Source organism: Hordeum vulgare, chromosome 3H, assembly GCF_904849725.1.
Source record: "Hordeum vulgare subsp. vulgare chromosome 3H, MorexV3_pseudomolecules_assembly, whole genome shotgun sequence".
Lineage (NCBI taxonomy): Eukaryota > Viridiplantae > Streptophyta > Magnoliopsida > Poales > Poaceae > Hordeum > Hordeum vulgare.
Window position 1 is genome coordinate 251293501 of NC_058520.1, and position 72089 is coordinate 251365589.

General features: G+C 45.3%; 1 protein-coding gene and 1 pseudogene across 2 annotated transcripts; both read right to left on the reverse strand.

Moving 5' to 3' along the window:
• Window positions 1-23636: 23636 nt before the first annotated feature.
• Window positions 23637-25847, reverse strand: LOC123443620 (annotated as a pseudogene).
• A 96-nt stretch (window positions 25848-25943) lies between these two features.
• Window positions 25944-49083, reverse strand: LOC123443619. Of its 2 annotated transcripts, none has more exons than XM_045120092.1 (7): window positions 48843-49083; window positions 30427-30475; window positions 30036-30344; window positions 26989-27037; window positions 26811-26905; window positions 26600-26724; window positions 25944-26374 (listed from the first exon to the last, which is right to left on the reverse strand). In XM_045120092.1, coding segments are annotated over exons 1-7 (783 nt in total). In that variant the 5' UTR covers window positions 48998-49083; the 3' UTR covers window positions 25944-26373. The 2 variants fall into 2 exon arrangements, with proteins under 2 accessions (XP_044976027.1, XP_044976025.1); XM_045120090.1 differs by having other exon boundaries at window positions 25944-26181; window positions 48843-49079.
• Window positions 49084-72089: the final 23006 nt, after the last annotated feature.

Here is a 72089-nt window from a genome sequence, read left to right on the forward strand (position 1 = left end):
GAGCACCTCCTCGTGAGCATCCGCGTGTCTTGTAACACCCAAGATGCGATCCTATCCTCAATTTGGCACGAGGGCCTCGTCAGGGATAGAAGCGCATCTCGTCGTTTCGCAAGAATGGATACCGTTACAAGTACATGTACTGAAAAGATGAGATATATGGAATTGGCTTACAGTCGCCACAAGCTACATCAGAGTCACATCAGTACAATACATAAACATCATGAAGAAGAGCAGGGTCTAGCTACGGACGAAAACAAACGAGAAAAGAAAATGACGTCCATCCTTGCTATCCCAGGCTGCCGGCCTGGAACCCATCCTAGATCGTTGAAGAAGAATAAGAAGAAGAAAAAGCAACTCCAAATAAACAATCAACGTGCTCGCATCAAGTAACCTTTACTTGTACCTGCAACTGGTGTTGTAGTAATCTGTGAGCCATAGGGGAGTCAGCAATCTCATTTCCAAAGGTATCAAGAGTAGCAAAGCTTAATGGGTGAGGTAAGGTTAAGTGGTGAGGTTGCAGCAACAGCTAAGCATATATTTGGTGGCTAAACTTACGAGTACAAGAAATTAAGAGGGGAAAAATCTACGCATAGCGGACGTGAACTAGTGATGATCAAATGAATGATCCTGAACACCTACTTACGTCAAACATAACCCCATCATGTCCTCGATCGGAGAAGGAACTCGCGAAAGAGACAGTCACGGTTACGCACCCAGTTGGCAAGTTTTAATTAAGTTAACTTCGAGTTGTCTAGAACCAGTGTTACACAAAGTTTCCACGTTGCCACATAACCGCGGGCACGGCTTTCCGAAAGATCTAACCCTGCAGGGGTGCTCCAACTAATCCATCACAAATTACCACAAGCCGCATAGAAATCCTCGATCGCGAAGCTCGCGATATCGTCGGATTCCTTAATGGAAAACCTCAACTCTGATATTACCCAAAGCTTCACCGGAATCCCGATGCACAAGGCATTCGTCCAAGGTAAAACTAATCCAGCAAGGCACCCGGTGTGTCGACGATCCTGATAGGAGCCGCGTATCTCGTTCTCACGACACGACGAATGAGCGGCGCGTACGGTGGCCTGATAGAAATCACCCAAGTTTCCCTGGGTTGGCCCCGCACAGTGCTTTGTATTGGACCAGCATCATCAGCAATGGCCCTCCCTGTATTATGTAGAATTACTCCTCGGGTAGCGCTAACTCCCTATGCATTTCAGTATTAACAGAACTATTATGTTGGGCCAATATAGTACCAATGTTGGGCCTCGACAAACAGCTTTAATCTAAAACGAATTATCAAGGGGGTCCCCATAACAACCCTGATCGTGTTAGGAGCACTCAATTATGGAACATAACACAGGTAGCCAAAACTAAGGTGGCAAAGGTGGAACAAAACACCAAGCTAGAAAGGCCAAGCCTTCCACCTTTTACCAAATATATAGATGCATTAAATTAAACAACATTAATATGGTGATATAACAATGAACCCATGTAATCACATGGAAGCACGTGCACCTGCAACTAGCAACGCTAACAAATGGTTAAGCAAGCGGTAACATAGCCAATCAGTGTTTTGCTAGGTTGTCAACAGGTTGAAGGTTTTCATGGCAATGTTGGGAGGCTGATATTCAACAGGTGGTAGGCAGCGAGACATAACGATAGAAACGGTAAAACTAGCAAGGCAATGATAGTAATGGTATCTGGGGAAATGGTCATCTTGCCTGAGGTCCCGCTTGGAAGAAGAATGGCTCCGTGAAGCAGATGAACCGATATAGTCGAACGGGTCCTCACAATCCGACACGCTTGCGGAACTCTATCGAGACGAAGGAAACCGGAAACAAGGATCAACACACGATATTCACCACACGATGCACAACACATATGATGCATTATGAGTTGAATATATGCAAGAGATGGCATGTCAATTCACAACAATCAAACACTACACTTTAAATGAAGTTCAATATGCAACGAGTTGCATATTGACGAAACTCCACATACGGATTATTTAGTTTTATCTCGATTAGATACAGAGCAATATTAAATGTGGTTAAACATGGCAAGAGGTGAAGCGTAATTAAACTATCTATCTTAGCATTTTACATGAGGTCGGGAATGACATATAGCATCTCCGAGATGACCTCATACGTTAATTTATAAATCTGTCCAGATCTGAACTAACACGTTTTAATATTTGTTAAATAGCAAAATAAATAGGTTCACGTGATTCTACGCGTCGTTTCAATCAATTTACACACAGAGAACATCTCCAACGGAGCTACGGTTCAAAAGATACAAACACCGCAAGATATGATGGCATGAATGCAATATGTGTGCAGCGACAGTCACAAGCATCTCAAAACATTCAACCAGCAAGATAATATGAAACTACATGAGATTCTAAGCAAGTTTCATGTAGGACACGATCAAAACGGAGCAACGGTTTAACAACTACGAGCTAAACAAGAAATCACTACAATCTGCCAAAATCAGCCACATAGCATTTTCTACACACATAGTTTCAAACTTAGTGAAAATACCAGTTCATGACAGTGCAGTTTTCGATCTGAAGGCATATTGACAGCAGCAAAACCATAAGCTACAGGACACCAAATAGCATGAAAATTGACAGCATGCTAGAGAATCTTAAAGTCTACAACTTACTCCATTGCACCAACCTCAAAAGAGCTACAGGTCACCAGATAAACTCATGACAAGACAGCAACATAATATAACAGATTTCAGACTTAGAAATATTTCAGCATCTACAAATCAGCACTATTTCCTAGCATGTTGAGAGCAAGCAAACCACACCTAAACATGGATTTCTATTGCAACCAAAATTACCAGAGGCTAGCATTCATATCCAAGGACAAATCGCTAGTTGACAACTCCTTCGTATCATGCACGGATTAAATCCCACAAAATAAACAAAAGGGCAACATTGCAAAATATCACGCGCACTAACTTGCTCAAAAGCTAAAACTAAATGCACAGTTAAATTCTATGGATTTTTCTACCCCGAAAACATATATAACATGAGGAGTTGCAAAAATAAAATAACGACACACGAATATACAAGATAATATCCGAAACGCGATATAGCAAACTAGCGACGGAATCCTTCATGCAAAAATAAAAACAACTGCTCCAAACTACATGGCAAAAGGTCCCTAAAAACATGAGCATTTTATCTACGGGGTTTAAGAAATCCGGACACGCACGATAATAAATACGGGACGATTAACATAGTAGGACAGCACGCGTTTCTAGGTAAACAGCGGGTCAAACCACATCAAACATGCATGCAAGTTGCAAATTATTAATCTATGCGGAAAACTACACAAGTTGCATATATGACTCGCCTCGATCCGACATACGTTTTGGAATCTACGCTCGTTTAAAAATCAACTATTTTTCTGAAAATGAAATAATCACGGGCTAAATAGAAAAACCTATCGGGCCGAAACTGATATGTGCGGAATAGCTATTTCTTGCCCGGGGCGAAGAATAGCGGGCTTGGGCGGGAGCTGCTCACCATGGGCCAGCCTTGATCGGCGGGGGAGGCAGGCCTCGAGAGGTTGGAGCTGGGTCGGGGCGAGGCGCGCTGGGCCGGCGCGGAGCGAGGCAGGCCCAGGAGCGGGCCACGCTGGCAGACGCGGCCGAGGCGCCGTTGCGCGACCTGCCCCGCCCGATCCAGATCGGAATCGAGGGGGGGAGGAGGCGGCGGCTCACTCCGAGCCGACGGCCAAAGGGGCACCATGGCGGGCTGGCAAAGGGCGGCGAAGGGACGGCGACCACGGAGATGTGGCACGCAAACGGCAGCGAAGGAAGCCGGCGCTGGCTCGGGCATGACCTGGCGACGGGCGCCGTCGGCTGGTCAGGTGATGCGGCGGCGGGTCCGACGACGCGGCGATGGCGACGCATCGGATGCTGTGGAGGCGGCCGACAGCGAAGCTGCTAGGGCTTCGGCGGGAGTCGCTGGTTCGTCACGGTGGCGGGGTCGGCCTCCTCGGGAGTACGAGCTTGGGGAGGAACCAGCGGCGGCTCGGGGGCGCGGCCCGGATCGGGCCCGGGGCGGGCCGCGGCGACTACACGCGCTAGAGGAGAGAGAGTGCGGTGGCTGGGGGTAGGTGGGGCACGGATCCCGAGGCGACGCCTAGGGTTTGGAGGCTAGGTCTATATTTATAGACTAAACGGGCTAGGGTTATCCGAATTCGGCCCCGTTTTCGCCCACGCGGTCGGAATCGAACGACCTCCAATGCAGGATCGGCTAAGTGACCGTGTAAAGTAGGCTAGCTGGGGAAGAGAGGGAAACGGTGCGGCGCGGCAACGCGATTTTAAAACACCGACAAACGTCCCACGATAGACCGAATATGGTGCCGCTACGGTTGACCGTTCGGGTACCAGACGGACTCCGATTGCGACGAAATTTGGCAGGCGCCCTACCTATAACTAAATAAGACCGCACGCCAAGTTTCAACCCAATCAGAGAAAGTTTTATACACACTTTTAAAAACAAGATTAATCGATGTCGCGGGCGCGTGCGAGTGTGGTCGGGCTTAACACGGGCAACGACGGACACGGAGAGAACCGACAACTAATAACCGGTGCAAGTTTTGAAAACTAGCGGCAATAGGATTTCGATGCAATGCAGATGATGTGCATGATGCGATAATGATGCGACAAATAAAATAAATCACACGACGAAAACGGAATAAAAGCGGAATCTTCTGGAACGTCGGTCTCGGGTTGTCACAACTCTCCTACACTACAAGAGGATCTCGACCCGAGATCCAAGAATGAAAGGGGAAGAGGATGAGAAAGCAAGAGGTAAAAATTAGTCGCTTCTTTGACAGACGAGTGAAACCAAGGATCCTTGAAAGTTGCAAAGAGATGAGGAATGGTATGAGAAACAAGAAAGAATTCAACGAAAATTTCGGCAGCACTTCGATAGGAAAAGGGGACAAAAATTCGATAAGATGGACAGACCTTGATACAATTCACAACAAATTAACTAAATTGAACAAGGGAACAACATGACCTTGAAAGAACAAGATGGTAGATTGAAGAAAGCAACATCACAAGGCCTCCGTTAGAAAGAATAGAAACTAGCTCTTACAAGAAAGAACGAAGAAGAACATGAGAACTACCACCACAAGAATCTTGAAGAACATCTTGCGACAAAGAATTGATATCATGAGCCACTCCGGAAGAAGAATTCAGATCACTATGAACAAGAATAAGAATTATGTTAAGGTTATCCTTCATCAAGTTTAATTGATGACAAGCAACGGATTTAGTGTACCACTTACTCTTTTAGAAAAGATTGAGGACAGATATGAGCACAACTTGAAGAAGTCTTGAGGCGACACCGGTAAGAATTGGATGGAATGGGGATATAACAAGAATGAATGGAGATACATGAGAATGAAAAGATCATGTGCCACCTAAAAGAAAACTTGAATGAGGCACCGGAATAATTGAGAGACGAACGAAGAGACAACAATTGAGAAGAATTGAGGATCAAAGTTGAAAGCTGAGAACGAAGAATCTTCTGAAATGATGGCCTTCGGAGGATCGAGAAATGAACACCACATTGAAATGCACCGGATAGATATGGAAGGAATACTCATGATTGGGAACAACTAAGATGATGCCACAAAGCTGAAATGATGAATCTTCAAGAGAATGGACCAAGATTTACGAGGAACACTCCTTCGAATTTGCAAGCTGAGAATGATGACGAGAAACAACACCAAGAATATTGAGACACTCCGGAATAATGAAGAACGAAAGGTTGAGCCAAATATGAGAATTAATTCGAATAGATCTTGGAGAAGGGATATGACTGATGAAATTCATACTTACATCATAGTTGGAAAGAATTAGAGAACTCCGGGAAACGATTACAAGAGCTAGAAAAGATCCTGTGAAAGAACCTGTGGGTTATGGGCCCACTAAAATAAGCCACCGTTGAAAAGATTGCTCAGAAAGAGACATATTGCACCGGTACCAATGAAAACTAGATGAGGTTGAGCACCTCGAAATAATAGAAAGGGTTGAAAACAAGAAACTCCTGAGATAACTTCAACACTCCGGCTAGAACAGAGATGGATGAACAAACAAGAGAGACTTGAATAAGAATTTTCAACATGGGAAAGAATTACAAGGATGAAAAGGATATGATGAACACGGATAGCTTGAACTGAATTCATCGGAAAAGAGAACAAGAATGAAGAAATGATGAGCTCGAACTCCTGAGAATCTTCACAACGAATCACCGAATACGACACGGAAGAAAAGATAGCGGAAGCATCACTGAATATAAAGGCACTTGGATGATGACTGAAACATTGAAGAAAAGGGTGGGAGGACGGGGAAAAACAAAGACAACTTGGGACATATGAGAAGAACTCCAGAAAGAAATGAGAAAATGATCTTACAAAATTCGAGAGGATTGAATTGACTTGAAGGGAAGCACACCGGTTGAAAAAGAATTGATATGATGACTCCGGTTGACAAGAATTGAAAAGACACTTGATGGAGCAAGGAAATTGCACTCCCATAAAAATATGAGAACACCTCTTGGGAAAGATATGAATTCATCATTTGACATCGAAGCAACTCGAATTACCATATTCCAACAAATCAAAGGGTGAGGCTTATGAAACAAGCCAGAACAAATTCATGAGAGAGATTTCGTCCGATATTTTCGTGGACAGGATCGCACGGGCTCCATCCTTACAGTAGCCATCCTGTGCAAGGCAGTGCACACGACATACGAAGCGTCCCCGAGTCGTAGAAAGCTACAAGGACTCTTTAAGACACAACGAGAACCGATGTAAGTCAACCGTGAACAAACGAATCCACTAGATGTCGAACTCCAACCTAGCATCACGCATTTGTTGGAAGATTGTCCTATAAGTAACTACTTGAATTCCCACCCAAGAACTCCCAAAATTTCTTGTCATGCAAACTGTCCACGGATACAAGGAGTAATATATCACTCAACTCCTATACTAACCCGTCCAGTGTATCACATCCGTCAACACATAACCTGAATCTCGGAACTTCATCCATCTCAGACACTTGTAATCACAACGATATAAAGTATGGCGATACATCCGGAACTATCTGCACCAATACTGGGGAAGCCGGACTCCTCTCGCCACTACTAGTATTGAAACAATTTCGAACATCCTTCGTCCTGAGATACTAAGAAATCTGAATGATAACGATGTGCTCAAGAATCCCTGGAGCTCAACTCCCCGGAAGAAATCAAGTCAGACAGGAGGCACTAAGAGAGAACTCCGTCACATCGACATCATATAGATTCCAAAAATATCCGCATGATCCTAAAAAAATTGAGTGAGAAGAGGAGTAGAATTAAAATATTATGTCAAGATTCCTCACCAGAGCATAGAAGAGGAGAAAAAGGAAACCTACTCTCCGATATATAACTAGACACAAAGCAGTTTTTCACTAGACTCGACTCGGCCAAGTTCGATCAATCAAGGGGGCTCCTAGGTCGGTACTGCTCTCATACCAACTTGTGACGCCCAAGATGCGATCCTATCCTCAATTTGGCACGAGGGCCTCGTCAGGGATAGAAGCGCATCTCGTCGTTTCGCAATAATGGATACCGTTACAAGTACATGTACTAAAAAGATGAGATATATGGAATTGGCTTACACTCGCCACAAGCTACATCAGAGTCACATCAGTACAATACATAAACATCATGAAGAAGAGCAGGGTCCGGCTACGGACGAAAACAAACGAGAAAAGAAAACGACATCCATCCTTGCTATCCCAGGCTGCCGGCCTGGAACCCATCCTAGATCGATGAAGAAGAAGAATAAGAAGAAGCAACTCCAAATGAACAATCAACGTGCTCGCGTCAAGTAACCTTTACATGTACCTGCAACTGGTGTTGTAGTAATCTGTGAGCCACAGGGGACTCAGCAATCTCATTTCCAAAGGTATCAAGACTACCAAAGTTTAATGGGTGAGGCAAGGTTAAGTGGTGAGGTTGCAGGAGCGGCTAAGCATATATTTGGTGGCTAAACTTACGAGTACAAGAAAATAAGAGGGGGAAATCTACGCATAGCGGACGTGGACTAGTGATGATCAAATGAATGATCCTGAAAATCTACTTACGTCAAACATAACCCCACTTTGTCCGCGATCGGAGAAGGAACTCGCGAAAGAGACAGTCACGGTTACATACCCAGTTGGCAAGTTTTAATTAAGTTAACTACAAGTTGTCTAGAACCAGTGTTAAACAAAGTTTCCATGTTGCCACATAACCGCAGGAACGGCTTTTCGAAAGATTTAACCCTGCAGGGGTGCTCCAACTAATCCATCACAAATTACCACAAGCTACATAGAAATCCTCGATCACGAAGCTCGCGATCTCGTCGGATTCCTTAATAGAAAACCTCAACTCTGAGATTACCCAAAGCATCACCGGAATCCCGATGCACAAGACATTCGTCCAAGGTAAAACTAATCCAGCAAGGCCGCCCGGCGTGTCGACGATACTGATAGGAGCCGCGTATCTCGTTCTCAGGACACGACGAATGAGCGACGCGTACGGTGGCCTCATAGAAACCACCCAAGTTTCCCTGGGTTCGCCCCGCGCAGTGCTCTGTTTTGGACCAGCACCATCAGCACTAGCCCTCCCTGTATTATGTAGAATTACTCCTCGGGTAGCGCTAACTCCCTATGCATTTCAGTATTAACAGAATTGTTATGTTGGGCAAATATAGTACCAATGTCGGGCCTTGCTAGACCAGCTTTAATCTAAAACGAATTATCAAGGGGGTCCCCATAACAACCCTGATCGTGTTAGGAGCGCTCAATTATGGAACATAACATCGGTAGCCGAAACTAAGGGGGCAAAGGTGGAACAAAACACCAAGCTAGAAAGGCCAAGCCTTCCACCTTTTACCAAATATATAGGTGCATTAAATTAAATAGCATTAATATGGTGATATAACAATGAACCCATGTAATCGCATGGAAGCACCTGCACCTGCAACTAGCAACGTTAACACATGGTTTAGCAAGCGGTAACATAGCCAATCAGTGGTTTGCTAGGTTGTGAACAGGTTGGAGGTTTTCATGGCAATGTTGGGAGGCTGATATTCAACGGGTGGTAGGCAGCGAGACATAACGATAGAAACGGTAAAACTAGCAAGGCAATGATAGTAATGGTATCTGGGGAAATGGTCATCTTGCCTGAGATCCCGCTTGGAAGAAGAATGATTCCGTGAAGCAGACGAACCGATGTAGTCGAACGGGTCCTCACAATCCGACACGCTTGCGGAACTCTATCGAGACGAAGGAAATCGGAAGCAAGAATCAACACACGATGCACAGCACATATGATGCATGATCAGTTGAATATATGCAAGACATGGCATGTCAATTCACAACAATCAAACGGGTCCTCTATTGTGCGCAACTCCAAATGCCCTGAAATTCAACGTGGAATTTTTTGGGAATATATAAAAAAAATTGGACGAAAGAAGTGCCAAAGGGGAGCTGCCAGGGGCCCACAAGCCTGGTAGCCGCCACCCCCCCTTGGCGGCGGCAACAGGGCTTGTGGGCGCCCTGGTGGCCCACTGGCCCCCCTATTTTGCTATATGAAGGGTTTCGTCCAGGAAAAAATCAGGGTGGAGCTTTTTCGTCTCCGCCGCCACGAGGCGGAACTTGAGCAGAACCAATCTAGAGCTCCGGCAGGAAGATCCTGTCGGGGAAACTTCCCTCCCGGAGGGGGAAATCGTCGCCATCGTCATCACCAATACTCCTCTCATCGGAGGGGAGTCATCTCCATCAACATCTTCATCAGCACCATCTCCTCTCCAAACCCTAGTTCATCTCTTGTAACCAATCTCCGTCTCGCGACTCCGATTGGTACTTGTAAGATTGCTAGTAGTGTTGATTACTCTTTGTAGTTGATGCTAGTTGGATTACTTGGTGGAAGAGTTTTGTTCACATCCTTGATGCTATTCATTACACATCTGATCATGATTATGATTATGCTTTGTGAGTAGTTACTTTTGTTCCTGAGGACATGGGATAAGTCATGCTGATAATAGTCATGTGAATTTGGTATTCGTTCGGTATTTTGATATGATGTATGTTGTCTTTTCCTCTAGTGGTGTTATGTGAATGTAGACTACATAACACTTCACCATATTTGGGCCTAGATGAAGGCATTGGGGAGTAGTAAGTAGATGATGGGTTGCTAGAGTGACAGAAGCTTAAACCCCAGTCTATGCGTTGCTTCGTAAGGGGTTGATTGGGATCCACTAGTTTAATGCTATGGTTAGACGTTGTCTTAATTCTTCTTTCGTAGTTGTGGATGCTTGCGAGAGAGGTTAATCATAAGTGGGATGCTAGTCCAAGTAAGGGCAGTACCCAAGCGCCGGTCCACACACATATCAAACTATCAAAGTAACGAACGTGAATCACATGAACATGATGAAACTAGCATGACAGAAATTCCCGTGTGTCCTCGGGAGCGTTTTTCCTCCTATAAGACTTTGTTCACGCTTGTCCCTTGCTACAAAAGGGATTGGGCCACTTTGCTGCACCGTTGCTACTACTTGTTACTTGTTACTTTTTGCTTCCTACGTTTCACCTCACTACACCATCACTTGTTACCGCTACTTTCAGTGCTTGCAGTTATTACCTTGTTGAAAACCGTTTATCAGAGCCTTCTGCTCCTCGTTGGGTTCGACACTCTTACTTATCGAAAGGACTACGATTGATCCCCTATACTTGTGGGTCATCAAGACTCTTTTCTGGAGCCGTTGCCAGGGAGCGAAGCGCCTTTGGTAAGTGGAATTTGGTAAGGAAACATTTATATACTGTACTGAAATTTATTGTCACTTGTCACTATGGAAACTGTTCCTTTGAGGAATTTGTTCGGGGTATCTTCACCACGAACGGAAGCACGAGGAGTTGCTCCTCAACCTGAGGTACATACTGAAAATATCTTTTATGAAATTCCTTCGGGTATGCTTGAGAAACTGCTCGCTAATCCTTTTACAGGAGATGGATCATTACATCCAGACTTGCATCTAATCTATGTAGATGAAGTTTGTGGTTTATTTAAGCTTGCAGGTTTGCCCGAGCATGAGGTAAAGAAGAAAGTCTTTCCTTTATCTTTGAAGGATAAGGCGTTGACATGGTATAGGCTATGTGATGATACTGGATCATGGGACTACAATCAGTTGAAATTGGAATTTCATCAAAAGTTTTATCCTATGCATTTAGTACATCGTGATCAGAATTATAGTTATAACTTTTGGCCTCGTGACAGGGAAAGCATAGCCCAAGCTTGGGGGAGGCTTAAGTCAATGTTATATTCATGCCCCAATCATGAGCTCTCGAGAGAAATTATCACTCAAAACTTTTATGCTCGGCTTTCTCATGAAGATCGTACCATGCTTGACACTTCTTGTACCGGTTCTTTTATAAAGAAGGATATTGACCACAAGTGGAATTTATTGGAACGAATCAAACGTAACTCTGAAGATTGGGAGCTTGAAGAAGGTAAGGATTCAGGTATGAATTTCCAGTTTGATTGCGTTAAATCTTTTGTTGAAACAAACACTTCTAGAGATTTTAGCGCTAAGTATGGACTTGACTCTCAGATAGTAGATTATCTATGTGAATCTTTTGCTGCTCATGTTGATCTTCCCAAAGAGAAGTGGTTTAAGTATCATCCTCCTGTAGAAGTCAACATAGTTAAACTCAATCTACTTGAAGAGAAAGTCATTGCCTTTAGTGATCCTATTGTTCCTTGTGCCTATGCTGAGAAACCACCTTACCCTGCTAGGAAAAAGGATTATTCTAAAGCTCCAACCGTGATACGTAGGGGTTACATTAGACCACTTGCACCCCCTGAGGAAATTAGAGTTGAACCTAGTGTTGCTATTATCAAAGATCTCTTAGCCGAAGACATAGACGGGCATGTTATCAAATTATGTGAGGACTCCGCTAGAATTGCTAAACCTCACGCGAAAGACAAATACGGACCTGTAGTTGGCCTGCCAGTTGTTTCTATCAAGATAGGAGATCACTGTTATCATGGTTTATGTGATATGGGTGCTAGTGTTAGTGCAATACCCCGGTCCCTATACGATGAAATCAAAGATGAGATTGCACCTGCTGAGTTAGAACCCATTGATGTCACTATTACGCTAGCTAATAGAGACACTATCTGCCCTGTGGGAATTGTGCGAGATGTAGAAGTCTTGTGTGTTAAGACGAAGTACCCTACCAATTTCCTCGTCCTTGCTACTGCACAAGATAGTTTTTGTCCCATCATATTTGGTAGACCCTTTCTCAACACTGTCAATGCTCATATTGATTTCATTAAACAGGTTGTCACTGTTAGTTTCGAGGGTGTGTCTCATGAATTTAACTTCTCCAAGTTTGGAAGACAACCCCATGAAAAAGAGTCGTCTGGTAGGGATGAAATCATTGCTCTTGCCTCTATTGCGGTACCTCCTACGGATCCTTTCGAGCAATATCTGCTTGAGCATGAAAATGATATGCATATGGATGAAAGAGATGAGATAGATAAAACTGTTTTAGAACAATATCCTATTCTCAAGAATAATCTACATTTGAACTGCTTGGGGATCCTCCCCCACCAAAGGGTGATCCTGTATTCGAGCTAAAACAGTTACCTGATACTCTTAAGTATGCCTACCTTGATGAGAAGGAGATATATCATGTTATTATTAGTGCTCACCTCTCGAATCACGAAGAGAAGAAGTTATTAAAAACTTTGAGGAAGCACTGTGCGGCTATTGGATATACTCTTGATGATCTTAAGGGTATTAGTCCCACTCTATGTCAGCACAAGATTAAAACTGATCCTGATTCTAAACCAGTTGCTGATCATCAAAGGAGATTAAATCCTAGGATGAAAGAGGTCGTGAGAAAAGAAATGGTAAAGCTTCTGGAAGCAGGAATCATTTATCCTGTTGCTCATAGTGATTGGGTAAGTCCAGTACATTGCATACCTAAGAAGGGAGGTATCACTGTCGTTCCTAATGATAAGAATGAACTAATCCCACAGAGGATTATTACTGGCTATAGTATGGTGATAGACTTCCGGAAATTGAACAAGGCAACCAGGAAAGACCATTATCCTTTGCCATTTATCGACCAAATGCTAGAAAGGCTATCTAAACACACACACTTCTGCTTTCTAGACGGTTATTCAGGTTTCTCGCAAATACATGTTGCACAATCTGATCAGGAGAAAACCACTTTCACCTGCCCCTTCGGTACCTTTGCTTATAGACGTATGTCTTTTGGCTTATGCAATGCACCTCCCACCTTTCAAAGATGTATGATGGCTATATTCTCTGACTTTTGTGAAAAGATTGTTGAGGTTTTCATGGATGATTTCTCCGTTTACGGTTCTTCCTTTGACGATTGCCTCAGCAACCTTGATCGAGTCTTACAGAGATGCAGAGATGCAAAGAGATGGCACGATAAAAGAATACAAAAACGAGAGTTCAATGTAGGTGATTATGTCCTGTTATACAATTCTCGCTTAAGATTCTTCGCGGGCAAGCTTCTCTCTAAATGGGAAGGACCTTACGTTGTCGAGGAAGTATATCGTTCCGGTGCCATCAAAATCAATAACACGGAAGGTAATTTTCCTAGAGTGGTAAATGGGCAAAGAATCAAGCATTATATCTCTGGTACTCCCATAAATGTTGAGACCAATATCATCAATATCATAACTCTAGAGGAGTACATAAGGGATGTTTATCAACCTCTTTCAGACCCTGAAAACAAAGAGGTATGTGTTTCGGTAAGTAATTGGACTCTGAAACTTTTCCAGTAGGAAATTTTCTCCGTTTTGGAATTTATGGAAAAATAGAAAAATAAAAAGCAGTCCGGAGAGCGCACGAGGCGGCCACAAGCTTGGTAGCCGCCACCTGCCCCCCTGGCGGCAGCTACAGGGCTTGTGGGCACCTCGTGTGCCTCCCGGACTCCGTTTTCTTGCGGAGCACTCCTTCTGGTCCAGAAAAAATCATTATATATACGCCCGAGGGTTTTGATCTCCGTATCGCGCAGTTTTCCTCTGTTTTCATTTCAAGCCTGTTGTGTGCCGCAGATTTAGAGCAAAGATGTCTCAGGAATCTGTTGGGGAGAATAATCTCCCTCAAGTTCATGAAGAAGTAGATGCTGATCTGAAAAGAGTAGAAGTCACGGAAGCCAAGGACGAAGCTAAGGAGAAAACCCAAGCTAGGGAGGAAGTTCAACCTATGTTCAACATTGAAGACGTTGAAGGAATGGACTTTCTCCAACCCTTCCTCCACGTGTTGTCTCCATCCTTGATTGAACTCTTGAGGTTTTGTGAAACAACTCATGCTCGCAATATTTCCCTTTCTCGTGAAGTTTTTTTGCTGGAGAATCATGTCGCAGATCTCCAAGGTATAAATCAAAGATTGATAGCTCTCTTGGAATCAAAGGCAACAACTCCACCACCATCACCACCAAAGGAAGACAACTAAGCATTGGTATGGAAAACTCCCTTGGCTTGTGCCAAGCTTGGGGGAGTTTCCCTGGTATCATATCACCTTTATATCTTTTGCTTTTACCTTCGTTTTAGTTCTTTCCTTTTCAATTTTTACTTTCTTCTCTTAGTGGAATAAGTCTTTAGAGTTTAGTTTGAGTCTTTTGCTTTGTGTCTCCCCCGATGTATTCGAGCTTGCGAGCTATATAATAAAGAGTATCTTAGTCAAGGGATTTGTTTTGTGCCGTGATCAAAAGTATTAAAAGAACGATAGCATGCAAGATCATGAGATGATCTTATGGAAAGTGATAGCTTCACATATAACAAGTATGATGATTGAAACTTGTTAAGAATAGACCAACATAGACCCCAGTCGTTGTTGCAATTAATAAGAAGTAATAAGGAAAGAGAGGTTCACATATAAATATATCATCTTAGACACTTTTTACAATTGTGAGCACTCACCAAACTACTACATGCTTAGAAGTAGATGTTGGACAAGGAAGACAACATAATGAATTGTGTTTGCTTGGTTCCAAACAATGTTATATGTTTAGAGATCCCTTAGCATGTGACGATTGCTTCCACATCATATTAGCCAAAACTCCCGCACCAAGTAGAGATACTACTTGTGCATCCATAAACCTTCAACTCAGTTTTGCCATGAGAGTCCACCATACCTACCTATGGATTGAATAAGATCCCTCAAGTAAGTTGTCATCGGTGAAAGCAATAAAAATTGCTCTCTAATATGTATGATCTATTAGTGTGTGGAAAATAAGCTTTGTACGAACTTGTGATGAGGAAGACATAGAAGCGACAGACTGCATAATAATGTTCTTTATCACAGGAGGCAATATAAAGTGACGTTCCTCCGCACTAAGAGGACACGCATCCAAACCTCAAAAGCGCATGACAACCTATGCTTCCCTCTGCGAAAGGCCTATCTTGTACCTTTACTTTTTGCCCTTGAAAGAGTCATGGTGATCTTCACCAATTCCCTCTTTTGCCTTTGTCTTGGCTACCGTCACATGCTAGGGAAAGATATATATTCATATATCAACTTGGAGATGAGTACTTATGCTTTATTATTGTTGACTTTACCCTTGAGGTAAATGGTTGGGAGGCAAAACTATAAGCCCATATCTTTCTCTGTGTCCAGCTGAAACTTTGATACCATGAGTACCACGTGAGTTGTAACAATTGTGGAAAACAAAAGAGATGATTGAGTATGTGGGTTTGCTTTACAAGCTCTTATTTGACTCTTTCTGATGATAAATTGCAATTGCTTCAATGACTACGGACTGTTGTTGGCTACTTCTCGGTAAGGTTTTTGTTTCATACTTTTCTTTGTGAAGGAATTATTACTTTCCCATAAGAATCTTTATGATGTATTGTTGTTCTATGTGTGATCATGATGCCCTCATGTCCGTATTATGTTTTATCGACACCTTCATCCCTAAACATGTGGACATGTTTATGGATCTTGGTTTTCGCTTGAGGACAAGCGAGGTCTAAGCTTGGGGGAGTTGATACGTCCATTTTGCATCATGCTTTCATGTTGATATTTATCGCTTTATGGACTGTTATATTACTTTATGGTACCATACTTATGCCTTTTCTCTCTTATTTTGCAAGGTTTATTTGAAGAGGGAGAATACCGGCAGCTGGAATTCTGGACTGGAAAAGGAGCAAGTCTGAGTCCTCTATTCTGCGCAACTCCAAATGCCCTGAAAATCAACATGGAATTTTTTGGGAATATATAAAAAATATTGGGCGAAAGAAGTGCGAGAGGGGACCTGCCAGGGGCCCACAAGCCTGGTAGCCCCCACCACCCCCCCCCCCCCCCGGCGGCGGCTACAAGGCTTGTGGGCGCCCTGGTGGCCCACTGGCCCCCCTCTTTTGCTATATGAAGGGTTTCGTCCAGGAAAAAATCAGGGTGGAGCTTTTTCGTCTCCGCCGCCATGAGGCGGAACTTGAGCAGAACCAATATAGAGCTCCGGCAGGACGATTCTGTCGGGGAAACTTCCCTCCCTGAGGGGGAAATCGTTGCCATCGTCATCACCAACACTCCTCTCGTCGGAGGGGAGTCATCTCCATCAACATCTTCATCATCACCATCTCCTCTCCAAACCCTAGTTCATCTCTTGTAACCAATCTCCGTCTTGCGACTCCGATTGGTACTTGTAAGGTTGCTAGTAGTGTTGATTACTCTTTGTAGTTGATGCTAGTTGGATTACTTGGTGGAAGAGTTTATGTTCAGATCCTTGATGCTATTCATTACACCTCTGATCATGATTATGATTATGCTTTGTGAGTAGTTACTTTTCTTCCTGAGGACATGGGATAAGTCATGCTGATAATAGTCATGTGAATTTGGTATTCGTTCGGTATTTTGATATGTTGTATGTTGTCTTTTCCTCTAGTGGTGTTATGTGAACGTCGACTACATAACACTTCACGATATTTGGGCCTAGAGGAAGGCATTGGGAGTAGTAAGTAGATGATGGGTTGCTAGAGTGACAGAAGCTTAAACCCCAGTCTATGTGTTGCTTCGTAAGGGGCTGATTTGGATCCACTAGTTTAATGCTATGGTTAGGCGTTGTCTTAATTCTTCTTCCGTAGTTGCGGATGCTTGCGAGAGGGCTTAATCATAAGTGGGATGCTTGTCCAAGTAAGGGCAGTACCCAAGCGCCGGTCCACCCACATATCAAACTATCAAAGTAACGAACGCGAATCACATGAACATGATGAAACTAGCATGACAGAAATTCCCGTGTGTCCTCGGGAGCGTTTTTCCTCCTATAAGACTTTGTTCAGGCTGGTCCCTTGCTACAAAAGGGATTAGGCCACTTTGCTGCACCGTTGCTACTACTTGTTACTTGTTAATTTTTGCTTGCTACGTTTCACCTCACTACTCCATCACTTGTTACCGCTACTTTGAGTGCTTGCAGTTATTACCTTGCTGAAAACCGTTTATCAGAGCCTTCTGCTCCTCGTTGGGTTCGACACTCTTACTTATAGAAAGGACTACGATTGATCCCCTATACTTGTGGGTCATCAAGAGGCACCACGGCGGGCTGGCTAAGGGCGGCGACGGGACAGCGATCGGGGAGCTGCGGCAGGAAAACGGCGGCGAAGGAAGGCGGCGATGGCTCGGGCATGACCTGGCGACGGGCGCCGTCGGCTCGTCAGGTGATCCGGCAGCGGGTCCGAGGACGAGGCGGCGGCGACGCATCAGATGCTGTGAAGGCGGTCGGCGGTGAAGCTGTTAGGGCTCCAGCTGGAGTCGCTGGTTCGGCAGGGTGGCGGGGTCGGCCTCCCGCGAGGTCGGGCTCCTCACGAGTACGAGCTTGGGGAGGAACCGGCGGCGGCTCGGGGGCGTGGCCCGGATTGGGCCCGGGGCAGGCCGCGGCGACTGCACGCGCTGGAGGAGAGAGAGTGCGGTCTCCGCATCTGTTTCTCATCGCCGGCGTTGATCTGTTTGTCGTCCAGTGCCATAGATGCGTGCGTGCTTGCGGAAGCAGAGTGCGGGCAGATGCGTGCATTCTACCGCTTCTTTAGGTCACCGGAGCAAATCCGGTGTGGCCTTGTGTCCTCTACCTCGCCACCGGTAGTCTCCATAGTATGTGTGGTGTGTGTGTGTGTGTGTCTGTTTCGTGGGCCCCTACCCAGTGAGGGGTGGAGCCAAAGGGTGAACATAGGCTTGATTTTGTAGTTGTGTTTCCATTTGGCAGTGTTCAATTTGGGCATATGCCAACTCTGGCATGTCCTAGGTTATATGTTGAGTAGTGAATTGTGTGAGTTATTTGTGGCTTGATTTTCTACTGTAACATAGGCTTATGATATATGATTTTGGGATACAAATCCAAGGAATTCATTTGTGACATTAATTTTATCATTTGAGCAAGTTGGTGTGTATGATATTTTCACGATGATGCTTTTTTTAATTTCTGTATGAAGCAATCCTTGCACCCTTTGTTAAACTTGTCAACATGAAAGTTGTTGTTTGTTTGGGGTACTAGTCCCTGGTATTTTGCTTGCCATGAAAACATTGTCTACATGTGGTATTCTTGCAGTCAACATGCTATCTCAATGTTGCTGATTTGTAGGGACAAATATTTCTAAGTCTCCAATCTGTTATTTTGTAGTTGTGTTTCGATGTGAATTGCTAAGTATCTATAGGCCCTTTGTGCTAGTGCAAAGGAATGGATGATCGAGCATGTCGCCCTGTGTTAGATTGTGCCAATACTTTGCAATATAGGTCTTGCAACATAGTTATTTTTACTATCAAATATGCCATACTGATAAAAACTGTTGTGCACTTCACCTTGTCATTTTTTTCCAAGTCTAAGAATCTGCTTAGTTCACCATGCCATGTTGGGTGGATGCTATCAGTGAATTTGTGTAGTGTTTGTTGATTGCTAGTTGGTGTTAATTGTAGTACATGTTGCCCTCTATCACCCTGTTAAATTCCATGCCATGAAAATCCCTGTAGCATAGTTTTCTTTGTTGTCAATATGCCATCATGATAACTTTGCTTGTGTAACACTAGTATTTTCACTAAGTCATAATCTGTTATGTTTTATGCCATCTTGTGAGCTTGATTGCCATTGATCCATGCTGCTATCCATGTTGCTAGAGAGGAATGAAATGTTGTGCATCATGTTAAATTCATCTCCATGCCTTTTTTGAGCATGATATCTTGTTGTCGTTGTTAGTTTTGGTGTGCGCAATATGACATGTTGCTGTTTTGGACAGATTGCTTGCATATATTTTTTGTGCCTTGTGGGAATTGTATCCATTTGTTTTGCATGATCTTTAGGTCCATTTCACCTAGAATTTTGTGCCTAATCCAATGGCATACTTGGGGTGCCAATGAATTGCCCATAGCCTCTCTAAAATTCTGGTTTATCATTGTTGCCTTTCGTACCTCGTCATGAGAGTCCCGAGAGATCCGTAACTCGGTTTGCCACGTTCTTTATATGTGTTTGTATTGTTTTCTCATGAGGCATCCATTTTTTCCATGTTCATGCATGTCCAAATAATTAATCTAGAGGTTCTTTCCAGAATGATAATAACTAAATAACTCAATGAGAAAGATGACTAGTGTACCATTGCCATGTTTCATTCACACCAAATTCATGCATCATATTGTTTGAGCATTGTGCCTTGTTGTGTGTTTATTGGATGTTGTATTTTTATGTTGGGTAGCGCCAGGTGCCAGTACGAGTACGAGGATGTTGTTGAGGATGTTCCTGGAGAGCAAGAGTTCTATTCCCCACAAGAAGTGCCACGCAAAATGATTGTTGATATCGTTTCTAATTTTGTTATGGTTAGTTATCTCGTTTCTGTCGTTAATTATCGTTGCTAACCACCTGAATGTTAATCCTCCCAAAATGTCATGATAAACCTTTATCCCCTCCACTTCCTAGCAAACATTGTTTGGCTAAGTTAGGGCTTGCTCAGCTCTTCCTATAGCATTGCTAGTTGCGGGTGCACAGTGATTCATGTGTTGACATGGATATTTGCGATATCATCTTATTATTGCTCTCTAATTTAATGCACCTATATACTTGGTAAAAGGCGGAAGGCTTAGCCTTTTTCACGGTGATTTGTTCCTCTTTTGTCGCCCTAGTTTCTGTTACCGGTGTTATGTTCCATATTGGGCGCTCCTAACACGCTTGGGGTTGTTATGGGGACCCCCTTGATAAATTGTTTTGGTTTAAAACTCTTCTCTCAAGACCCAACTTTGATACTTCAATTGCTAAACAACTTAATAAAAATGCATAGGGAATATCTACTCCGTGGATAATTAACCAACCCCCTAGCCAGTGCTCCTCATGAGTGTTGGTCCAAACTAGGGTTGTGTGCGGGGCCAACCCGGGGCAACTCGGGAGATCTCTATCAGGCCACCGTATGTTGCGCTCATCCGATCGTGTCCTGAGAATGAGATAATCGACTCTTATCGGGTTCGGCGACGCATCGAGCGGTCTTGCTAGATTTGTTTTACCGTTCTCGATATATCTTCTGCATTGGGATATCTAGCATACCTCGAGCTATCTCTAGGTTGAGTTTTTTTCTCGAGGGCGGATTGTGATAGTTTGTGATGGACTAGTAGGAGCACCCCTACAGGGTTAAATCTTTCGAAAAGTCGTGCCCACGGTTATGTGGCAACTTGGAAATTTGTTTAACATCCGATTATAGCAAACTTGAAGTAAACTTAATTAAAATGAATCAACTGTGTGTGTAACCGTGACCATCTCTTTTCGAGGGAGTTCATAAGGAGAACACGGTGGGGTTATGTTTGATGTATGTAGGTGTTCAGGATCACTTCTTGATCATAATTAACTTTTGACCAGCTTGCGTAGATACTCATCTTAATCTTGGACCTTAAGTTAACCACCAAATAATGCTCAGTGCTCCTACAACCTCACCACTTAAGCATGCCTTACCCAAATAACTTAATTAGTATCGATATCTTGATCATGAGATTGTTGAGTCCCTGTGCCTCACAGATTACTACAACACCACGGGTTGAGGTACCGCAGATCTTGACGCAGATGATGCTCCACAACTCGAGTAGGATTATGATGAGGAGAGTCGGTGCATGTACATTACTTACCCGGACGAGTAGAGGGATTCATGGTCGTATCCTTGACTAGCGAGATAGACTACCGTTTGATTTCGACAGTAGACGGACCCTGTTCTTATGGATGTTCGAATGAATGATGTGTGAACTTGTAAGTTAGCATGTGACGAGTGTAAGTCAACCCATATACTCATCTCCTCTTTAAATGTATCTACAATGATTTCTATACTTGTGTAACGCCGAGATGCGTCTCTATCCATATCAAGGCCTCGTCCCCAAATACGGATAGTGTCGCATCTTGGACGTTACACAGGTAGAATTGGCCCTCTTTTAGACGTTCCCCACAAAGGCACTAGGTTCCGGCGGTTTCTAGCTCATTTTTTCAGCGTCAGTCGGAGGTATGCAGAGCAGAAGTGACAAAGGTTGTCCTACACATAATAGATGGAACTGAGTCGGTCGAGTGTATTCATCAAAACCCTTTTGGTTTTGATCCCCAAGGTAAAGAAGCTCATCCTTTTGTCGCAGTTCAGACTAATCTCCTTGTGTAATGTATTGTAAAAAAATAGCATCCAAAGTCATGTCCAACAAACTGAAGGTAGTGCTTCCTGATGTGATCTTAGAGGAATAGTTAGCTTTTGTCCCAGGTAGACTCATTACGGACAACACAACAAGAATGTGTAATAAAGTTAGACATGATGAAAGCATATGATAGATTGGAGTGGGACTATCTACAGGCAATTATGAATCGTCCTCTCTCTGTGCCTCGAATTGTCGTTGCTCCGCCGCCCTGACTCGTGTCGTCGTCACACCGATTCGCCACCCCCACCGCCCCTCCAACGCTCCTCCGCCGCCGCCCTGAATCATGCCGCTCCACCTTCATCCCCAGAAGACGCCCTGATTTGGCCGTCGCCCACTAGTTTTTACATCTCCATTTTGCATCACCTATTGGAGTTGCACTTTTACATCTCCATTTTGCATCACCTATTGGAGTTGCACTTTTACATCTCCGTTTTACATCATTTATTGGAGTTGATCCTTTTTTAAAGATGCAAAAGGCACTTTTTAAAGATAAAAACTTTTACATCTCCTATTTTACATCTTCCAATTTGCATTTTCTATTGAAGATGCTCTAATATTCAAGACAGTTGGACATGGAACTTTGAGAAAGATGGCTCGGCACACCGTATGTTGGTAGACAAAAGAGGGGGAGAGAAGCATGGCTTCATGGAACGTCGGGATCAGCAAGTTATGACAGGTTGCATCATCCTGGAAATAGTTGCCAAAGATTCAAGTTTCTGGAAAAATTAAAATGTTTTTATGGAGGCTTGAGCACTCGCTACCCACAGTCAGACAAAATAGAAATAGGAAAATATTTTAAATCATTCGGGTGATTTTATTTTATTTTGACCTTTTCAACCGTGTCTCGCGTTGTCTGATCCTAGGCAATTGTGTGGCGTGGAGTGCCTTCATGCCCCGACGTGAAGGTACGTAGCCATTATTGCGTTGTGACCGTGTAGGTGTAGGCGTGGAGTAGTAGCGTCTAGCCGTTGCCGATTTGATGCGCCTGATCACAACCATCCTGCTCGTCCACTCTCGAGCAGCACACCTGTAAATCACCCCTAGTAATGCTTTGACTAGCATCCCTCCCGACGCCAACGCCACGGCCGCAGTCGCATGCCATCGCAGCACCACCAAAGCAGCCAGGCTACTGTCACAACATGGTCGTGGACGTCGAAGCACGTCCTCTCAGCATCATCGAACCAACCGTGTTGTCATTGAAGCAGCGCGTCGTCATCGTAACACTGCAACGGCTGACGAAGCACGGTATCACAACATCATCGAAGCAGACGGGCCTTCGCCGCAACTTCACCATGGTCGTCGAAGCATGTCAATGCAACACTGTCGCGACCATTCAAAGCAAGCCGCCGTCACAGTCGTCGAAGCATGCCATCACAACATCATCGAAGTAGCCAAGCCACCGACAAAGCATGTCATTGCAACATCGTCGCCACCATTCGAAGCAAGCTGCCGCCACGGTCGTCAGAGCATTGCCATCACAAAATCATCCCAAAGTAGCAGAGCCACCGTCAAAGCATCGCCGTGACCGTCCAAGCACACCATGGCCATGTGAAGCACGCCGCCGTGACATCACATCACGAACCATGTTGTCGCAACATCATTGAAGCATTCCAAGAAAGAGTGTCTCCAGGGGTGATGTGTTTGGGCGATGGGGAGTTAGCAGAACAACTATGCGAAACGACGGAGCCGAGCGCTAAACAGTGGATCTTCACGATGATTGACACGCTGTCACATGAAGCTTTCATCAGGTTTGCAGTAACCCTATGGGCAATATGGTGGGCCTAACGGCAAGCCATCCATAAGCAAATCTATCAGAGCTCAGTCCAGCGACCACACACCACACATCTTGGACCTTAAATTCTTCCGAGGAAAACAGCGGTGAGCACCGGCTCTGCTCCAGTCACTTGTTTTTTTTAAACACGGTATCTTAGGGCACCAATTCATTAATTAAGATAGAACAGAGTTGTCCGGTTAATTTATGAAAACCCGGATAAAAACCGTTACAACATGCCCCCACAGGACACCAACAACACACACCGACCTCGAGGCCGCACACCAGGCGAGCCGCCGGCTCTATCACCCAAACAGCACGTAGCCGACACTCTACAACCAAGACCGAAGTGGATGTCGGAATCCACACTGACCCCGAGGCCGCGCACGAGACAAGTCGCGTGCTCTACCGCCCAAGCAACGAGAGCCTACACCCTACAACCACTTAGGAGTCGTTGCTCCGACTTACAAACGAACACCCCACAAGGCGGCTCCGACATACACACTGTAACCCCACACGCCAACCCCGAGGCCACGCACCAGGCTAGCCGCCAGCTTCATCACCCGAGCAACCGAAATCGACAACACGCAACCATATCCGAAGCCACCGCTCCGACATCCACGCCGACCCTGAGACCGCGCATCAGGCTGGCCAACAACACTGTCACCCACATGACCAATGCCGACACCCTCCAAGATGACAAGGTTTGCAGTCGTCGCTCCGACTTCCATGCCAACCCCGAGACCGCGCACCACTAGATTCGATGGCTCTCGCGGGCCAGGACCACTCCACAACGAAGCCTCCAAGAAGGAACGCGACACCGGAGCACCACCATCGTCTGCTTCAGGAACCTGGAACAGGGGTTTCCGTCGAAGTGCGAGAGAAGAGGTCTTAGGCCCTCGAACGAAGACAGCCCCCAAGAAGGTATGCAGCGCCCACAGGCATCAACATCGTCGGGTCCGGCCAAGGCCATACCAAGACTTTCACCCCGAGCAGCCAAAAGAAGTCTTCCCCTCAAACCGGCATACGAGAGTCACCGCCCACCTAAACCACCACCCGCCACCAAAGCTCGGAGCCACCGATTAGAACAGCCCCGCCATCGCCGCCTGCACCATGCGGAGCCGTTGGCCAAGCTACCCCATCACCATCGCAGGAGTCAAAATCGCCCACGTCTGGTTAGATCCGACGCCCCGCACCATAGCAACGGCCAACCCACCGGCCAACATCAAGTATCCCTGGCACGATCGAGGACCGACGCACTATCACAGAGTCCCAATGCGCCCAAGCTCCAACCGTAGCGCTGCCCACGAAGCCACCACGTCCGCCATCGCCAAAAAGAGGTCCAGGGCCGCCGTCCCGGCGTTCGACCTCCACACGCCTGCCAGATCCGCCCGGCAGTAACAGCAACACACCCTGCATCACCTCCAACCCCAGCTTCCAGCATCAGCCAAGGCCACACGTCATGCCGCATCGCCCCTCGGCCCGCACATCCCCGCCAGAGCACCATCTAGCCACACTCGCAACTGCCATGCCCGCACACGTCGGACGAGATCTGCCAGAGCACCACCATCCCACGGCGTTGGGGTCATCGCTGCAGGCCGTCCGTCACATGTACACCACCAGATGCGGGCACGAGGCCCTGGATTCGCCACAGCCGCCAAAGAAGAGGAGCACCAGCCCGCCAACACAGAGAGCCGACGACGACCACACATCGGCGCCGCAGGAGCCAGCCACTGGACACCCGCACCCTGGAGAAGAAGCTCCGCCGCCGCCGCAGCCACGCGGCCTTTGCCCAGCAGCAATGAGGGGAGAGGGGGGGGGGAGGCAGAGCCTCGGCATCTGTTCGATTTCTCCAGTCAGTTGAGAGAGCAAAGGCCCTGCCAACTGGTTTTGCTAAATTGCATGTTCCCGCAGTTGTCTCGAAATCAAGGCAGAGGGGAGCTGCGGCTGGGTGTGTCGTGAACTTGTGATGCGGCTGGTGAGTACCTGGGAAGCTCGGCTTTGACAGTGCAGGGAGTTAGTTCAAAAAAAAGACAGTGCAGGGAATTACGGACGTCGCCACGCTGGAGGCCTTGCATCTCGAGAGGCACTAGCATTTGCCCAGGATTTCATGCTCCACAACTTAGCCATTGCCTCAGATTCTAAGGTGGTTGTCCCTGATATTCAGAGAGGTACAAAAGCTATAGTTATAGCTCAGTAATTAATGAGATATGAGAGAGATCAGGAGCTTTCAATTGTAACTTTACTGATGAAAGACGAGCAGCAAATGTAGATGCTGATAGATTAGTTAAGTTTTCTAATTCTCTGTATATGGGTAGATACTTATGGTTGATGCAACCGATGATCCTTTTTGTATCCCACATCATGTGGCTTTTGAGTAATAAAACTAGGTTTTCCCCTCAAAAAAAAAAAATCCAGTGCGAACCGGGAGGGGATTTAAGATTGAAGAATGCATATCCTTAGTGAAAATTTACAGAGAAGGGGGGAGGGCCAATTTAAGATTGAAGAATGCTGATCCTCAGTGAGCATTTACAGGTCAGGATCGGTGTTCACCTCGCTACAGCATTTTCCAATTGTAACATACATGATGTCGGACAATGAAAATGAGCGGATCATCATCCTTCTAATGACGCCTTGCATGGTAAGCCTCTTATCATGTGCTTGCACTGGAACCTATAACAAGATGATACGGATTTACTCAATAGGCTTGACTGCAGTTAGAAAGAATAGGTTCTGTAGCTTGCAGCTCAAGCACCAATACAGGTTTCAGCACTTTGATAACAATTTAACAGCGTAACAAATCAATATATACTTCAAGGTTCATTGCCCAGGTGTCCGTAGTGTTTCAACTTCAAAGGATCTACCTCTGCACAAGTGCAATCACCAAGAGTGCATGCAGTTTAATAACACAGCCTGAGTTGTGAGTAGCACACTATTATGCAGTAAAAAATGCAATAAATAGATAGATAAATCACTGTGAGGTTCACCATACTAACTCTCACAGAACTATTAATCCCAAATATACAAGGCGCAAGATAACAGCAGAAGCTAATGACACTGGTCGATGGCAGCAGATGGTCAGAAATAATACCAGATAACATCTGACGGAGAAGATTCTGAAGTACAACATGACGCATCCACGATTGATGCAACATGCTTATTATTCTTTCGGTAGTCTGCTGTATTGCATTTTATAGACATTTGCTGCGGTACAACCTGCTGGTAAATTTTTAGTTCATGTGCTTTATCTTCAAAAAATTGGAAAAAAACAGAGTAAGTTAGCCATCATAAAAGTACAACACCTTCTTACTGTAACGGAAATCCCGTTTTGGAGAGAAATCCAGGGGTAAGTTCATCGTGCAGGGACATCTGATCAGTAGAAACAGCTTGGTGGGGCCTTCCAAAACAATGGGTGAAGAAGCAGTAAGCTAAAAGTTGATGCATTGTCAGCCAAGTCTAGTAAAACAGAATAACTAATACCTGTGTAAGATAAACTCCCTGCACCACATGATATAAGAGCTCGGACGGCCTAGAAAAATATATGTACAAGTCAGTATTCCAAGAGCAACAATGTTTCCACCATATGAGGATATAAGGCAATAACTTGAGATAAAAGAAGAGAATAAAACAATATTCCAGCATACACTACTCAGTCATCTTCAATATCTAAATAGGTAGCTCCGCACTAACTTATTTCTCTCAGCATGCACACATGCCACCTCAACATGCAGACATGCATGGGAAATGCCCACCTCAATAATTACATACTCCCTCCGTTCCTTTATGTAAGGTGTATTATTTTCGGCACGGTGACCAAGGCACATAATTATAGACATGTTAAGACTAAATTAACCTTAGCAAATTTGTTGGTTAGTGGAAAGTGAATCAATTAGTCTAGAAACGTATGTGATATATGCAATCGGTAAAGAGATAGTTTACTTCTATTGCTATAAGGAGAGATACAGACAATCAGAAAAGCGATACTTTCTTTTTTTAGGAGGGCTAACAAGGGAATTATGGGAATTTCATGAAAAATCAAATACACCTTATATAAAGGAATGGAGGGAGTACAAAATAAATTAATGAACTTTTAGTTTTCATTCTCACATTATTCATCCAAATATTTGTGTTTCAAATAATCAAATTGTTATTATAATGCAACTTATCTCTACTGAAGACCCAAGGGGCATATATATATATATATTACACAAGACTTGAGGTGCAAGGAAAGTAAACATAGACTAATAAGGACTCCTAGACTAATACTAAGACTTCCTAACAGTCCCCTCAAATTCAAAGTGTATACAATAGCATTGCATTTGAAGAAGTGTAATTCTAGAAGAAAAAAATGATAATCCAAATCCGCATCTTGAGCAGGGGCGGAGCCAGGAATTTTGTAAAGCCTGGGCAAGTTTAAGCGTAAGTGTCTAATTCAAATCGGATGACCAGAGCAAGTTTTTTTCTTAATACCAATTGTTTTCTCGATAGAAGCCAGAAGAACCGGTTTTGGGAAAATCTCGCAAATTTCAGTTTTTTTGCTTAAAGTATTTAAATTAATTTTGACTTCAAACAGAATATACAGTATCTAACCCTTTGTATACACAAATCTTTGAATTCTAGTGGTCAACACATCCTTAATAATGCACGGATTTGAGTCCTCCCTAACTCATCATGGCCATAATAAGAACACAAAAAATCATGTTGGCAAGACTGGTCGTCGATGCCGTGACCTCGGAAGAACTTCCATTAGATTAGGGGCTATGTTGTCTTAAAATATGCACCTGGGTTCTATTCGACACTACATGAGCGTATAGCAAACAAAAAAATCAAAAAAATCGGGGTCCAACAAAATATCCGGTGACAGGTAGGTTTTCAAAAAAATTGACCGGTGAAATCACCTTGGTTCAAATACATAACATATAAAATAGCGCCAAAATCCTGAACCATAAATCTACATTGAAGTGAAATTATGAACATTGTAGTCATATATATTTAATTTAGAAGTGGAGTAATACATAACCTCAATGACCAAGACCCCACACTCTAACCTCAAAATTTAAACCACGGTAAGGTCTGTTGAACAGACAAACAGGCAGGGGCGAGTCGATTGATCATGGTCCTATTTTTTCAAAATTGCTTCCTAAGCACAACTTCTACAAAAAAAAGGTACATACAGCGAGATAAAATAATAACCGTTCAGGAAAAAAAGTGGGAATAACCGACAGCAAATTGAACTAGTGCATAAGAAGTCCCGTCAAAAACAAAAATTGGACTAGTGCGTAGATTTTTTGTAGTAATAACCTATTAACGTATGAATAGCAATGTTCTTTTTTTCTGAAGAAAACGCCGTGTTCCTTCTCATAGGCCGGTAGGCCAGCAGGCCTTGTTCACATGTCAGGGAATGAGGCTGTCTCGCCTAAACAATTACTAATGGGAAAAAAGAAGCCCATTAGCAATTAGCCGACCAACACTAGCCCAGCTGCCCGGGTAAAGCACGACGCGTTCACATTTTTTCCTGATGTAACGATGATATCGTAGTTGGCGTGTGGCTAGCAAGCCCGGGCAAGTGCCCAGGTTCGTCGAACGCTGGCTCCGCCACTAATCTTGGGAGTGTCATCATAGCATGAAGTCTTCAAAACATGACAGAGTCACCAAAGGGTATAACGAAGAGATGGCACATCAGAGGAAGACACCGCATCAATAAAAGATACAAGAGAAGTATCAAGAGAAGATTGGTTGTGGAAAGAAGATGACACATCAAGAGAATGCAGCATTGCTTAAAGAATCATGGCTCATGAAAACCGACGGCTAAAGAAGCTCGGCAGCAAAAGAACGGGCTCCGATACCATGTTAAGCTTCATGCACTAGCCAACACAACCAAAAGTCCAAAATGATAAAAAGGGCTAGGCAATCCACATATACACTTCAACACTCCCTCTCACGTGTGACGCAGGAAGTCAACACATGAATAGCCTCGGAGGTATGGCTCAAGAGGCATGTACGTGGACAAAGGGGGCGGCAGCAATTTTTTAGATAAATTGCAAAAGCCAAAACTTCAACTCAAGACCTTAGCTCCAATAGCATGCTATATTATAATGCAACCTATCTTTATTGAAGGCCCAAAGGGCATATGTGTATATATATATATATATATATATATATATATATATATATATATATATATATACATATTACACAAGACTTAAGGTACAAGGAAAGTAAACATAGACTAATAAGGACTCCTAGACCAATACTAATACTTCATAACACAAATATCATAAAAAAAATGTTGCAACCAATTCACAGCGCAATGTGTGGGGTAGCATCAAGTATGAAAAACAGCAAAGCAATAATCCAACGTTCTGGCATAGCAATTATTCATTTTGATCGTATGAGTTACAAACAAAGAAACGTCATTTCTTTATCTTAATTAAATGCTGCTTTCAAAAGCTAATGCATATATTAGTAATTGTCTAGCCTCTACGCAAATGATACTTCATGTAGTATTATAAGAAAGAGAAGCTCACCTTTCGGGAAACAGACTGAGCTAACTTTGTTGTACCATGCCCTTTGGCACTTCCAGAACCAAACCTACCATGAGTAACTGTAATGTCATAGACAAACAAAGGTCGTACAAGACTCCCTCCCAGGATCAGGGCAACTCCTTCAATGGTAGAAACTTTATCAAGTGCTTGCTGAAAAGCAGAAAGTACGGTAGAGATGCCTTTCATTAACTTTTCCTGCTTCTTGATTCTGCATCTAACCTCCCTTTTTCGTGTGTTGTACTTTCTCTGATCAGAAGGTTTCATTTCTGCTGATGGTGCTGTCATTTCCGACTAGAGATACCCATAAATTAATAAAAGGGACATTGAGAAAATAGATGACAACATAAACATGCTTACTGCATACTGAACATACCATTTCCTCCTTTAAACCTGCAAATTCAGTTTCAAGACTCTGCAACACCCTGAAAATACGAAAAATCAAAATAAACTTCAGAAAATCTGACAATTATATAGAAATGATGTAAATAACTGTGCTGCATAGTGTGCTCTGCTAAATGGATATACTATGTAAGCCAGACTACATGTTGCCTTCTAGTTTATTCATTATTCCAACACAAAATTTAAAAGGTTTGGTCACCATTTATGAGTGCATTCTCGAGGTGCATAACATTATGACCTTCGCTGCAGACATAGTTGTCCCAGCAAAATAGGACTCTGGGTGCACAATTTAGTAATATATTGGCTACTTGTCAAAATGCTGGTATCCAATTCACCCTTGAAACAACAACCCTTAGTGACTGATGTACCGGTATCATATTTTTTTAAACCAGGCCGGTGACCATAACAGTTAGGCTGCTCAGCTGCTGCTACATCGATTAACTCGTCTGGCTAAGTGGCCAATTTTTTCTGGACACTTTGAATTTTTGGTCAAAATTTGACCAAACAGTCGGTGCCGACATTGTCGTACTGCGGCCCGGTCAATCCAGTCAAATACCTTTAGGCCAACTGGGAGGGTAAACGGATTTGAGAGCTGAGGGTTGTGTTCTAACCGGTATTGGAGTCTGAGTGGGCTGGTATACTCACGACGCCAGCCACAAGCAGACGGGGAGCAGAAAGGCAGTGATGCAAGAGTGCGGGGGAGGAAGGCTCTATGACGGGATGATGTTTGTGGTGACCGTGACATTGGCAACTTTGTGTCTTATGAGGGTTTGTGGTGACCATAAAAAATGTGGGTTCCGAACGCATGATTGTCTCGGTAAAATTTACACCTGTTCTTCACAGTATACTGTTATTCAGCCCTTATTGAAAACACTCCTCGACCGATCATTTTTCCCCGGTATACCTCCCACCCTCTCAATCAATGTAGACAAGCAATACGCACGTGCCGCCGAAGGCACGGGGGACAGGGTGAGGCACCAAGGACTGCAAGGGAGGCAAGGCGTCGGCCATCTCCATCGCCGCGAGCCCAAGCATGCCACCAGCTCAACCAGCACGGAAGAGAGGCGAGCCGGCGGCTGCCACTGGGAGCAGGTGCGCTATGCTGCAGTGGCGGCGCCGACTGTGAAGCGTGCTCTAAGGAAGAGGCAAGAGCCCGCCCAATAGCACCAGATTGAGTGACTCAGGGCCGGAGTGAGTTTGCCATGGCCGACGGGGGAAGGGGCAATGGTGCAGCCTCCAGATCTACGCCTCATTTGATTCACCCAAACAAAAGTTTACAACCAGAAACGAGTGTATCTTTTAGAGGAGTATTTCATCGGTGGCTAGTAAAATACCTCTGTAAAATATTTACAAGGGTATATTTTCCAGAGCTCCCAAACGGGGCCTGACTGAAGATATGGAGGTAATGGAAATATCATTGTCGGATATCGACTGTGTTCAGCCATGCACAGGGCATACCTTGTGCCTCCCGATCGATATCAATGGCAAAACATGGATGGCCCTGCTCCGCTGCTCGATCCGACATCTACACAAAACTTCCTCACTGAACTTGTCATAGACATAATACATACTGTTATACTACTAGCTTGAGCTCATATGCCCATTATTTATCTATAAATGATCGAGCAAATGGGAAGCGTTGAAACCTCTCGCGCGCCTTACGTATTAATATAGAGCCATCAACCAACTAGGGTTTAAGAAAGGTTGCTACATGATTTGGAGTACAAGATTACAAGGGATAATAACCATACGAATGTTAACCATACAGTCCATGTGAGCCCGTGTGAGTTTTCACGCATGTAAGTTCCAACATACGACCCCGCGCCCCCTCCTTCCACCGGCCTTTGCGCCATGGGCTCCGTCGCTGCTGACCCTGTCGACCGCCGAACAACCCTCTCTGGCGAGCGCGTTTCCTCCGGGGAACGCTGGACCAACTCGGAGAGCGAGTCTTCGGCGCGCTCGTACAGAGACGTCGCACGCACCCCTCCGCGTCGTCGGCCGCCGCCGCTCCGAGGCGAGCCGCGCCACCCGCTCGCCAGCCCGTCAAGAACCGCCTCGGTCCCCGCTCGGAGGTGCACCGCGTCTCGGCGGACCTGTGCTCGACGCCGACGGCTATCAGCAGCCCCGTCGCAGGCACCGTCGCCGCCGCCCGCGTCAAGAGGACCCCCCCAGCCCCCACGCCGCAGTCCGTCCCTGGAGAAGATCGCTGGGCTTTGCTTTCGCTGCCTCGATCACCGGCACCGGTGCGGGACTGCACCAACGATATAAGGTGCCGGCGCTGCCTCACCTCCGGCCACGCGTCCCATGACTGCGACGCCCGGCGCCCTGCCGACGTGCAGCCGCAGTCCCCTCGCGGCGCCCCTGCCAGAGCCTACCCCCCCCCCCCCCCGCCGTGCGCCGTCGGGTGGCTTCTCCGCCGCTCCCTCCGACCCTCGCCCATGTTCCCACGCTGGCTCCCGCTCGCCCGCTGAAGGCCCAGCGCGCGTAATCATGGCGCAGACGGTGGAGATGGATGAGGCCGAGCTGGTTCTTTCCCGGGCGATGGTGGCCTCCATCACGGGCAACCGACCGCAGGTGTCCACAGATGAAGTGGCTGAGCTGCTCTTCAGCTCCCTTGAGGTCTCCGAGGGCGACCTCACCGTCCATGAGCACCACCCCGAGGACTTCCTCATCCTCTTCTCCTCCCAGGAAACCATGAAACGGCTCAATGGTGAACATTTCATCAGCTCGCCGCGCTTCGCGCTCCCGCTGCGCCCCTAGTGCAAGCTGGCCCATGCCGGCGCCGGTGGGTTCGAGTACCACGTGGAGTTGGAGCTCCGCGGCATCCCCGCCCATGCCTGGCACCTCTCCACCGCCGAACACGTGCTGGGTGAGAGCTGCTGGATCGAAAGGTTGCATCCCCGCACGCGCTCCCGCGACGACTTGGCTGCCTTCCGTCTGTCCGGCCGTGCGCATGACCCCTCCAATATCCGACGCGCCGCAATCCTGGAAATCGTTGAGCAGCTGCCCTCACGTGTGCCCTCGTAGGCGCCTACCATCAGGCCGCTCACGTTCCCCATCTCCATCGCGCTCACCAAGGCCGAACTGATCAGGGCTCCTCCGGCCGGGCCTCAGGCCACCGGAGGCCCCGATGGTGATGGCGACAGGGATTTGAGAGCTGAGGGTTGTGTTCTAACCGGTATTGGAGTCTGAGTGGGCTGGTATACTCACGACGCCAGCCACAACCAGACGAGGAGCAGAAACGCAGTGATGCAAGAGTGCGCGCGGGGGGGGGGGGGGGGGGGGGGCAGGAAAGCTATGATGCAAGCTCCTCTGACATAATGGAACTGTCTATTGCGTTGCGAAAGGCGACACTTGAAGCGACAAGGAAGGGTAAAGTGGCAAGGAAGGCTCGATGACGGGATGATGTTTGTGGTGACAGTGACATTGGCAACTTTGTGTCTTATGAGGCTTTGTCTCCTTCCAACAAAGAGTGTCAATCCTAAAGGATTGGAAGGCTGTAAAGCAAGATCCGAAGTGGCGTGAAGCGATGATAGAGAAGTTGGAAGCACTAAAGAAAAATAAGACATGGGTGCTAACCACATTGCCGGAAGAAAAGAAAGTGGTCAGTTCTATGTGGATATATACCTTGAAGCAAAATCATGAGGGGAAGGTGGAACGGTATAAGGCCAGATTGGTCGCCAGAGGATTGTTTCCAACTTTATGGTCTGTCGATTTCAAGAATCAAAATTTCCGAGTTTTGAAATCGGTCGCACCGAGGTTTGGAAAGTGCCCTAAGTCACCATATCGGTACCATCAAGATTCATATATCGGTCTCACCAAGAATTCAAAAATTGCCACATTTAGTGCAACTCGGTACCATCGAGATTCATGTCAGTGTCATCGAGTTGGGCAACAATGTTGTAACGATTGGATTTTAGGAGATGCCTATATATACCCCCCCACCACCACCACCACCAACTCTCATTCGCAGAGGAAGCACTCAGAACACACACTTGCCATATCCATTTTTCTAAGAGAGAGCCACCTACTCATGTGTTAAGATCAAGATATTCCAACCCATCCATTTGAAACTTGATTTCTAGCCACCCCAAGTTGCTTTCCACCCAATTAATCTCTTCTACCCATGCCAAATCTGTGAGAGAGTGATTGAGTGTTGAGGAGACTATCTTTTGAAGCACAAGAGCAAGGAGTTCATCGTTCTACCACATCTATTGCCTTTTGGAGTGTGGTGCCTTCTAGATTGGTTAGGTGTCACTTGGGAGCCTCCTACTTCGTGTTGTGGAGCTGAACGAAGAAGTTTGTACAGGCAAGGAGATCGCCTGCTTCGTGAAGATCTACCCTGAGTGAGGCTAGTCCTTCGTGGACGTAAGCCATGGTGGAATAAACAAAGGCCACTTCTTCATGGACCCCTTGTGGGTGGAGTCCTCCGCGGACTCTCGCGGTCGTTATCCTCTGTGGGTTGAAGTCTCCACTAATGTGGACGTACAATAGCACCATCTATCAGAACCACGCCAAAAATCACTGTGTCCATCTTTGTGTTTGATCTTCCTAAACTCTAATTCTTTCTTACATGTGCAATGTCTTTACTTTCCGCTGCCATATATATTGACTAGCATGTGTAGGGTGCACTAAACTTGTTAGAATTGCTAAAATCTGCCAACCATTAAAATTGGGAAAAGGCTAGGATTTAATTTGGTCAAGTAGTCTATTCACCCCTCCACTAGACATCCTTTCTAGCGATCCAACAATTGGTATCAGAGCTTTGGTCTCCATAGCCTTGGTTTAATCACCATTGGAGGAAGATGGGTGTGTCTGGTTTGGGGAATCTTAGTTGTAGAGTGTTTGTTCTCAATTGGGAGTATTATAGACAATGGAAAGGTGAAATGCTTGATATATTCAATGAATTCCATTTACGCAAGTATGTTCGTTATCCCTATGTGCCTCCCATTGATCCCCTACATCCTTCACATGATGATGAAGTTAATATGATTGGCAATGTTAAAACTGTTAATCTTATCATTAGAGGACTGCCAAGAAATGTACTTAATCATATGAAGAACTTTTAGTGTGCTTATACTTTGTGGAAAGATTTAGAGAAAAGATATCCAGACTACTCATTGAAAAATCTTGATAAATGCCTATTTGAGCTTCGTGACCTCATGTATGCCTTTCACAAGATAAAGCCTAATGATCCTAACTTTGATATCCCGACTACTCATTGAAAGATATCATTTTCCAAAAATCCATTGAAAGATATCATTTTCCAAAGATATCCCGACTACTCATTGAAAGATATCATTTTCCAAAGATTTAGAGAAAAGATATCCCGACTACTCATTGAAAGATATCATTTTCCAAAAACCCATTGTCTTTCACAAGATGAAGCCTAATGATCATAACTTTGATAAATGCCTATTTGAGCTTCGTGACCTCATGCATGCTAAAGAAGATGTCATTACCATTAACAACATCATTGTTGAAGCCATTCACATGCATAAACATGAACATTGTCATAATCGAAATTCTAATGAAATTCTTGATTCTTATGATGAGGATATTCCCTCTGACAATGACAATGTGGAGCATGGCTACTAAGATGAAGACAAAGAGCTTGACATTGAGTATGAGAACACCATGAGGAGCCTCAGTCTTATGGCTAACCTTAGAGACTACATGGCCGGAGGAAAGGAGTAGATACTTGACAGTAGATGCACAGATCACATGACCAGAGATAGAGACATGTTTCACGAGATCACACCAACTCCAAGGGTAAGGTACTTGGTCTCGATAAGGTGGCCATATCTCATGATAGTTTATCCCTTGGCTACAATCTTCTTTCTGTATCTAGATTAGCGGATTTTGGTTTCAATATGCTATTTACGAAAGTTGACTGCCAAGTGTTCCGTAACGACAATCATAACATGGTCTTTACTAGTTTTCGTAGAGGTGATCTATACATTGTCGATTTCACTAAAAAATCCAAACCCCGTACATGTCTTATTGCAAAATCTTCTAAAGGTTGGTTATGGCATAAAGGCTAGGACATGTTGGTATGCTTAATCTTGACAGGCTTATCAAAGGTGATCATATTCTTGGTGTTAAAGATGTTATCTTTGACAAAGATAGACTTTGTAGTGCTTGTCAGGCAGGAAAACAAGTTAGCGGAAGTCATCCCGTGAAAAACATCATGACTACAAGAAGACCACTCGAGCTGCTTCACATGGATCTCTTTGGTCCCAACGCTTACAAGAGCCTCGGTGGAAATTCTTATGGTTTAATTATAGTTGATGATTTGTCCATATTTACTTGGGTATTCTTTCTTGATGGCAAGTCGTAGGTACAAAAGATCTTCAAGAACTTCGCTCGGAAAGCCCAAAATCAGTTTGAAGTAAAGATCAAGAAAGTTCGGAGCAACAACGGATCGGAGTTCAAGAACACAAATGTGGATACTTTTCTTGACGAAGAGGGTATCTCACATGAGTTCTCGGCAACGTACACACCTCAACAAAATGGAGTTGTTGAGAGAAAGAACCGAACTCCCATAGAGATGGCTAGAACGACGCTTGACGAGTACAAGACGCCAAGACACTTTTGGGCTGAAGCGGTAGAAACAACTTGTCATGTCACAAACCAACTCTACTTACACAAGCTTCTCAGTAAAACAGCATACGAGTTACTCACCGGTAACAAACCCCAAGTTGGACACTTTCGAGTATTCGGCTCTAAGTGCTACATTCTTGATAAGCATCGTCATTCTAAATTTGCTCCTAAATCTCATGAAGGTTTCCTACTTTGTTACGGATCAAACTCTCACGCTTACCGCGTGTCTACAACAACTTCACTCGAAAAGTTGAAGAGACAATAGATGTGAAGTTTGATGAATCTAACGGTTCACAAGTCGAACAATTGCCAAATGATGTAGGAGATAAGGAACCTTCGAAAGCCATCCAAGATCTACCTATAGGCAAGATTCGTCCCCTGAAGGTGAAGGAAAGTACTTCATCAACTCAAGTGAAAGCCCCTACTTCGCGTCAAGGCGAACCACAAAACGACATGGATGCTTCCACAAGTGGAACACGACATGATGAAGAGGAGAAAGAAGTACATCGTGAAGATCCACCTCAACCTTTTTCACCACCCACCTCAAGGAGAAGACACCTCCAACGACAACGAAGAAGATGATGAGGAAGCTCCACCATCAAACAAGAAAAAGCTGACACGACTTCGAGCAGGAGTGGACAAGGATCATCCGTTGAATCAAGTCTTCGGTGACATACAAATCGGGAGAATCACTCGCTCTAAAACTCGTTTAGCTAACTTCTGTGAGCATTACTCATTTATCTCTAGCATTGAGACTATGAAGGTAGAAGAAGCACTTCAAGACCCGGATTGGGTGAATGCCATGCACGAAGAGCTACACAACTTCGAGAGGAATGAAGTTTGGACACTCGTGGAAAAACCCAAGGACGAGCAAAACATCACTGGTACAAAATGGGTGTTTCGGAACAATCAAGATGAAGATGGTCAAATTACACGCAACAAGGCCCGTCTCGTAGCCCAAGGATACACGCAAGTCGAAGGTATGGACTACGGTGAGACTTATGCTCCCATTGCTAGACTTGAAGCCATTTGAATTCTTCTCGCTTACGCCAATCACCATGATATTACTCTTTACCAAATGGATATCAAAAGTGCTTTTCTAAACGGTGAAATTGAGGAGGAAGTTTATGTCAAACAACCCGGCTTTGTGAATCCTAAGAAACCTAATCATGTTTATAAACTTCATAAAGCTCTATATGGTCTTAAACAAGCCCCTCGAGCTTGATACAAATGCCTAATGAAGTTTCTCATTAAAAAAGGGTTTTGAGATTGGCAAAATTGATGCAACCTTATTTACTAAAAGAGTTAATGACGAACTATTCGTGTGCCAAATATATGTGGATGATATTATCTTTGGATCTACTAACCCACATTTTAGTGAGAAGTTCGGAAGGTTGATGTCAGAGAAGTATGAGATGTCTATGCTGTGTGAGCTGAAATTCTTCCTTGGTTTGCAAATCAAACAAACGAGAGAAGGTGCGTTTATCTCTCAAACCAAGTACACCAAGGACTTGATCAAGAAGTTCAACATGCAAGAGTGCAAAGGTATGAAAACTCCCATGCCTACTAGTGGACATGTTGATCTCACTAAGGAGGACAAACCGGTTGATCAAAAGGTTTATCGATCAATGATCGGTTCATTGCTATATCTATGCGCCTCCGTCCCAATATCATGTTGAGTGTTTGCATGTGTGTCCGATATCAAGCGGCACCTAAGGATTGCCATCTAAAGGTTGTGAAAAGAATTGTGAGATACTTGATACATACACCAAACTTTGGCATATGGTATCCCAAGGGATCCACTTTTAATCTTGTTGGCTATTCCGACTCGGACTATGTCGGAGACAAGGTTGATAGAAAATCCACCTCGGGTACATGTCAATTTCTTGGGAGATCTCTTATGTCTTGGTCATCCAAGAAACAGAACTCGGTATCTTTATCTACTGCCGAAGCGGAATACATTGTCGTCGGATCATGTTGTGCACAATTACTATGGATGACGCAAACTCTTAAGGATTATGGTATTCATGTGAAACATGTTTCATTGTTGTGTGACAATGAAAGTACTATTAAAATTGCCTATAATCACGTGCAACATTCCCGAACTAAACATATTCAAGTGCGACATCATTTCATTCGTGACCATGTTGGTAAAGAAGATATTAATCTCAAGCATGTTCATACCGACAAACAACTGGATGATATCTTTACCAACCCACTTGATAAGAAAGTGTTTTGTCATTTGAGGAGTGAGTTGAACATCATTGATGCTTCAAACTTGAGCTAGACTCACTTGGATGCATCCAAGGGCATGAGCTTACATAATTATTCCATGATGCTATTGATATGACACTATCTTATATCTTGGAAAACTATGCTCCCTTGTATTGCATCTAATCTTTTGTAAGTACTTGAAAGAACTACACTACACAAGATTGCCATCAACTCACATCAAAAGCAATCTTGTCATGGCCAAGTATCAACAACCCCTTCGAAGATGAAGGAAGAAGACAACAAAATCATATCCTTGACAACTATTTGATGAATAAATTCACTCTTGTCATTCGGATATATTATGTTCTTCCTTGCATGACTAACTAATGCAGGTGAAAAGTGAACCAAAACGACAAGGATAGCTCCCAACTCAAGATGATCTTCATCAACGTTGAGCATCCACAACAAGTTCACCTACATGCCACGTCATCAACATTATTCGAAGGTATGTACTCATATTCTTGATAAAGCTTTACACCAAGTCATGAGGTAAAGCAACGCAAGTGATATGAAGACATTAAAATGTTTAATCGAAAAATGATAACCCCATTTTGCGCTCAACGATGAGTATGACTTATGATCAAGCATTATTGCTTGATTCCTCAAGTCAATAGACTCTAATATAGGTGACCTAGTCACCGCCCAACATCTAGGTGAAGATTCGTGTATGGTTCATATTTTTGTTGCATGCTTCCAAGGAACCATTCAATTATCATCTATATGTATGTATGTATTTCAAAAAAAAATGTTTTCTCTTTTCTTTTCAAAACTTTTGGATATTTTTGATCTATTTGAGTTGAGAAGTTGAATTTTTAACAGCAACTCAGTCTCTCCGATACGGTAAAATCGGTCCTACCGATTTTTCCCAGAGGCTAAAACTTCAAACTCAGTACTACCGAACTACATTGCCTCGGAGACTCCGAATTTTAGTACTACCTGAGTTCTTATTGATCATTACCATTTATGCCAAAGGGGGGCATAATCCTGTTATCCCTAAATTGTCAAGGGGGAGATACTTCAAGTGATCCCACAATATAAGAGGGAGAAACATCTAGGATCCCTAACCAAAAGGGGGAGATATTTCAAGGAACTCTTATCTATACTCAAGGGGAAGATATTTCAAGGAACCCTTGTCAGAGAGAGAAGAATTCAGGATCCCTTACTCTCAATGAACCCTTACCCTATGACCTTTTTGGAAATTAATGCCAAAGGGGGAAATATATCAAAGCTTCTACATATTTATACCGAAAGGGGGAGACACTCTGCCTTTGGGGGATATATCTAAGCTTACACAGATAAAGGGAGAGATACCACTAAGGGGGAGAGATGTAAAAGGAAAAAAGTTTTATTTGCGCTTTAATTGCCAACTTTGGATTGAACTTGTCTCACCCTACCTACTCCCAATATCTACATGCTATGATTCAGGGGGAGAGGAAATTCTACATATTCATACTTAAGGGAAAAAGTTCTAAATACTCTTGGAGACATATCTATCATCAAATCATATTTCTCATATGTCTTCCATGTCTTGGTACTTTTGAAACTCTTTGCATCTTTACAATAGAATACTCTTGTGTTATCTAACATTTGTTTTCCCAAGTGTACTCCTACTGCTAAGATGCTCAAGAACCTCAAGGTAAGTATATACATCATATCTTTGTTCAAGATGTTCTACTGTCACTTGCACATATTGTTTGCAAGAGTGAGTCTTGAACATGAAAACCCTTCATTCACATATGTTTGATGCATATAGCCAGGATTTACATGACTTGACCTGTCCCGTCTACTATGTGTGTGCTCTTGCGGTTCAAAGCAAACATCTCTTAAAGAGGAGATTGCAAACGCTTAGGAGGAGCTTGTATTAGTCATGTATCTTTCAAAGCTGTCATATTCTACTGCTTACTTTTATTTAAAGCTTTGAGTGTGTGTTATCATCAATTACCAAAAAGGGGGAGATTGAAAACACATATGCTCCCTTAGTGGTTTTGATAATTCATGACAACATACACTGTCTCTTGGTTCAGGCATAGTCCACAGATATGCATTGGTTAAAGGATTTTGTGGAGAAGCCTCAAGGAAGGAAAGGAATAGGAGTGGCCAAGCTTCAAGCGGGAGGACTCGACATTTTATATTTGTCAGAAATCACTTTTGAGTCCATAGGGAAGCCAATACTGTTAAAAGGGAGTGAGATATCTATGATGAATTGGTTGCTTAGAGATAGCCATCAAAAATACACTACAATTCTCTCACAAAATCTCTGTCCAAAGCCTATACATCAAAAAATCGGTGCCACCAAGAATCCCATTTTGGTCCCTACTGATTTTGCAGAGACAGAACATTTACCAAACCCCAATCTCGGTACCACCAAGTTTCACTTCGGTGCCACCGAAACTCAGTGACCAACTTTCTGGTATATCCATTTCAAGATCGGAATTTCCGAGTTCTGAAATCTGTCTCACCGACATTTGGAAACTGCACTAGGTCACCATATCGATACCGTCGAGATTCTTATATCGGTCTAATCTAGAATTCAGAAGTTGCCACATTTACTGCAACTCGGTACCACCGAGATTCATGTCGATGTCATATATATACCCCTCCACCACCTCTCATTCGCAGAGGAAGCACTCAGAACACACACACTTGCCATATCCATTTTTCTGAGAGACTTATGTGTTGAGATCAAGATATTCCAATCCATCCATTTAGAACTTGATTTCTAGCCTCCCTAAGTTGCTTCCCACCCAATCAGTCTCTTCTACCCATGCCAAATCTATGAAAGAATGATTGAGTGTTGAGGAGACTAGCTTTTGAAGCACAGGAACAAGGAGTTCATCGTTCTACCGCATCTATTACCTTTTGGAAGGTAGTGCCTACTAGATTGGTCAGGTGTCGCTTGGGAGCCTCCTACTTCGTGTTGTGGAGTTGAACCAAGAAGTTTGTACAGGTAAGGAAATTGCCTACTTCGTGAAGATCTACCCCGAGTGAGGCTAGTCCTTCATGGACGTAAGCAATGGTGAAATAGACAAGGCCGCTTCTTCGTGGACCCCTTGTGGGTGGAGCCCTCCATAGACTCTCACTGTCGTTACCCTCTGTGGGTTGAAGTCTCCACTAACGTGGACGTACAGTAACACCACCTATCGGAACCATGCCAAAAATCGTCATGTCCATCATTGCGTTTGATCTTCCTAAACTCTACTCCTTTCTTACATGTGCAATGTCTTTACTTTTCACTGGCATATATGTTGACTAGCATGTGTAGGGTGCACTAGACCTGTTAGAATTGTTAAAATCTGCCAACCATTAAAATTGGGAAACGGCTAGGATTTAATTTGATCAAGTAGTCTATTCACCCCCCCCCCTAGACATCCCTTCTAGCGATCCACCAATGGCTCCTCCTGCTGAACCTACCAATCTAACGGTGCCACTGTGGGGCCATGTTACTCAGTGCTCGGTGTCGAGGGTGGGCGCCGATGTGTCATCCCAGAGAGCCATGCTGCCGATGTTGGGCTCGACGCCCTAGAGGGCCTTGAAGGGAGTTGAGTTGATGGCTGAGTGAAAGGACGAGTTGTACCAGAATTCTGCCGACGGAAGCCATCGAAGCCAGCGCTGAGGTGTGTCGTGGATGGAGCAGCGGAGATACATCTCCAAGCACTGATTAACACGCTCACTCTGGCCGTCCGTCTGCGGATGGTAGGCTGTCGAGTAGAGGAGCTTTGTGTCGGCCTTGGTGAATAACTCGCGCCAGACCGCGCTGGTGAAGACGCGATCGTGGTCGGAGACGATGGATTTGGGGATGCCGTGGAGCTTGACAATGTTGTCCCAAAACGCGCGCGCCACCTGCACTGCGTTGAATGGGTGTCGCAGGGGGATAAAGTGCGCGAACTTGGTGAGGCGGTCGACGACAACCATGATGGAGTCGTACCCTTATGACTTGGGCAAACCCTCCACGAAGTCCATCGTCAGGTCCTGCCAACACGCTGTTGGCACCGGCAGTGGTGCGAGCAAGCCCGCGGGTCGTCGACATCCCGGTTCATTCTTGTCCATAGAAACAGCTTTTTGAGGCGTTGATAAGTTGTTGTGGTACCGATGGCCTCCCACGGCACTGTCATGAAGGGCGCTGATGAGCTTGGTGTGCAGGGATATGTTGTTGCCTATCCACGGCCTGTTTTGCTTGCGGATGAGGCCCTGGTGCAACTCGAATCCTGCGTCGTTTGGGCTCTCGATGGCCAGGCGAGATAGCATCTCCTGCGCGTCCGCGTCGGTGGCGTAGGAATTGGCCACCTCCTGCACCTAGGCAGGCTGGCACAGGGAGAGGGCGCTCAAGTCCAGAGACACGCCCACGCGCGATAGAGCGTCAGCTGCCCCGTTGTCAACGCCGCGGCGATACTGGAACTTGAACTGATGTCCCACGAGCTTGGACATGGCCTTGCGCTGCAGATCCGTCTCCAGCTGTTGGTCGCCTAGGTTGCACAAGCTTTTGTGATCTATGACAATGGTGAATTGCCCCCGCTGCAGGTAAGCGCGCCATTTGTCGACAGCCATCATGACTGCAAGGAATTCCTTCTCATAAGCAGATAACTTCTGGTTGTGAATGCCCATGGCCTTGCTGAAGTATTGCCACTGGATGGCCCTCCTGCACGAGCACGGCTCCAATGCCCGTGTCGCAAGCGTCGGTCTCGATGCTGAAAGGCTTGTCAAAGTTTGGCAAGGCGAGGACCGGTGCGCTGGCCATGGCCCTCTTGAGGAGTTCGAATGCAGCTTGGGCCTTATCATTCCATTCAAAGCCTTTCTTTGTCAAAAGTGCTCTTAAAGGCTTGGCGATGATGTCGTAGCGTGCCACAAACTTGCGATAGTAGTCGGTGAGACCAAGGAAGCCGCGGAGCTCTGTTGCGGTTGATGGTGTCGGACAGCCCAGCATTGCTTGAGTCTTCTCTGCATCAGTTGCCACTCCCGCGCTGGAAATGACATGCCCCAGGTAGTCAATGCTCTCGGTTACGAAGGAGCACTTGGAGAGCTTAGCATAGAGCTGGTGTTGACGGAGTAGCTCGAAAACTGCTCGTAGGTGCTCTTCGTGGTCTTCCAAAGTCTCACTGAAGACCAAGATGTCGTCGAGGAAGATGATGACGAAGCAACGGACATGTTTGTAGAAGATCCGGTTCATCAAGCACTGGAATGTTGTTGGTGCATTTGTGAGACCGAAGGGCATGACATGAAACTGGAAGTGTCCATGGTGCGTCTTGAAGGTCGTCTTCTCTTCGTCGCTCAAGCGCATGCGAGTCTGGTGGTAGCTGGCACGTAAGTCGAGCTTGGAGAAGTACTTTGCGCCGGCCAGTTCATCGAGTAGTTCGTCGACAATGGGCAATGGAAAGTGGTTCTTGATAGTGAGGTCATTGAGACGGCGATAGTCAACGCAGAATCGCCAGGAACCATCCTTCTTCTTGACCAAGAGCACGGGAGCCGCGAAAGGAGTCATGTTGTGCTCGATCACGTCGGATTCGAGCATTTCCTGAACTTGGCGCTCGATCTCATCCTTCTGCAATGGAGAATATTGATACGGCCGCGTGTTGGCTGGCTGGGCACCCTCAACCAAAGTGATCGCGTGATCATACTGTCGGTGTGGGGGCAGAACCTTGGGATCCTTGAACACATCGTTGTACTTAGCAAGGACTCGCTTGATGGTCGCCGGCAGCTTGTCTGGTGGCTCGGTTTGGCATTGTTGTCTGTCAATCAACGCCATGTACCAGATTTCATTTCCCGCCTGCCATTTGTTGAACTAATCAGGCTCCAGCGGTTCAGACGCATGCACAACCTGTTTCTGCACCCCTTGCAGCGTCACGGTTTCGCCCAGGTGTTCGAACGTGAGTGTCTTGTTGAGCCAGTGGCAGGTCATGGGGCTGAATTGTTCGAGTCGGTCCATACCCAACACTCCATCGTATGCGCCGAGCTCGAGGAGGCGCATGTCGGTGGTGAATGTGTGTCCTTGTAACCACCATTGGACGCCCGAAATAATCTTGTCGCAGACAATGTGGTCAGCTGATTTTGCTGCTATCCGTTGGGCGAACGACGCCGAGATGAAGTTGTGTCTGCTGCCGGAATCCACTAGCAGCAGCATGACTTGGTTGCCCACCAGTGCGCGAAGACGAATTGTGTGTGGCGCCTCGCCTCCAAAAACTGTGTGCGCCGAGAGCATGCAACATTCTTGGTCTGGTGGCGCTGGGGGAGGAGGTTCCTCCAACAGTTCCATGGCATGAATCGCATCGTCGGTGAGGACCTCACCATGGTCTCCCAATTGGATGGTCAGTAGCTGCGTAGGTTGCTTGTATCGGTGCTCCCGAGAGTAGCAGTCACCGCACTTGAAGGAGAGGCCATGGGCGCGCCGGTGATCACGCAGCTGGCGCTCCCGCACGAACTCGTCGTTCGTCGCGGACGGTCGTTGAGCACCCAACAGGCGTGCTGGAGCTGGCGCTGGCAGTGGTGGTGGCCGGCTCATAGGGCGTGGTCAAGGGCGCAGTCTGGGCATGTCCATCTCCTCCACTTGGATCCGAGCGAGCACGGAGGCACGCGTGATGCTAGACGGTGCTTGCAAACGCACCGCGGCACGAAGATCATCCCGAAGTCTGAGCAAGAACTGAGACAAAAAATTTGGGGCTGAGCGACGCGTCCAATGCCAGCAGGTGGTACATGTGGCCCACAAATTCCTCGCGATATGCAGCCACGGTGCCGGTCTGGCGCAGCTGCAGCAGCTTGTGCATCTCCATCTCGAACTCGTCGGGGCCGAATTCCTCTTTGACTGCGGTGCAGAACTACTGCCAGCCGAGCGCGCGATGTGCTTGACAAAAGACAAAATGCCTGCAGCCAGTGCGCCACGTGCCCTTCGATGTAGAGCGACATCGTGGTTACCCAACTGTGCGGCGGCACGCGATAAAGCTCAAAGTAGGACTCGCACCGATCAATCCACAAGTAGGGCGTCGAGCCGTCGAACCTGGGAAAATCGTGCTTGGGCGGCTTGACCGTGTAGGTGTCCCGCGTCTCCTCCTGGTAGGCGTCTTGCTGGGCGCGCAGTTGCGCCGCCCCGAAGAGCGACGCGGCCGGGCGCGTCCCGATGAGCGGTGGCCCGACGTTGGCCAGGCGCGCAAACGGCTGCTCCGGAGGGGGAACGACGGCGGATACGGGTGGCTGGTGGCGCGGGGACGGCTGCGAGGTCGATTTCGGCTGGTCGCGGTGGTGACGCACCTCATCGACATCGGTCTGGGTGAGATCCACCTGCTTGCGCAAATGGGCGAGGTCGCTGGAGACCTGCTCGTTGAAGGCAATTTGAGCCTCGGCGTGCTTGTCGGCGGTGCGTTGACCCGTGTCCACCTGCTGGATCAGCGACACGAGCAGGGACTTGATGTCCCCGGTGGTTTCGGCCATGGTGTTCAGGATCTGGCGGATCTGGGCGGAAGGTTTGGTCGGGGGCGCCGTCGCCTCGCTCCAAACCAGATCAACCCCGCTGGGGATTTCGCGCCGGCCACCAAGGTGAGTCCGCACCCGCAGCGGTGGATGTTACGATCTGATCGAGAGGATGTGAGAGCAACGAGCCGGGGCGGATTGTGGCAGTGGGATCAGATCTGGCTCTGAATACCAGTTTGTAACGAACCCAGAGATCTAGGATCGGTACAAGGGGAATTGGGGATGAGTTGAGATTTGCTTTATTGCAGAGGTAGATGAGGATACAAAGAAGTTAGGTGAGGGAAGAGGTTGTAGGGGAGAAATGAGAGTCTCATACATCACATGCCTCTCTTCTGTCCAACACACACCTACTTATACCCATTCCTGCCCGTGGGGCCACAACCTACCCACACGTCACTGTCCACCGCATCAGGGGATGTGGGTGTGATAGATTAGGAAGGAAAATATCTATCCCTACTAATAAAGCACCTATTGCTTCTGTGGTACGTCATTAAAATTACCTCTAAAATTCTCTAATATTACCCACCAATGCCACCTATAAGTTATAAAAAATGTTTTGCAGGTAATTCTCGCATGGGCCGGCCCAAGCATAGGGACCAGCTATACTACGCTCTGCTCGTTGGAAAATAAGCAGCACGCCCATTTGGGCCAGCCCATGGGCAGGTGCCTGTTTTTTTAGTTTTTTAATTAATATTTATCTGTTACTTTTTATTTTTTCTATTTCAAATAAATCAAAAAAAACTTTCGAAATTAAAAAATATATATTTACATAAATGTTTGATAAAATATATAATGTTTGCGAATTCAAAAATTGTTCAGGATTTTTGTAAAAATGTTTGCATATTAAAAAATTCATAATTTTGGAGAAAACATTCGTGAACAAAAAAAGTCCATCATTTTTAGCAATTTCTTTAATGCAATTAAAAAATGTTGGATAATTCAAAAAATGAATTATTCGCCAATTCCCAAGAAAATACTTGAAAACAGTTTATAATATAAAATATTATTTGGAATTTTAAAAAATGTTTATAAATAGTAAAAAATGTTCTTGATTTTAAAAATGTTCCCAAATTTGTAAAATTGTTCACGAATGATCGAATGTATGGAGTTCAATAGTAATGCTTCTGAGTCTTTCAGATTATATACTTGAGTGAATTTTGAAGAATTAATTGTGATGGTGGATCGGAATATTATACTATATTTTTAAAAATGTTTCTTGAAATTCAGAAAAATTCTTTGAGTTACCAAGTTTTTTGATAACCATGATATTTTTAAAAAAATATGAACATTGTTTCAACTTGTGAATTGTGAATAAAATAAAATAAAAAGAAATATTTTCTTGCATTTATGAACAAGTTTTCGAAATCATGCGATGAGATATGAACATAATATGGTCATTGCCATTGAAGATGATGGTTTTTTTTCTCCCGGCCCAACGCACAGGCCTTTTTGCTAGTATATCCTATACATGGTAGGTACAACAACCGTATCAATTTAACACCATCCACATATCAGACGTTAGCACAAGAGAATGACCCCACAAAAAGAAAAAGAATGACAAGCAGCATTAGGCTAACAGCTTAGAGCACATATCAAAACAAAACGAATTGACTCAAAAGGAATCAAGTAATCTCCTACCTAAGCCTCAGTTATATCATCACCCTGTATAATTCAAGAGATTGTTCAAATCCATGTAATGGTCGAATCCAGTACAACCATTGGATCCAAATCCTTGACTTCTCACACACCACAAACGGGGAGTTCAAATTGACGGATTTGAAAGATTTACCATATCCACTCAAATCGTACCCAAACAAGGTCCACAAGCACGAAGTTGCTCAAACCCATCTATTACTAAGAATTGGACCAAACCAGACTAAATTCGAAGGGCATGTATCATCTAAAATGCAGTAGAGAATGAGATTTCAAACCCGAGCAATTGCTCGAAGGTACTATTAAAGCTGATTGCTAACAGCAAAACTCGAGAGAGAGAGAGAGAGAGTGTGTGTGTGTGTGTGGGGGGGGGGGGGGGGGGGGGGTGGGGGGGGGGGACGGTACGAGGGGATCTGGTGGTGCATGTAGAGAACGAAGCCAAGCAGTTCCTTCACGACGTGGAACACCTCCGACCGCTGAAGCGCCGCCGCAGCCACTTGCACCCCCACCGATCCTGACCCCTGCCTCTCGTCGGCTCCTGAAGAACTCGTCGGCTCCATCCTGCCCTAGGTGGCCGCTTGTGTCCGCAGATTGAGTGAGTTTACCTAAAAACGGGGGTGGGGGTGTTCAGGAAAATGGACCGGGGGTTCGGGTTAAGCACAGGGTTTCGGTCTATGTAGGCCAATCAAGGACAAAGGTTTTTCTAAAAAGGAAAAATCAAGGACAAAGGTATTGAAAAAGAAAGGGCCAAGAGTATGGACGATGCTCTGCGCCGGCCCAAAGATTCGAGCGGCCCGCGGGTCACGTTGTTAGATCACCGTGTAACATTTTTTCCTCGATGCAACAAATTTCGACGCTATGCAGCAATTTTCGTCAACGGTTACAACAACAAAAAAATTGTAACAAAAAAATATCCACGTGATCGTAGCAAAACAAATGGAAAAAATGATGCGTGGTAGCAAAAGTCAAATGCCGGTTCTGGCAAATATCTACGTGACGTGTATGTAACTTTTTTAGTGAACGGTTGCAGCAAAAAATGATGTCGGATGTAGCAAAAAACAACACGATTGTAGCAAAAGTCAAAACGCCGGTTGTATCAAAAATCCAACAAACTCAAGTTGCAACCAAATGTATATGCAGTTTTTTTACTGGACAAATGTAGTAAATAAAAAACGCTTGTAGCAAATATGAACGTTGGTTGCAACAAATTTAAACAAGAAAAAAAGCTGCATAGAAAACGTTTGTATCAAAATAACGCATGGTTGTAGCAAATTTGACGAAAAAATGTTGCATCCACGTGCCAGCGAGGCGCGCGGCCGCGGCGCCTAGTGGAAGCGTTTACCCAAGGATATTTGCTTATCTCAAAGACAAGATATGAGTGAACCAACCTCTTTCATTGGATGGTTAGAGTGGTTGTGGTATCTTCAATTCACTAGGATTCAAATACTAGTGCTCGCATTTATTCTTAGATTTATTTTGTAAGGAGAACCCCTTAAGTCAGCAAGGAAAGAAATAGAATGGGCCAAACTTCAGTCTACAAGACTCCGTATTTTATATACTTAGAGATAGCCACCAAAAATACTCATCCATTCTTTCACAAAATTTCTCTCTCAAAAGCCTATGCAGCCAAATCGGTGTCATAAGATTTTCCATTCGACCATACCGATTTTCCACCACACAGAATCTTTGCCAAACCCTAGAATCTCGGTACCACCGACGTTCCATTTGGTGTCACCGAAATCAGTGAATAAGTTTTTGGTATGTCATTTTCAAGAATCGTAAATTCCGAGTCTTAGAATTGGTCTCATCGAGATTAAAAATCTGCCCTAGGTCACCATATCGGTACCATTGAGATTCCTATATAGGTCTCACTCAGAAATCGAAAGTTGCCACATTTTGTGCAAATTGATGCCACCGAGATTCACTTCGGTTTCATTGAGTTGGGCAACAATATTGTAACGGTTGTATTTTGGGAGATGCCTATATATGCCCATCCACCACCTCTCATTCGGAGAGGAAGCACTTAGAACACACATACACTTGTCATATCCATTTTTCTGAGAGAGAGCCACCTATTCCTGTGTTGGGATCAAGATATTTCCAATCCATACATTTGGAACTTGATCTCTAGCCTCCCCAAGTTTCTTTCCACACAATCAATCTCTTCTACCCATGTCAAATCTGTGAGAGAGTGATTGAGTGTTGAGGAGATTATCTTTTGAAGCACAAGAGCAAGGAGTTCATCGTTCTACCGCATCTATTACCTTTTGGAGGGTGTGCCTCCTAGATTGGTTAGGTGTCGCTTGGGAGCCTCCTACTTCGTGTTGTAGAGCTGAACGAAGAAGTTTGTACATGCAAAGAGATCGCCTACTTCGTGAAGATCTACCCCGAGTGAGGCTAGTCCTTCGTGGACGTAAGCCATGGTGTAATAGGCAAGGTTGCTTCTTCATGGACCCCTTGTGGGTGGAGCCCTCTATGGACTCCCGCGGTCGTTACCCCTTGCGGGTTGAAGTCTCCACTAATGTGGATGTACGATAGCACCACCTATTGCCACGAAACTTATTTATAATTTTTTCCGAACCAAAAGAAGATGTGCAAACCTCGGATGAGTCCTGGAGACACATGAGGGAGGCACAAGGCAACAGGGCGCGGACAGGGGGTGGTCGCGCCCTGATGCCTTGTCCCTCCCTGGTGGCCCCTCTTTATCCATTATCTAACCTATAAATTCACAAATATTCCAGAAACCCTAAATATCATCGCCAACCACTTTTTACGTCGGCGCAAGTCTTTGTTCCACGACGACCCCATCTGGAGCTCTCTTACGGCACCCTGTCGGAGGGGGGGTCGATCACGGAGGGCCTCTTCATTGACCTTGGTGACCTCGTGATGATGTGTGAGTAGTTCACCATAGACCTACGGGTCCATGGTTAGTATCTAGATGGCTGTATGTCTCTCTTGATCTTCAATACAATTATCATCGCATCTTCGTTTTGATCTATCTGATGTAATTCTTTTATATGGTGTGTTTGTTGGGATCCCATGAATTGTGGGTTTATGTTCACATTATTCATGAAAAATATTTGAGTCTTCTCTAAGTTCTATGATTCTTATTTGCATGATCATCATAGCTTCGTAATTCTCTCCGATCTGTTGACTTGCTTTGGCCAAGTAATTTGGTATTTCTTCAGTGAGAGGGGTGCGTTCTAGTGGGTTCAACCTCGTGAGTTTCTATATCCCAGTGACAGGAGTGGACACGTTGCGTCTTTGTGCTGTTGTCACTAAGGATAAAACTATGGGGTTTATTCATATTGGTTGATTTTACATTGTCTACATCATGTCATCGTTCTCCAAGCATTACTCTGGTTTATTTAATATTCAAAGCACATGTGCTTCCCTGATGGTTTTGATAATTCATCACAACACACATTGTCTCTTGGACTAACACTTTTACCTGGTATATTTCAGGTATAGTCAATAGAGAGGATTGGTTGAGGATTGTGTGGGGAAGCCCCAAGCAAGGAAAGGAATGGGATTGGCCAAGCTTTAAGCTTCAAGACTCTACATTTTATATTTGTGAGAAATCATATTTGAGTCCATAGGAAAGCCAATACCATTAAAAGGGGGTTATGTATTTATGAATTGGTTGCTCAGGTGCTTAGAGATAGCCACCAATAATACTCATCCATTCTCCCACAAAAGTTCTTTGTCCAAAGCCTATACAACCAAATCGGTGCCACCAAGATTTTCCATTCGGCCATACATTACACCACGTAGAACCGTTGCCAAACCCTAGAGTCTCGGTACCACTGTCACGCCCAAGATGCGACCCTATCCTCAATTTGGCACGAGGGCCTCGTCAGGGATAGAAGCGCATCTCGTCGTGTCGCAAGAATGGATATCGTTACAAGTACATGTACTGAAAAGAAGAGATATATAGAATTGGCTTACACTCGCCACAAGCTACATCAGTACATTACATATTCATCAAGAGTAAGAGCAGGGTCCGACTACGGACGAAAACAAACGACAAAAGAAGACCGACGTCCATCCTTGCTATCCCAGGCTGCCGGCCTGGAACCCATCCTAGATCGATGAAGAAGAAGAAGAAGAAGCAACTCCAAATGAACAATCAACGCGCTCGCGTCAAGTAATCTTTACCTGCACCTGCAACTGGTGTTGTAGTAATCTGTGAGCCACAGGGGACTCAACAATCTCATTTCCAAAGGTATCAAGACTAGCAAAGCTTAATGGGTGAGGCATGGTTAAGTGGTGAGGTTGCAGCAGCGGCTAAGCATATGTTTATGGTGGCTAACTTACGAGTACAAGAAGTAAGAGAGGGAAGATCTACGCATAACGGACGTGAACTACTGTTGATCAAATAAATGATCCTGAACACCTACCTACATCAGACATAACCCCACCGTGTCCTTGATCGGAGAAAGAACTCACGAAAGAGATAGTCACGGTTACGCACACAGTTGGCATTTTTTTAATTAAGTTAATTTCAAGTTATCTAGAACCAGTGTTAAACAAAGCTTCCACGTTGCCACATAACCGCGGGCATGGCTTTCCGAAAGATTTAACCCTGCAGGGGTGCTCCAACTAGTCCATCACAAATTACCACAAGCCGCATAGAAATCCTCAATCACGAAGCTCGCGATCTCGTCGGATTCCCTAGTGGAAAACCTCAACTCTGAGATTACCCAAAGCATCACTAGAATCCCGATGCACAAGATATTCCGTCAAAGGTAAAACTAATCCAGCAAGGCCGCCCGGCGTGTCGACGATCCCGATAGGAGCCGCGTATCTCGTTCTCAGGACACGACGGATGGAACTAGCTACGGGTGCCAAACCTCGAGTTTCCCCGTGGTGGCCCCGCAGGCACACCGTTTGGGACCAACACCATCAGCACCGGCCCCCCCTGTTTATGTAAAATTACTCCTCGGGTTCATGACGCCCTATGCATTTCAATATTAACAAAGTTATTATGTTGCGCAAATGTAGAACCAATGTTGGGCCTTGCCGGACCAGCTTTAATCTAAAACGAATTATCAAGGGGGGGGCCATAACAACCCCGATCGTGTTAGGAGCGCTCGTTTATGGAACATAACACCGGTAGCCGAAAACTAAGGGGGCAAAGGTGGAACAAAACACCAGGCTAAAAAGGCCGAGCCTTCCACCTTTTACCAAGTATACAGGTGCATTAAATTAAATAGCATTAAATATGGTGATATGACAAGGAACCCATGTTATCACATGGAAGCAACTGCACCTGCAACTAGCAACGCTAACAACAGGGTTAAGCAAGCGGTAACATAGCCAATCAGTGGTTTGCTAGGTCGAACAGGTTGAAGGTAATCATGGCATTGTTGAAAGGCTGATATTTAACATGTGGTAGACAACGAGACATAATCGATAGCATCGAAATAACTAGCATGGCAATGATAGTAATGGTATCTAGGGAAATGGTCATCTTGCCTGAGATCCCGCTTGGAAGAAGAACAACTCGGTGGAGTCGGCAAACCATTGTAGTCGAACGGGTCCTCACATTCCGACACGCTTGCGGAACTCTATCGAGACGAAGCAAACCGGAAACACAAATCAACACACGATATTCACCACATGATGCATAACACATATGATGCATGAATGGTCTCTTGCAAGGCATGACAATCACAACAATCAAACACTACACATTAAGTGAAGCTCGATATGCAACGGGTTGCATATCAACGAAACTCCACATTTAATTGTTTAGTTCACTTCCATTAATTTACACGGCAATATTTAAAATGTTGTTAACATGGAAAGGGGGTGAAGCACAAATTAATCTATCTATCTAGGCATTTTAAATGAGGCCGAAAGCAACTTATAGCATCTCCAAAATGACCCCACGCGTTAAATTCTAATTTTGTCCAGATTTGTCCTAATCACATTTTAGGTTTGTTAAACGGCCAGATTTGTCCAAATTACATTTTAGGTTTGTTAAACGGCAAAACGAAGTGGTTCACGTGTTTCTACTCGTCGTCCTGGTCCATTTACACATATGGCACATCTCCAACGGAGCTACGGACAAATAGTTACGACCTAAACCGTTTCAACACGTCGACACACAAACCAATACAAACTCCACACTAAACAGCTTTAAGCATGCATGAGAGTTGAAAAATATTAATCTACGTGAAATTCTATACGTTTTACATATCTAACTTATTCTGATCCGACACACGGTTCAAAATCTACGGCATTTAAAAAAAAATGCATGTGGTGGAAAATGCTAAATCTACACACGTGGAAAAAAACCCATGCATGGGCCCGAAGCAGCATAGTGCAGTGGCCCAAGAGTAAATCGGGGCCAAATTCCCATGTGTGTGCGTGAAAGAAAATAAAAGGCAAAGCCAAAAATTGGGTGGATTTGGAGTCGAACCCAGAACCTCCCTCGTGTTAGCGCTGCTCACTAACCAGCTGGGCTACGAAGTGATTGCAACAGTAGATGGGTTTTTCTCAAAATGAAAAAGCAAAGGGGCCAACCTGTACCAATAACATAACAAACTAAAAATAGGGGTGCATGGGATTTGAACCCAAGACCTTGCGGTTGCACACTAAGGCGCTCACCAGCTGGGCTACATCGAGCTTTGGAACAAAATGGATGTCTACGCGAGATGAACTAGAATGTAACTCTGACTGAACCAAACTGAATATACAAACAGACATGGCTTTCTCTGCTACCGTTCTTGAGGATGCAGGTCCGTACCATGTCGCTGGGGATGCAGGCTGCGGATGCTGCGGTGATGCCGGCATGGGGTCCAGGCAAGGCGAGGGAGGCGGATCCGGGGCGTCTGCTCCATTCCCAAAGACGGGGACCGTCGAGGTCGATCACAGCAATGGTAGCATGAAGCTCCATCGGTCTGGCCTTCACACAGAGCTACAACGTGCTTCTCTGCATCATGGGAACAAGGAGAGGGAGAGGTCAAGGGGAGAGAGAGAGGAGGCAGGGAGGGAAGAGAAGGGAGGGGCCTGGCCTGGATCGCTGCTGGAGGACCGAGCTGCTGGCACTGGGAGGAACCGCAGCGCTGGTCAACGTGCGGGGAGGCCAGGCGGGCGACGCGCTCGCGCCGGCTCCACACGAGGAGGATGTGGCGGCGCTGGCACGAGGCGCTGGGAGGAGACACCGAAGGACACGGGGCGGAGCCTGCTGCGCGAGCGGGGACGCGGCATGCGCGGGCTCGGGGATCGAGCGGAACTGGCGGCTGGTTCGCAAATCGGGAAGTGACTGCGCGGGTTGTCTGGTGGGGAAAACTAGGAATGGATCTGGCACCTGATTGGGGTGGAGGAAAAATCGAGGAAGAAGACCAGGTGAAGTGCGGTGGCGGCAGATGGGACCGATTGGACTAGGGTTTGCCTGCTTAAATAATTAGGTGGGCTTGGATAGGACTGACTGGACCCTCCGATATAAATCGGACGGTCGAGAATGAATAGGCTAGGGAGTCCAATGGACAAACCGATGAGTGATTGCGGTAAAACGGGGTTGATCCGGATCCAACGGTCACGACCGTCGGGCTCGGGTTCCGGGAGGTTTTCGGACTGGATTGCGCGTAGGGTCGACGCACTGTGCAGAGGGGATAGGCAAAGATGAGAGGGAAAATGGGCAACCCGGTGACAGAGTTTGAAATACCGCAACGTCCGACAATTGACCGGCTATAGTGCCGCTATATAATAAACGGCACGGGTAACAAACTAGCTCCGATCGCGATGAAATTCGACAGACGGCCTACCTACACTAAATTCAGACTGCACGCCAAGTTCGAGCTCAATCGGAGAAAGTTTTAAACACGTTATAAAAACAAGGTCTTGACGATGCCGCGGGCGCGTGCGAGTGTGGTCGGGCTCAGAACGGACAACGACGAGAACCGGCAACTAATAACGGATGCAAGTTTTGAAAACTGGCGGCAACGGGTTACCGATGCAATGCTGATGATGCGCATGATGATGCGATAAATAAAAATAGACACACGACGAAAAAGGAAAGAGAGGGGAATCTTCTGGAACGTCGGCATCGGGCTGTCACAACCACTAACATTCCTTTCGATGCCACCGAAAGGAGTGACCGAGTTTCTAGTATGTCGTTTTCAAGAATCGAAAATTCCGAGTCTTGGAATCGATTTCACCGAGATTTGGAAACTTCCCGAGGTCACCCATATAAGTACCACCGAGATTTCTATATCGGTATCACCGAGAATACAAAAGTTGCCACATTTTGCGCAAATCGGTTCCCCCGATATTCACTTCGGTTTCACAGAGTTGGGCAATTATATTGTAACGGTTGGATTTTTGGAGATGCCTATATATACCCATCCACCACCTCTCATTCGCAGAGGAAGCTCTCAGAACACACATACACTTTTCGTATCCATTTTTCTGAGAGAGAGCCACCTACTCATGTGTTGAGATCAAGATATTCCAATCCATTCATTTGAAACTTGATCTCTAGACTCCCCAAGTTGCTTTCCACCCAATCAATCTCTTCTACCCATGTGAAATCTGTGAGAGAGTGATTGAGTGTTGAGGAGACTACCTATTGAAGCAAAAGAGCAAGGAGTTCATCGTTCTACCGCATCTATTACCTTTTGGAGGGCGGTGCCTCCTAGATTGGTTAGGTGTCGCTCGGGAGCCTCCTACTTCGTGTTGCGGAGTTGAACCAAGAAGTTTGTAAAGGCAAGGAGATCGCCTACTTCATAAAGATCTACCATGAGTGAGGCTAGTCCTTCGTGGATGTAAGCCATGGTGGAATAGACAAGGCCGCTTCTTCGTGGACCCCTTGTGGATGGAGCACTCCTTGGACTCTCGCAGTTGTTACGCTCCGTGGTTTGAAGTCTCCAGTAACGTGGGCGTACGATAGCACCACCTATCGGAACCACGTGAAAAATCGTCGTGTCAACCTTTGTGTTTGATCTTCCTATCCATACCCTCTACTTACATGTGCATGTCATTACTTTTCGCTTCTATACTCTTAGACTTGCATGTGGAGGGTCTGCTTGACTTACAACAATTGCTAAAACTTGTCTACAACTAAAATTGGGAAAGGGCTAAGTTTGTATTTGGTCAAGTAGTCTAATCACCCCCTCTAGACATACTTCACATCCTACATTTGATCAACAAAATGTAAAGCCGACTCGTTAACACCGTAAGAACCATCAATGTTGAATTGATGTATGTACCGCAAACAATCTTTGACACATCGAACATCTCCGGTGACGTATGTGTATGGACCTCTTATAACACTTTGCGTGCATACTTGATGTTCAAAGTTGAGCCGCATCCAAGGTTGGAGAGAAAAAATGCTTACCAAAGCGGGAAAGGATGTTTTTATTAAAGCACGTGCTCACGTCATCCCGATTTTGCTATGTTGGTTTTTGATCTCACTAAGGGGTTGTGTGAACAAACAACAACTATTATATGAAAAAAATATTAACACAACAAGGTAATGATCAGAAGATACATTGGTTGTTTGCTGAGAAGTTGACCGTTTTTATAAGATGTTCTCTTCTATTTCGCCATGGAATTTGAAATCGAACTACAATGAGATGGGGATCTGAGGGAGGAAGGAGGATCACACTATCCATGCTAGCCAACTAGCTCTTTGCCATCACTAGCCATAGAGAGAGAGAGAGGAGAGGAGTGGTATCTAAGGGGTTACAAGGCCCAGGGCCCATTCTGGGCCTGCAAGCCGAGCGGTAAGCGAGGCTTGCGCCTCGGCGTGTTGTTTGAATCTTCTCGTCTTGTCGCGCTTCTTCACTATTGTCGTTGAAAATCCCACCTTGTTGAGATATGACTTGTCCCCAAGCCGGCACCACGGGAAACATTTGCTTAAGCGCCCCCAAATCCTCCCAAGTAGTCAGGTTTGCTGTGCTATCAGACCATTAGATGAGAACGTGCAGAATCTTTTTAACACCTCAAGTCACCACTCGTCATTGAAGAACTAGTTTTGGTACTTGCACATGAACTTCGGGTGTGGGAAGAGACGGCAACACATGTTGATCTGGTTTGAGTACATTTCAGAGCGGGGAAACATGGGAACCCAGATGTACCTTGGTGGATCCAACGGTCACGACGGTCGGGCTCGGGTTCCGGGAGGTTTTTGGACTGGATTGCGCGTAGGGTCGACGCACTCTGCAGAGGGGCTAGGCAAAGATGAGAGGGAAAACGGGCAACCCGGTGACAGAGTTTGAAATACCGCAACGTCCGACAATTGACCGGCTATAGTGCCGCTATATAATAAACGGTACGGGTAACAAACTAGCTCCGATCACGATGAAATTCGACAGACGGCCTACCTACACTAAATTCAGACTGCACGCCAAGTTCCAGCTCAATCGGAGAAAGTTTTAAACACGTTATAAAAACAAGGTCTTGACGATGCCGCGGGCGCGTGCGAGTGTGGTCGGGCTCAGAACGGACAACGACGAGAACCGTCAACTAATAACGGATGCAAGTTTTGAAAACTGGCGGCAACGGGTTACCGATGCAATGCTGATGATGTGCATGATGATGCGACAATTAAAAGTAGACACACGACGAAAAAGGAAAGAGAGGGGAATCTTCTGGAACGTCGGCATCGGGCTGTCACAACCACTAACATTCCTTTCGATGCCACCGAAAGGAGTGACCGAGTTTCTAGTATGTCGTTTTCAAGAATCGAAAATTCCGAGTCTGGGAATCGATTTCACCGAGATTTGGAAACTTCCCGAGGTCACCCATATAATTACCACCGAGATTTCTATATCGATATCACCGAGAATACAAAAGTTGCCACATTTTGCGCAAATCGGTTCCCCCGATATTCACTTCGGTTTCACAGAGTTGGGCAATTATATTGTAACGGTTGGATTTTTGGAGATGCCTATATATACCCATCCACCACCTCTCATTCGCAGAGGAAGCTCTCAGAACACACATACACTTTTCGTATCCATTTTTCTGAGAGAGAGCCACCTACTCATGTGTTGAGATCAAGATATTCCAATCCATTCATTTGAAACTTGATCTCTAGACTCCCCAAGTTGCTTTCCACCCAATCAATCTCTTCTACCCATGTGAAATCTGTGAGAGAGTGATTGAGTGTTGAGGAGACTACCTATTGAAGCAAAAGAGCAAGGAGTTCATCGTTCTACCGCATCTATTACCTTTTGGAGGGCGGTGCCTCCTAGATTGGTTAGGTGTCGCTCGGGAGCCTCCTACTTCGTGTTGCGGAGTTGAACCAAGAAGTTTGTAAAGGCAAGGAGATCGCCTACTTCATAAAGATCTACCATGAGTGAGGCTAGTCCTTCGTGGATGTAAGCCATGGTGGAATAGACAAGGCCGCTTCTTCGTGGCCCCTTGTGGATGGAGCACTCCGTGGACTCTCGCAGTTGTTACCCTCCATGGTTTGAAGTCTCCACTAACGTGGGCGTACGATAGCACCACCTATCGGAACCACGTGAAAAATCGTCGTGTCAACCTTTGTGTTTGATCTTCCTATCCATACCCTCTACTTACATTTGCATGTCATTACTTTTCGCTTCTATACTCTTAGACTTGCATGTGGAGGGTCTGCTTGACTTACAACAATTGCTAAAACTTGTCTACAACTAAAATTGGGAAAGGGCTAAGTTTGTATTTGGTCAAGTAGTCTAATCATCCCCTCTAGACATACTTCACATCCTACATTTGATCAACAAAATGTAAAGCCGACTCGTTAACACCGTAAGAACCATCAATGTTGAATTGATGTATGTACCGCAAACAATCTTTGACACATCGAACATCTCCGGTGACGTATGTGTATGGACCTCTTATAACACTTTGCGTGCAGACTTGATGTTCAAAGTTGAGCCGCATCCAAGGTTGGAGAGAAAAAATGCTTACCAAAGCGGGAAAGGATGTTTTTATTAAAGCACGTGCTCACGTCATCCCGATTTTGCTATGTTGGTTTTTGATCTCACTAAGGGGTTGTGTGAACAAACAACAACTATTATATGCAAAAAATATTAACACAACAAGGTAATGATCAGAAGATACATTGGTTGTTTGCTGAGAAGTTGACCATTTTTATAAGATGTTCTCTTCTATTTCGCCATGGAATTTGAAATCGAACTACAATGAGATGGGGATCTGAGGGAGGAAGGAGGACCACACTATCCATGCTAGCCAACTAGCTCTTTGCCATCACTAGCCATAGAGAGAGAGAGGAGAGGAGTGGTATCTAAGGGGTTACAAGGCCCAGGGCCCATTCTGGGCCTGCAAGCCGAGCGGTAAGCGAGGCTTGCGCCTCGGCGTGTTGTTTGAATCTTCTCGTCTTGTCGCGCTTCTTCACTATTGTCGTTGAAAATCCCACCTTGTTGAGATATGACTTGTCCCCAAGCCGGCACCACGGGAAACATTTGCTTAAGCGCCCCCAAGTCCTCCCAAGTAGCCAGGTCTGCTGTGCTATCAGACCATTAGATGAGAACGTGCAGAATCTTTTTAACACCTCAAGTCACCACTCGTCATTGAAGAATTAGTTTTGGTACTTGCACATGAACTTCGGGTGTGGGAAGAGACGGCAACACATGTTGATCTGGTTTGAGTACATTTCAGAGCGGGGAAACATGGGAACCCAGATGTACCTTGGTGGATCCAACGGTCACGACCGCCGGGCTCGGGTTCCGGGAGGTTTTTGGACTGGATTGCGCGTAGGGTCGACGCACTCTGCAAAGGGGCTAGGCAAAGATGAGAGGGAAAACGGGCAACCCGGTGACAGAGTTTGAAATACCGCAACGTCCGACAATTGACCGGCTATAGTGCCGCTATATAATAAACGACACGGGTAACAAACTAGCTCCGATCGCGATGAAATTCGACAGACGGCCTACCTACACTAAATTCAGACTGCACGCCAAGTTCCAGCTCAATCGGAGAAAGTTTTAAACACGTTATAAAAACAAGGTCTTGACGATGCCGCGGGCGCGTGCGAGTGTGGTCGGGCTCAGAACGGACAACGACGAGAACCGGCAACTAATAACGGATGCAAGTTTTGAAAACTGGCGGCAACGGGTTACCGATGCAATGCTGATGATGCGCATGATGATGCGACAAATAAAAATAGACACACAACGAAAAAGGAAAGAGAGGGGAATCTTCTGGAACGTCGGCATCGGGCTGTCACAACCACTAACATTCCTTTCGATGCCACCGAAAGGAGTGACCGAGTTTCTAGTATGTTGTTTTCAAGAATCGAAAATTCCGAGTCTTGGAATCGATTTCACCGAGATTTGGAAACTTCCCGAGGTCACCCATATAAGTACCACCGAGATTTCTATATCGGTATCACCGAGAATACAAAAGTTGCCACATTTTGCGCAAATCGGTTCCCCCGATATTCACTTCGGTTTCACAGAGTTGGGCAACTATATTGTAACGGTTGGATTTTTGGAGATGCCTATATATACCCATCCACCACCTCTCATTCGCAGAGGAAGCTCTCAGAACACACATACACTTTTCGTATCCATTTTTCTGAGAGAGAGCCACCTACTCATGTGTTGAGATCAAGATATTCCAATCCATTCATTTGAAACTTGATCTCTAGACTCCCCAAGTTGCTTTCCACCCAATCAATCTCTTCTACCCATGTGAAATCTGTGAGAGAGTGATTGAGTGTTGAGGAGACTACTTATTGAAGCAAAAGAGCAAGGAGTTCATCGTTCTACCGCATCTATTACCTTTTGGAGGGCGGTGCCTCCTAGATTGGTTAGGTGTCGCTCGGGAGCCTCCTACTTCGTGTTGCGGAGTTGAACCAAGAAGTTTGTAAAGGCAAGGAGATCGCCTACTTCATAAAGATCTACCATGAGTGAGGCTAGTCCTTCGTGGATGTAAGCAATGGTGGAATAGACAAGGCCGCTTCTTCGTGGACCCCTTGTGGATGGAGCACTCCGTGGACTCTCGCAGTTGTTACCCTCCGTGGTTTGAAGTCTCCACTAACTTGGGCGTACCATAGCACCACCTATCGGAACCACGTGAAAAATCGTCGTGTCAACCTTTGTGTTTGATCTTCCTATCCATACCCTCTACTTACATGTGCATGTCATTACTTTTCGCTTCTATACTCTTAGACTTGCATGTGGAGGGTCTGCTTGACTTACAACAATTGCTAAAACTTGTCTACAACTAAAATTGGGAAAGGGCTAAGTTTGTATTTGGTCAAGTAGTCTAATCACCCCCTCTAGACATACTTCACATCCTACATTTGATCAACAAAATGTAAAGCCGACTCGTTAACACCGTAAGAACCATCAATGTTGAATTGATGTATGTACCGCAAACAATCTTTGACACATCGAACATCTCCGGTGACGTATGTGTATGGACCTCTTATAACACTTTGCGTGCATACTTGATGTTCAAAGTTGAGCCGCATCCAAGGTTGGAGAGAAAAAATGCTTACCAAAGCGGGAAATGATGTTTTTATTAAAGCACGTGCTCACGTCATCCCGATTTTGCTATGTTGGTTTTTGATCTCACTAAGGGGTTGTGTGAACAAACAACAACTATTATATGCAAAAAATATTAACACAACAAGGTAATGATCAGAAGATACATTGGTTGTTTGCTGAGAAGTTGACCGTTTTTATAAGATGTTCTCTTCTATTTCGCCATGGAATTTGAAAGCGAACTACAATGAGATGGGGATCTGAGGGAGGAAGGAGGATCACACTATCCATGCTAGCCAACTAGCTCTTTGCCATCACTAGCCATAGAGAGAGAGAGGAGAGGAGTGGTATCTAAGGGGTTACAAGGCCCAGGGCCCATTCTGGGCCTGCAAGCCGAGCGGTAAGCGAGGCTTGCGCCTCGGCGTGTTGTTTGAATCTTCTCGTCTTGTCGCGCTTCTTCACTATTGTCGTTGAAAATCCCACCTTGTTGAGATATGACTTGTCCCCAAGCCGGCACCACGGGAAACATTTTCTTAAGCGCCCCCAAGTCCTCCCAAGTAGTCAGGTCTGCTGTGCTATCAGACCATTAGATGAGAACGTGCAGAATCTTTTTAACACCTCAAGTCACCACTCGTCATTGAAGAATTAGTTTTGGTACTTGCACATGAACTTCGGGTGTGGGAAGAGACGGCAACACATGTTGATCTGGTTTGAGTACATTTCAGAGCGGGGAAACATGGGAACCCAGATGTACCTTGGTGGATCCAACGGTCACGACCGCCGGGCTCGGGTTCCGGGAGGTTTTTGGACTGGATTGCGTGTAGGGTCGACGCACTCTGCAGAGGGGCTAGGCAAAGATGAGAGGGAAAACGGGCAACCCGGTGACAGAGTTTGAAATACCGCAACGTCCGACAATTGACCGGCTATAGTGCCGCTATATAATAAACGACACGGGTAACAAACTAGCTCCGATCGCGATGAAATTCGACAGACGGCCTACCTACACTAAATTCAGACTGCACGCCAAGTTCCAGCTCAACCGGAGAAAGTTTTAAACACGTTATAAAAACAAGGTCTTGACGATGCCGCGGGCGCGTGCGAGTGTGGTCGGGCTCAGAACGGACAACGACGAGAACCGGCAACTAATAACGGATGCAAGTTTTGAAAACTGGCGGCAACGGGTTACCGATGCAATGCTGATGATGCGCATGATGATGCGACAAATAAAAATAGACACACGACGAAAAAGGAAAGAGAGGGGAATCTTCTGGAACGTCGGCATCGGGCTGTCACAACCACTAACATTCCTTTCGATGCCACCGAAAGGAGTGACCGAGTTTCTAGTATGTCGTTTTCAAGAATCGAAAATTCCGAGTCTTGGAATCAATTTCACCTAAATTTGGAAACTTCTCGAGGTCACCCATATAAGTACCACCGAGATTTCTATATCGGTATCACCGAGAATACAAAAGTTGCCACATTTTGCGCAAATCGGTTCCCCCGATATTCACTTCGGTTTCACAGAGTTGGGCAATTATATTGTAACGGTTGGATTTTTGGAGATGCCTATATATACCCATCCACCACCTCTCATTCGCAGAGGAAGCTCTCAGAACACACATACACTTTTCGTATCCATTTTTCTGAGAGAGAGCCACCTACTCATGTGTTGAGATCAAGATATTCCAATCCATTCATTTGAAACTTGATCTCTAGACTCCCCAAGTTGCTTTCCACCCAATCAATCTCTTCTACCCATGTGAAATCTGTGAGAGAGTGATTGAGTGTTGAGGAGACTACCTATTGAAGCAAAAGATTAAGGAGTTCATCGTTCTACCGCATCTATTACCTTTTGTAGGGCGGTGCCTCCTAGATTGGTTAGGTGTCGCTCGGGAGCCTCCTACTTCGTGTTGCGGAGTTGAACCAAGAAGTTTGTAAAGGCAAGGAGGTCGCCTACTTCATAAAGATCTACCATGAGTGAGGCTAGTCCTTCGTGGATGTAAGCCATGGTGGAATAGACAAGGCCGCTTCTTCGTGGACCCCTTGTGGATGGAGCACTCCGTGGACTCTCGCAGTTGTTACCCTCCGTGGTTTGAAGTCTCCACTAACGTGGGCGTACGATAGCACCACCTATCGGAACCACGTGAAAAATCGTCGTGTCAACCTTTGTGTTTGATCTTCCTATCCATACCCTCTACTTACATGTGCATGTCATTACTTTTCGCTTCTATACTCTTAGACTTGCATCTGGAGGGTCTGCTTGACTTACAACAATTGCTAAAACTTGTCTACAACTAAAATTGGGAAAGGGCTAAGTTTGTATTTGGTCAAGTAGTCTAATCACCCCCTCTAGACATACTTCACATCCTACATTTGATCAACAAAATGTAAAGCCGACTCGTTAACACCGTAAGAACCATCAATGTTGAATTGATGTATGTACTGCAAACAATCTTTGACACATCGAACATCTCCGGTGACGTATGTGTATGGACCTCTTATAACACTTTGCGTGCAGACTTGATGTTCAAAGTTGAGCCGCATCCAAGGTTGGAGAGAAAAAATGCTTACCAAAGCGGGAAAGGATGTTTTTATTAAAGCACGTGCTCACGTCATCCCGATTTTTCTATGTTGGTTTTTGATCTCACTAAGGGGTTGTGTGAACAAACAAAAACTATTATATGCAAAAAATATTAACACAACAAGGTAATGATCAGAAGATACATTGGTTGTTTGCTGAGAAGTTGACCGTTTTTATAAGATGTTCTCTTCTATTTCGCCATGGAATTTGAAATCGAACTACAATGAGATGGGGATCTGAGGGAGGAAGGAGGATCACACTATCCATGCTAGCCAACTAGCTCTTTGCCATCACTAGCCATAGAGAGAGAGAGAGGAGAGGAGTGGTATCTAAGGGGTTACAAGGCCCAGGGCCCATTCTGGGCCTGCAAGCCGAGCGGTAAGCGAGGCTTGCGCCTCGGCGTGTTGTTTGAATCTTCTCGTCTTGTCGCGCTTCTTCACTATTGTCGTTGAAAATCCCACCTTGTTGAGATATGACTTGTCCCCAAGCCGGCACCACGGGAAACATTTGCTTAAGCGCCCCCAAGTCCTCCCAAGTAGTCAGGTCTGCTGTGCTATCAGACCATTAGATGAGAACGTGCAGAATCTTTTTAACACCTCAAGTCACCACTCGTCATTGAAGAATTAGTTTTGGTACTTGCACATGAACTTCGGGTGTGGGAAGAGACGGCAACACATGTTGATCTGGTTTGAGTACATTTCAGAGCGGGGAAACATGGGAACCCAGATGTACCTTGGTGGATGCTAACATATCTAGTTTCTAGGAAACCTCTCCCACTCGCTTCAGTATCTTGTAGCGAACAAAGAACTTGTATGCTAGTTTGTGATTGGCAAGAGGAACAACTGAAGATTGGGGTACGGTTGCAGTTTCAGGAACACTACATTCCCGCCTCAAAATCTCTCCCAGTTTTCAGCTTATCTGCTTGCGCTTTCATGCGATTTTGGGCACACACGAGTTGATGTTTGATTGTACTGAACACAACTTGTCGCTGCTCAAACTAGTGACATAGATCATGTTACGCCACTGTGCGGTCAGGTCCAATGCCAAAGTGCCTCAGAGGATGCGCGTAGATGATCTCGAATGGAGTTTTGTTACTAGATGTTGTCCAATTCCCATTGTACCAAAATAATTTACACACAAGGATCCATTTGGCCCATTTAGCGGATGTGTACTGACGAAGCAATGCAGGTAGCATTCGATCTGCTAATTTACTTGATTAGTTTGTCCTTGGATTGAGGATGCCTTGTAGAGCTCATGCACAATTTCGCTCCGTGGGTATGATAAACAACTGAGAATGCACTAGTAAAGATACTATTGTCGGTGTCAAAACCGGCGGATCTCGGGTAGGGGGTCCCAAACTATGGATCTTGGATCGATGGGTTACATGAGACGGGGGAGACGATGTTTACCCAGGTTTGGGCCCTCTCGATGGAGGTAATACCCTATGTCCTGCTTTGTTTGTATTGACGATGAAGTATCAAGTACAGAGTTGATCTACCTTGAGATCATATGATGTGGACTTAAACCCTAGGAGTAATGATCTTAATCTGCCTTATGGACTAAAACCCTCTGGTTTATATAGATACCAGGGGTACCTAGGGTTACACAATGTCGATATTATCATCTTGACTTGGAGCATACACGAAGGCTTCGAAAGGTTCCGTTCTCGACACGTCGTCGTCTTGTAGTTCGGCCCTTCAATGCTAATCACTGGGTGGCCCATGAATCTGACATGTGAAAATAGGTCAGCGGCCCGAGGACCCCTTAGTCCGAGACTCCCTCATCCCTCGAAATGGCCTCCAATGACGTAGTCTTGATTCCTAGTAGCTTCTTGCGTCCAAGGTCTTTGGCTTGTAGGACGAGTTCCTCTCGCCCGTTATGTTCGCTAGTATTAGTTCGGTCCCCAATGTTTTCCCAGTTTCCAAACAATATGTGTTACTTAGCCTCGAAGGCCAACCGCTCGAGTGTGAACAATGCTTCTATGTCTCACAATTTTTTAGTGAAAGGTCACAGCCGTGTTAGAGCATATATCTCCATATGTGGTTTTGGTAATTGATGACAATTCCTATGGACTAATGGTTGCCTTAAGTTATATTTATAGGATTTGTCCATAGGCACTTCTTGAAGTCCATGTGTTGGGTTCAAGGAGTTTATATGATGACCAAGATGGTACTCAAGGTATTATCCAAAGAATGGTCATAGAGACACAAGGTTGATCAAGATCTCAGACAAAGAGTAAATCAAGATGATCAACACACAAAGCATACAAGATGTACCGAGAGGGATCAAGTGATCCCATGGTATGGTAAGCATTGTCCATTACGTGTTTGTGTACTAACCCATGGTCTTCGTGAGAGTTCTATGTGCGGGTTAGGTGTGTTTCCATGGGCTTGCATCAAAAGAAAGATCTCATACAACCCATGAAGGATGACGTCAAGTGGTGATAGTCATCAAGATTGTGGTGTGCGAGTTCAAGTGGATCAACACGAATATATCATGCTTGAAGCTTGCCATCCATTGTGGTGGCAATGGACTCGTGAATATATGCTGAAGAGTGCCTCACCCATAGCGAGTATGGGGGAGAAATCAACTAGTCTTCATCAAGACAACGCAATCAAGAAAGGTGGTCCATCTTGAGGAAGCCAAGATCATCATCATCTAGCTCAAGAGGTTGAGGTGCAAGGTATAGGTTTGCCCTTGATAGGTTTTCTGTTTTAGGATAGATTGTTGTACTCTCAAGGGGGGCTCTCAAGTGAGTAGCTTGATCGTATCATTCATTGAGAGCTCAAACCATTTGCATCCTTGCATCATACTTCTTGGTTCTTATTTGGTGTTTCTCTTTGTGAGTTTTAGAGCTTATGGTCATCTTCATGACAAGCTCGAGGTCATCGAAAACGGAGTCCATATGCATCTACTATGATGTTTTCAATGTTGGAGTTTTTACCGGTTCTTCATTCATAGAGGTCTCACATCTCTATATCGCTGTTTGGATAGCTCTTGTCGTCCTAAATCCAACAAGCTTGGGTTTGCTCGATTCGGAGCTCGTATGCGAAAGTTATTGTTGTTTCAGTGGCGAGCGGTATTACCGCTCGACCTAGCGGTAGCACCGCTAGAGCTGGCGGTGGTACCGTTGGCCCTAGCAGTAGTACCGCCCCTGGTCAGCGGTAGTACCGCTCAAGGACTTTAGTACTGTCATCCTTGCGGTTGTACTACGTTGGACTTTTTGCAAAGACTTTCTTGGCGGTGGTTGGCCCGGTAGTATCTTTGCGCTACCATGGGCTCAGCGGTAGTACCGCTGTAGCCAACGGTAGTACCGCTGGAGGGTCAGCGATAGTACCGGTGGAGGGTCAACGGCAGTACCGCTGCAGCCAGCGGTAGTACCACTGGGCTCGGGTTGTAAGTGGGGGTAACGGTCTGATTCCTCCCCCCACTATATAAAGGGGGTCTTCTTCCCCCTTGGCCTTATCCATTAGTTGAGCTCGTGTTCTTCCCCCATTGTTGACCTTCTTAGAGCTTGCTAACTCTCAATCCCTCCAATGATTCTTGCTTGTTTCGAGGGAAAAGAGAGAGGAGGTCTAGATCCATATCTCCACCAATCACTTTCTCCGCTATGTGAGGGGAACCACTTGGATCTTGATCTTGGAGTTCTTTGTGAGCTCGTTGTTCTTCCTCTCATATTTCTCCATAGCTTTTGTTGTTGTGGAGGGATTTGAGTGTGAGGGACTTGTCCACTTCGTGTGTTCTTGCCATTGCATTAGTTGCATCGGTTTGAGTTCTCCACGGTGATACGTGGAAGTGAAGTTTGAGAAGCCATATTACTTTTTGGTACTTAGTACCCTAGAGATTGTTCTTCGTGGATGCTTTGGCGTCCTAGAAGCTTGGTGGTGTCTTGGAGCTCAATCATTGTGGTGTAAAGATCCGGGCAAGCGTCGGGGTCTCCAATTAGGTTGTGGAGATTGCCCCGAGCAATTTGTACGGGTACCGGTAACCGCCCCCAAGGGTTGCCATTTGTACGGGTTCGGTGACTGCCCTCAAGGGTCCCTTAGTGGAATCACGACATCTTGCATTGTGCGAGGGCGTGAGGAGATTACGGTGGCCTTAGTGGCATCTTGGGAAGCATTGTGCTTCCACACCGCTCCGACGGAGATTAGCATCCGTAGGGGTGTGAACTTCGGGATACATCACCGTCTCCGCGTGCCCCGGTTATGTCTTACCCGAACCCTTTACTTATGCACTTTACTTTGTGATAGCCATATTGTTTATTGTCATATATCTTGCTATCATTTAGTTGTTTGTCTTGCTTAGCATAAGTTGTTGGTGCACATAGGTGAGCCTAGCTGTTGTAGGTTTTGTGCTTGACAAATTAAACGTTAGTTTTATTTCGCATTTGTTCAAGACTAAACCGTAATTATTTAAAGCGCCTATTCACCCCCTCTAGGCGACATCCATGTCCTTTCACGCCGATCATGACCACTGACCAGTTACAAAAACTCGGTCCATGGTTTGAGGCAGTTCTTTCATTCACTACAGGAATCAGACTCTTTGTCGTCTGCTATAACAAATGGCAAAGAGGTGCTCCACGAACGGCAATGTCCTTTGCCGCCTATCTCGTGTCGGCAATGTTTCTGCATCAGCTTTCGATGGCACAGTACCTTCTTTGTCGTCTGCCTCCAGGAAGCGGACGACAATGTCCTTTGTCGTCAGCCATATGCCCAAGCTCACGGCAAATTAAGTTTAGACGGCAGCCAAAGGCAACTACTCCGTTAGGTGACTAACGGAGCACTTTGCCGTCAGCCTTCTTTCGCAGCCTTTGCCGTTTGCCTAACAAACCCTTTGTCGTCTGCCTCCTGGCCTCTTTACTGCCTGCCTCGCAAGCCCTTTGTTGTCTGCCTCCTGCATATTTGCCGTCTGCTGGCTTTGGTGGGGTACGACAAAATGACTAAATGGGCTAGCTGCTCATGCCCCAGGTTGCACAGGTGGCTGCCACCTGGCCTCTTTGCCGTCTGCTCCCTAATGGCAAAGGCCTTTGCCATCAGCTGGCACACGGCAAAGAGCCCATATAATTCATGTTTTATTTGTTTTATATTAAGTCAAAGCACATATATATATTTGACAACACATATATGATATATTTTCACAATACATATATATAATTCACAACACATATTTGATATACATGTAAAGTTCATCAATGTACATCCCATATATCGAAAGAACCAACATACAAAGTTTTACATTGTTGATCCATAGATACATATACATATAGTTCGACATTGTTCATCAACTCAAATGAAAACTAGAACTAAAGCACTCCATGAATGCCAGCTTCCATGCATGTAGTACATCCAATCTGCAAAATTGAATAAGAAAGTCAGAAAAAGAAGAACAACAACATATGATGTTTTTGAGCTAATCAACAACAACAACAAAAATGTGATTATGAAAGAGGAGAAGAAAGAGGAGGAGGAGGAGGAGAAGAAGAAGAAATCAAGAAGAAGGAGAAGAAGAAGGAGAAGGGGAGGGGGAGGAGGAGGAGAAGGAGGAGAAGAAGGAGAAGGTCTTCTCCTCCTCCTCCTTCTTCACATCCTCCTCTCCTCCTCCTCCTTCTCCTTCTCTTCTTCTTCTTATTCTTCTTCCTTCTTTTCATTTTTCCTATTTATTCTCCTCTTCTTGGAGCTAAATTATCTAATTATGTCTTTTTGGAGCTAAATGGGCTAATTATGTCATTTTTGAGCTAAATGGGCTAATTATGTCATTGTTGGGGAAAATAACCCAAGCTTGTCATCTATGGCCCACGGGTATATTAACAACATATTGTTAAAACCTTCATTACCTTATTTTTATTTACTTGTTTTTATTTTATCTTACTATCTACAATTATCTACATACCTCACTCGCTTGCAAATAACAAGACAAGAGGATTGACAACCCTCTTGCCCGTTTTGGGTGCAAGTTGTTTGTTCTTTTGTATGCACCCGCTGAAGACGGTTGTGGTTGATATTCCTATTGGTTCGATAAACCTTGGTTTCATAACTGAGGAAAATAATTACCCACTTGTTGCTGCGACAACTCATTCCTCTTCACGGAAAACCCAACGCAGATCACGAGTATCAGGAAGGATTTCTAGCGTCGTTGTCCGGGAATATCATCACCAACCACCAAGTAACTGCACACAAAGTTTCATTCACGTGTTCCTCTTCCTATTTTCTGATATATTTAGTTTCTCCCATAAAAAATACATTTATCTTTGCTTGTTTAGCTTGTCACTAGATTGTATCTTCGTTCTCTAGTTTGCTTGTCTTGCTTGTTACTTGCTTGCTCGGTCACCATGTCTCAAGATACTACTAAGTTGTGTGACTTCTCAAATAATAATAATGATGATTTTATTAGTACACCTATACCACCCACCACTAGTGTGTATGCCTTTGATATTAATGTTGCATTATTGAATCTTGTCATGAAAGAGCAATTTTCGGGAAGTCCTAATGAGGATCCAGCTTCACATCTCAAAACCTATGTTGAACTTTGTAATATGCAAAATAAAAGGGAAATGCATAATGATATTGTGAAATTAATATTGTTTCATTATTCACTAAGAGAGAAAGCTAAATCTTGGTTTTCATC

Bases quoted from the DNA above. Each gene is read 5' to 3' on its own strand.
- LOC123443619 (XM_045120090.1), bottom strand. From the start codon at position 48,997: ATGGAGCCGACGAGTTCTTCAGGAGCCGACGAGAGGCAGGGGTCAGGA. The intron at 27,038-30,035 runs GTGAGCTTCTCT...ATATTTTTCTAG, and splicing joins CTCAGTCTGTTTCCCGAAAG to GCCGTCCGAGCTCTTATATC. The intron at 26,906-26,988 runs GTATTAGTTATT...TTGTTTTGGAAG, and splicing joins AGGGAGTTTATCTTACACAG to GCCCCACCAAGCTGTTTCTA.